The following is a 60,948-nucleotide window of genomic DNA, read 5'->3' on the forward strand; positions in this document are numbered from 1 at the left end:
AGGCTATCCCAAATAATGCAGTGCCTGAAGCCATAGCTAACCCAATAATGTCCTCACTTTGCTTCGCTGTCTTTTCTGGAAAAGCATTTCTGGAAAAACCTAGCTTCATCCTGGGGAGCACTCCTAACAACTTCTGTTTTGATGCTGTCCGATTTGAACTGATTTTTGTTCAAATAAAATCTTAGAACTTTCACTATGCTTCGGTTTATCTTTACCAAATCTATACAAGGGAATATTATTCAGCTACAATAAAGAAGGAAATCTTGCCTTTTGTGACATGAATATACACAGAGGAAAAGACAAGGAAAGACACATCTCACTCATATGTGGAATCTAACGTAACCCAGAAGGTCAAAGTCATAGAAATAGAGAGTCGGATGGTGATTGTCAGGGAGGAGCTGGAGATGAGGAAATGGGGAGACACTGGTCAAAGAGTCAAAGTCTCCAGTTATAAGACGAATAGGGTCTGGGGAATCTCACACGTTGTGTGGTGACTGTCAAGAATGTGGCAGCGTACCCTTGAAATATGCTAAAAGAGTAAATCAAGTGTTCTCATCTCACTCACACACAAGTGGTAAGCATGTGAGGAGAAAAATGCGTTCCCCTTCGTAACTTTCGTACCCTTTGTAAATGTGATCACTTCGCAAAGTACACCTATAGCAAATCATCACACTGTACACTTAAATACATACAATTTTATTTGTTAATTATACCTCAGTAAATCTGGGGAAATCCTGAACAATTTACTTTGGCTTTCTGATTTTTTTTCTATTGTGCACTTTTTTCCTATTCCGTTATTCTCTCACCTTCGAAATATCCTTCCATATTCTTGGTGTTTCATTTCCTGATCATGTTCTAACTTCCCAATATATGAGTTTAAATCATTGACTTTTAAGGTTTTTGGCTTTTTTTAAAGATTTTATTTATTTATTTGTCAGAGAAACAGAGAGAGCGAGCGTAGGCAGACAGAGTGGCAGAGGGAGAAGCAGGGTCCCTGCAGAGCAAGGAGCCTGATGCGGGACTCGATCCCAGGACGCTGGGATCATGACCTGAGCCAAAGGCAGTCGCTTAACCAACTGAGCCACTCAGGCGTCCCTAAGGTTTTTTTTAATAAGAATTTAGATCCACCCATGGAGACCCAGAGCACTGATCAAGCCGCAAACTACAAATTTGGTATGTCCCTTTTTCTTCTTCAAAATAATTTCTAAATTCCTTTGTGATTTTTCTTTGACTTGGGAGTGGTGTGTTACTTATTTTTAAATAGTTGGGGGTTTTTCTAGTTTCATTTAGATACTGACTTTCGATTCTTAGAAAGTCCACTGTATGGTCTCCATCTTTCTGAAGTTGGTCAACTCTGGCAGAGACTCAGTGTAAAGTAGAACAGAAGTTCAGAAGGGGTCGGTGTCAGAATGCTCTCTATGTCTACCAGTCCCATTGGTTTTGTTGCTAAAAATCTAAATGTTTACTGTTTTGTCTGCTTGTGCTTTCCGCTACTAAGAACGGTGTATTGCATTTCCCAACCGGGATTTTAGATTTGGCTTTTCTTCCTCTTAGCTTTTCTGACAAATGTATGTATTTTGGAGTTTTGTTATTAATGCATACTTGGGATTTTTCCTGTCTTCCTTATTAACTCTAATCACCATGAAAATATCTCTACTAGCATTTCTTGCTTTACGTTTCCTGTTTATATTAAGTGCATCTGCTTTCTTGTGTGCATGGCATGTCCCATTCCAAGCTTTTAAACATAAAGTAGAGCTTGTCTCTTTTAAACAGCATATGGGTGGGTTTGCTTAACATTCTTTCTTTTCCTTGGATTGTTTCATATTCTTAATGCAATTACTAAATACTTTGGGCAGGGTGTACTCAGGGTGTCCAGCACGCACACTGTAAGTAAACCTAGGATGGAAAATTTATGAGGCTTGGCTTTCCAGAAAGTGTTACATTCACTGTGTGATTTTTCTCACGTAAAATGAAGACATTTCATGACCTAAATAACTCCTTTTGTACGAGGGATGCCCCCTCTGTGATTTATGGATATGTTAACTCTCAGCCAGGACCTAAGGACCTGAGAGGGAAGAAGGGAGCAGTGGAGGGGGTCCTCGATTTCTCCACCCTTCACTTGTGTCCTGAAATTACCTGCACACACCTGGCGTTAGTAAAGGTACAATCGATCTCGTGAGTCTGATTCGATGATCTGACCCCTTGTTTGCATCATGTCAGCTCCCCAAGAGGTTTTGCTGCTCTGATCCTTGGCTTCCCCAGGACAGCCAGAGGAAGCGCTCCAGGGTGGAAGCTAGATCCTATTACTCCTCGCATCAAGTGGCTCTCTGGACGCTCAGGGTAGACGCCTTAATCTGCAATGACCTCCAGACGCGCACCATCAAACCTCCCCTTCTCTGTTCCTCCCATGACCAGACACTGTCCTCAGGGCCTTTGTCCTTTCCCCTCAGCCTGAAGAAATCCACAGTGGCTGGCTCTAATGTAGGAGAGACGTTAGGGTTTGAAACCAATGGCCAGAAAAGAACTATTTACTTGGTGCAAAAAGGTGGTGGGGGTTTTTAAAGCACAGGGACAGCACCGATTGGCAGAAAGACCTGCACTGGGGTCATTAGTGGCTGATTGTACACTTTCAAGTTGGGAGGGGGTTAGGGATAGGGATAGACTTAGGGTTTAGAAATAGACTTCCGAAGTCTAAGGAATTTTGGAAGCAAGTTTTCCAGGACCAGAGGGGGCTAGATATTGTTGGGAAAAGGTCATTTATTATCACCTGATAAAACCCTAAGTCATGAGACCCTTCAGATGTATATCGGTGGGTCATATGGTTGGGGGGTGATTGCCAACATGTATCTTGGGGGGGCAGGGGTCAGGCTAGGATTGCCTTTTGCCCTTAGCAAAGGGTCAACATCAACGAAGTTGAGTCCCTAGAGGAATGTCACTCTGCCTGCTTCAAGGACTTGTCAATGGTAGTAGGTAGTAAGGAAATTTAAGTTTTTCTTCTGCCTTTGTTTCCCAGATCACGGCGACCCTTCAGATGTCTATCGATGGCTCATATGCTTCGGGGATGACTGCCAACATGTATCTTGGGGGTAGAGATAATGGAAGTTCCCAAAGGAGTTTTTATATAGTAAAGTAGACTCATGGGACCCTGGAGAGTCTGGCCAAGATCGCCTCTTGCCCTTTGCAAGGTATTAACCTTGAGGAGCTGAGCTCCTGAAGGAACATCACTCACTCTGCCTGTTTCAAGGACCTGTCAATGGGCTGTAAGTAGTAAGAACATTTTTTTTTTTTTGCCTATTTCCCACATTAGCTCTCTTGTTCAAGTCTTCCCTTTTCCAGTGAGACTGTCCCTGACTCCCCTGAGGTTGCCTGGCCCCTGGAATACTGTGGAGCAGACCTCCTTCTCACCGCACCCTGGACCACCTCCTCAGACGCATGTAACCAGTCCATGGTTTACTCACCAACAGGTCTCTTCTCCACTTACGAACGTGAGCTTCCTGAGAACAGAGGCTTAGTCTTGCTCACGGCTGTACCCGCAGTCCTGAGCAGTACTTGACAAAGCACTCTCGACCACCTGTGGCATGCAGGAAACGCCCCCTCTGCGTATTGTTTTGGCTGTACCCCACATTCACATTTAGTAGTCTAAATCAGTCCCAAATACCCTGTGATCCATTATTTCCTCCTACGCCATGAGTAAATGGCCTGTGTTCTTATTATGTGCTTTGTGGATTGCTTTCTACAGCTAAGTGTTAACTCCATTAGGGTCAGAGAACGTGCCTTATTTTATGCAACTGTTTTCTCCATGGCCTAGTTCATAATCAATTTCCAATCAAGTATATTGGAAAGCAATGAGGGAACTATTTTTCCAGATGTGGCATATACTAGTTTTTTTACTGTCAAATCCGAATTCTGTCTTATCTGACTCAGTATAGGATACTTCGGCCCAGATACGCAGAGTAAAGAATGCTTGGGTGTAGTTAGCACTCTATTAAAAAAAACCCACATTGCAGACAGCTGGCCGCCCAGCTCCTCGGTGATCAGCACTGGTACTGAAAACCACGGGTCCGACAGCAGCTCGATGGCATGACTGAGTTTGGAAAGGATGTCTTGTTGGTGAAACCAGTGGTGTTCAAGATCTGATGGAGTCTGGGTAGTCGGGGGCGCTCCCCACCCCTACACAGAGCTCAGATTACCTGGCGAGGGCCCCGGGGAGTGCCTGAGGCTTGGCCCTACAGCAGCACTGTGTCCAGCCCCTGGGCTGGGGGTGGGGGCAGCCCACGGTGGTAAGAGGGACATAATCCTGCCCCTGGAAAGTCGAAACCACCTTGAAAGACAGGCCGTGGACCTTCTAGAGACCTAACTCGGCTAAGCACACCTAAGCACGCTGGGCGTCTACCGCTGCCTAAGGAAGTAAGGGGGCTGCCAGAGGGAGACGAGACGGCTAAGGGCAGGTGCCAGCACCCACTGGGAAGGCGTATTTGTCAGTTTCTCTTTCCAGGTCAGCTTTGGGGCCACGTTCATAGACAACACGGCAGGTGAACACAAGTTCTTGTTCCACTTTGTTACACTTCTCAGTAAAGAACACTGTCCTTTTGAATGTTCTCGTCTCGTCTGCTTTGGCTGATGTCCACAGCATATGCATATAATCAGGTCTGTAACCAGATCTGCTTGACATGTTCTACTTCGTAGGTCTGTTTCCATTACAAGATGTAAGACATATGACTAGACATTAAACAGCCATAAAGCTTTATCAAATCTTAACACTGTTATTTTTTCAAAATGACCAGAAACCTTTGACAGGTAGATGTTTTTGAAATGCCAATCTCTTGAATAAAAAACCAATATACACCAGAGCCTAGAAACATTAATCATACCCTTTTACACTGTCTTCTGTTTTGACAAATTTTAAGAGAATCTGTCACTAGGAATTGTCATAGTCCATTTGGGTGGCTTGTAATAAAACACCAGACAGTGGCGGCTCATAAATAAGGATTTCTTTCTCTCCGTCCTCGAGGCTGGAAGTCCAGGAGTGGGCTGTGGGTGGGGTGGGCAGAAGGAGCCCGAGCGCTGGGGGGCCTCCCATCAGGGCCCTGATCCCAGGCCGGCGGGCTCCCCCCTCATGACCTAAGCACCTCCCAGAGGCCCCACCTCTTAAGGTCATCGTAATGGAGGTTAGGACTGGAACGTGGAATTTGGAGGGATGTAAATATTCAGAATGGTAGGAACTTTTAAAAATACAAAGATACTAATTTAAGCAGGCATTTTAAGCCCAGGATACAATTTTGTATCATGGGATTAATGTAGAAAAACTAAAAAAATATGCCAAAAAGAGCACAGAGAAAGAGTAGGAGGGATTGTAGTTTTACTAAAATATGTACTGGCTTGCACCTATACACAGGGTACAAATTTCCGAAATTCTACAACTGTGATATTATCAATTGTGATAAAAATCATATTTCACATTTCTAAAGTCATTTTAAAAATATCTCTAAGCGTTACCTTAATATTTTATCAGAAATATAGCTTTGGTAATAAATAACCATTTGATAAAGTTATACAGATCTTCCTTAACTTATAGTGAAGTTACATCCCAATAAATCCATGGTAAGTTGAAAATCTCGTTAGGTCAAAAGGCACTTAAGACACCGAACACCACTCTCCTTCCTCACACGTGCTCAGAGCACTTATGGAGCCCGCAGTCCCGGAACACGGAGGATCCCATGTTACTGACTGGACGCCGCAGGACGTGACAGAAGACGTGACAGAACGCCTGTGTGGGCGCCGACGGCTGCTGGCCCTGGAGACCAGCGCCACTGCGCGGATCAGTCGCCCGCAGCCCAGGACTCACACTCGAGCTGGAACGCGGGCTGTCTCTGCTGACCGCGTACGGCTTTACACCGTTGTCCCTCGCACGTCCGGCGCCGTCCAGGTGAACAAGGAATCAGGTACGCTGGACCGAGTTAATTTCAATACATGAATAGGCATTCTTTATGGGAGAGTTCATTAAAAAATAAATTATTTTGTCCTTATTTTAAAAACCGGCAACAGAAGTTGAGAGGCTGTAACCATCTATGCGGTGGGCGCGCGTGCCCATATCCACACCAGGAAGCCTCATCACGCGGACAGACGCCCTCCTGTGACCCGGAGGCGGCACCTGTGATGTTCTCTAGGACACGGTGGCCGCCCCTCAGCTCAGGCGGCCTCCAGGCTGAAGCCAGCGCTGCGGGAAAACCCGATCGGGAGGCTGCTGCCCCGGGAAGGCGGCCGCTCCCACTCTACCTCCTCCAAAAATTTTCATTTTTAATTTTAAAAATGCAAAGTCTGTTTCAGCCAGTCTTTTACTACTTTCAGCCAAAAAAAAGCATCGCACTCTTCCTTTATTTTCTGATTTTATGACCAAATGTCCTGAAGATACCGTTTTTCTTCTTTCAAAGTAGCCAACATTTTCAGTGCTTCTAGCTTTTCAACTCCAGCCTGTTTGCTGATTATCTCCACAAGGGTGTCATTGACGTCTTTGGCCATATTCTTAGCATCTCTAGAAAAAAGAACAGCATCTGTGTTCAGAACACAAGAATTTTACCAAAGCCTCCATAATTCACAAATCTAACCCCCGCCGACTCCCCACCCCCCACCCTGGCCTCCAGTTCTCCGGGAAGCGTCTCAACAGGTGTCCCAGCCTGTCACCCGTCAGGCCTCTCCCCAGGGACCAACCCAGTCCGCAAAGCCGACCCCATCTTCACAGCTGAAAGCCCCTCACAGGCGTCCTGTCCCAGGAGCAGCTGAGTCTTCCGTTAGCGTGGAGGGACCTCACGGACCTGGCGCCCCACGTCACTGTCATCCCCGCCCTTCATTCCCCGGGCACACGCGGAACCTGCGTGCCCAAGGGCAACAGGGTTTTACGCGTACAAGCCTTCATGTACGCACGTGCGCGCACACACGCGTCCAATCGCCAACAGACGCGATCACCGCCACCCCAGCTGTGGGCCCGGCTCTCAGGGCTGACGGGTTTCAGCGTACTCGTTCACAGGACTGGGGAGGGGCCCCGAGTCCCCCTGCGGCCCCGCCATGGCCCCTACTTTCCCGCCAGAGCGTGGGCGGCCGGCCGGGGCGCGGGCCTCGCTGCGCCTTGCAGCTCTCAACACCTGAGCCGGGCCACAGCGCTCGGGAGGCACCGAATGCTGCTGAGTGACGAAAACTGGACCGGACACGAGTATGTCAGCAAGAGAACCTGTCCTGGCCCTTACAGTGACATTTCCTGAAAAGGGGGTCTCCAGGGGCCACTGCAACTTCCTCCATCACGTCCCCCCAAGCACGACGACGGAGCAGCCAGTCCCACGGCTGCTCCCCGGGCACCAGCAGCCGCCAGCGGCCAAACCTACCGGCCCCTCTATCTTCCTTTTTTTTTTTTAAACCTTTTTTTTTTTTTTTAAGATATTATTTATTTATTTGAGAGAGAGATCGCAAATAGGCAGAGAGGCAGGCAGAGAGACAGAAGGAAGCAGGCTCCACACTGAGCAGAGAGCCCGACGTGGGGCTCAATCTCAGGACCCTGAGACCAGGACCTGAGCTGAAGGCAGAGGCTTAACCCACTGAGCCACCCAGGCTCCCCCCTCCCCATTTTCTTACTTGACTATCAGAGCATAAGGCTCCCCTGCTTGGGAGCGTCCCCTGGACTCAGGGACAAATTCACTCCTTCCGAGGGGCTGGTCCGCGTTAGGGTGTCATGGGGCCTCACTCCGAGCCCGCACCACTGACCACCACGAACACTCTCAACTCCGCTGTGCAGACAGAAGAATGAAAGCACCAGGGACTGTAAAGCGATTTCTGGGCTAATGTGTTGGGATATTTGACATGTTCCCAAGCTGTCATTTACCAGTTATTCATGTATTTGTACAACTGACTGTGCCTCTATTAGTTAGACGCACATCTAAAACTCCAGCCTGGGGGGGCCTGGGGGGCTGAGTCGGTTATACGTCTGCCTTCGGCTCAGGTCTCGATCCCAGAGTCCTGGTATCGATTCCTGCATCAGGCTCCCTGTTCAGATGGAGGTCTGCTTCTCCCTCTGCCTCTGTCACTCCCCCCACTTGTGTTCATGCTCTTGCTCTCAAATAAATAAATAAATCTTTAAAACTCCAGCCTGTTCTTCAATGCTGACAGCTCTATCCTCTACAAAGTGAAGGTCAGACACTTCTTTAAAAGCTAAATGAAAATGTAAACCAGCACAACGTCCAGAATCTATGCCCTTTATCAACCTAAAGTAGGGTTTCTCAACTGAGAGTCAAAAATCCATGAACAGGTCATAAAGTCAACTTAGAAGGCAAAATCAGTGTTTAAAAAACAATGAAACAAAAATTATCACACTATGCCATGAGAAGTAAACAGAAAAAGTTCTGTTTTATAAAACCTGTTCCTATTATATTTATATCTATTCTAGGTCATATACCAGTATTTCTTCTTTGTATCACAGTTAAAAACAAAACAAGGGGCACCTGGGTGGCTCAGTGATTAAGCCTCTGCCTTCAACCAGTTTGCGATCTTAGGGTCCTGGGATCAAGTTCCGCATCGGGGTCTCTGCCCAGCGAGGAGACTGCTTCCCCCTCTCTCTCTGCCTGCTGCTCTGCTACTTGTGATCTCTCTCTCTGTCAAATAAATAAAATCTTAAAAAAAAAAAAAAAAAGAAAGAGAAAGAGAAAAAGAAAAAGAAAAAAAACCCACACCTAATTTGGTGATGTATATAAGTTTTTAAATGCCTAGGATGTGTCAGAATTAAAAAGAGCTATTTCTTGCTCAAAAGACCTTTTTAATTAACACAGTATTTTTGAATTCCATTAAAACAAGTTGGTAAGTTTCTAAAACTTTCATTTTTCACGGCAATTTTGAGTTTCTGTAACAGATCTTGCCTCAGAAAGTATATAAAACTTAACATAAAAATGATTCCTCGCTTACTGCCAATTTTGACAATACAAATTATGCCTTAAAAAAAAATCTTGAGGGCGCCTGGGTGGCTCAGTGGGTTAAGCCGCTGCCTTCAGCTCAGGTCATGATCTCAGGGTCCTGGGATCGAGTCCCGCATCGGGCTCTCTGCTCAGTAGGGAGCCTGCTTCCTCCTCTCTCTCTGCCTGCCTCTCTGCCTACTTGTGATCTCTCTCTATCAAATAAATAAATAAAATCTTTAAAAAAAAAAAAAAAATCTTGAGATCTCCATTCTCAGAGTCAAAGCCACGGTTTTCTTAGCCAGGTCAAATGCACAAATCACGTATTCTTGCATACAACAAATCAATCTTGAGACTTCAAGTTAAATGAGCATCTTCACACCAAACAGAACTTCTGGAGGCTAAAACATGTATCCATACAGCACCATGTACTCTGAAATGCAAGAGCTGATTTCACTTCTATTTACCTGATAATGATAACATCTCGGCTATGAAATGTATATTAAAGTCATTTCAGAACTTGTATTTCTATTCCAGTACTTAAGAATCAAACCTCTCGTCCCTGTCTAGATTATTAATGGTCCCGGTTCATTCAGTAAATACCATCAGCTGCCCTCGTCTGCCCAGCATGTGGGTGACGGCCACGTACCCACACACGTAAATGCAGCCGCGCTCATGAAGAAGGAGCCTCGCCACGTGCTCGCTGTGAAGGCGGATGTTGTCCTGCACGTACTTCACTGGGGCGTCCTCCTCCCCAACAGGAGCATCTCTTGAGAAGGAGACCTTCAAGTGAGTTAGGACTCCACACTGGTGGAAACGTCTGAGTTCTTCTCTGAAACACAGCATGTAACGGGACACTGAAAGGTTGTCACTGACGGTTACAAGGTCTGAACTGAGAACTACAGGCCCACTGCTGAGTCCTCCAGTTCCAGAATCCCACAGTACCTGAATAAATAATCCCGATCTTTGTGTCGGCAGCCAAAAAACAACCACATTGCTCCAAAGTGCCCATCTGGATGTTGTTCTTGGAGTTTCTCTCTACGTGGAAAAGAAAGCAGAGATAGGATAGAAAGAATATGTAAAACCCATCTATTTGGTCAGAAACGTCACCAACCAATCCAGACAGGATTCACCGTCACTGTGAGTTTAGCCAGTGAGGTAACGTCGTCCTGTCCACAGGGTTCCCAAGCGCCCCAGCAGACACCCGGACAAGCACGCGCATCTACAAGCACAGACACCTACAAGCTCTGTACGACATCTATGAGGATAATTCAAGATAACCCAGTGTGAAACCTACACTAATTTCTACATTAAAAATTCACAGAAACTTTGTGAATAAAATTAACTCTCAATCAATATGAGAGAAAGTGGCCCAGGGTTTTCAATGGTAGAACTATTTGCCGTGAACGGTTTCAGGAATGACACAGCAAGGAGACTTGGTGAGTATGTCTGCCATTATTCTCTGCTTCCTTAAAGGAAAAAACCAAGGATAAAAACAACAAAAAGACCTTGTCCAAAGGATATTACACCACTAAATGTGGACCGGCCCATGAAGAATTGTTCATTTCTCACAAACAGGGACAGAAGCACAATTTCTTTTATGTCATATAGTTCTAGAATAGCAATCGGCTGAAAACTACTGATGTTTGGGTTTAACTTGGAACCTTCTGGTGTAATTGTATCTCTGTTAGTAGCAAATTTATCTAGTTAAGGAACAGCCCATACATCATCACAGCATAAAGATGTGTCTGAAATTTGTCCCCAACTACATCCGTTATAAACTAGAGTGCAGCTGGGGGAAAGGAAAGTGCTATAGTAGAAAGGGAAGTTCTAATACAAAACCAAACCTCTGGAAGACATCACGCTTACTTTTCCCATGGTGACAAATTATGCTATTCTATCACACATTTGATAGTAGTTTTTTAAAATAAAAACTTCACAACTGAAGTCTGATATCTAAAAGAAAATCTCTAAAGAGACAAAAAGGCTACCATATTTCCACTGAGGATCACAAGGGATACATTTTCTCAGCAGTCAAAGAAGGCACATACCTGTGTTGCAGGAAACCAATGAAGGGCGCTATGCCAGTTCCCGGACCCACCATTATGACGGGGGCAGAGGAGTCACTCGGTAAGTGGAAAAAATTGGTTGTTCGAGGAGAGATGGATATCTGGAATGTTAAACCAATGCTCATAAGTCTGAAAGAAAACCTAGACAAAAGCATATAACCAAGATGATCTTCGCTAAAGAAACAGCAGCATTAAATCTTACTGAAACCATGAACACATCTGTCATTACAGAGAAAAACAAAATCTGTCTTATAAATTTTTCTTTTCTTTTTTTTTTAAAGATTTACTTATTTATTTATTTAGTTGACAGACAGAGATCACAAGGAGGCAGAGAGGCAGGCAGAGAGAGAGAGGAGGAAGCAGGCTCCCCGCTGAGCAGAGAGGCCGACATGGGGCTCGATTCCAGGACCCTGAGATCATGACCTGAGCCGATGGCAGAGGCTTAACCCCCTGAGCCACCCAGGTACCCCGCAAATTTTTCTTTTCCATCAAAATCAAAGGTGCTTTAAAAATCACAAGCGTATTTCTAAGGGAGAACACTGATACAAATCCTTTTCCTAGGCCCATGAGAAACACACACCTCCTAGTAGGCAACCCTCCATCTGCTCTATGGAGAAGTGCAGGGCAAACCGCAGTTAGGATTCTGTGTTTGCACATAAGGGGGCAACAAAGACCAGCATCCAGATGGATTCAAGGGCAAACCGGCACCTGAAGGAAAACTGAGGGGTCGCTCTGAAGATGCTGAAGGACTGTGTTATGTTTGTTAATCCAAGTTCAATGTTACGTGTTCATGCAAAACCAGAGGAATAAGCAGCACGCACAGATAAAGACAATCTTTTTGCTAAAATTTCAAAAGATTTTTCTCCTAAACCACGTGCTAGGGATACCTGTGAGGAATCCATCTAAATGTATTTCAGTTCCCACGTCACTTCACCATGAGGGAGTTACACCAAGTCACAGCAATCTGTTCTGGGTGTAATGGCGCACATTTTAACCTTTAACGTAAAGAAAACCTTTTGAATTTTGACAGGACGGACAGGAAAGAACGGGCAGAGCGAGGGGAGAGGAGAGCTGGCCTTCTGCAATGAGACTGTCACTCGTCTCACCCGAGTCTCACTGACCCACACTTACCAGTCCCACGGATGGTACTCAGTATGACACGCACCACAGATGCAGAAATGGACAGAAACCCTGTCCTCGTGGGCCTACATTCTACTGGGAGGAAGAGACAATAATCAAACATTTATCTGAAAAATGACTGGGAGGAAGATCCATGAAGCAAACCAGAGCAGGAGACCCTGGGTCGGACCGGAGTGGGCAGCGAGAGCACACCGCCCGCGCTCCAGGGGCTGTACGGAGACCAGGACTGGCCCTCTCTCGCCGCAGTCACCTCAAATGCTGACAACAGCCAACACTTCTGCCTGGCTCGCCTTAAAGACCACAGGTGGGCTACAGCTCTGCAGCCCAGGTACCTCCTACTTGCAGCCAAGCCCCAGGGGCGTCCCTGACCCGCATCCGCCCAGCCTCCTGTCAAAGAGGAGAAACAAGGCCCACCAGCAGGCGTGCGGCGCTCCCGCTGAGGGGACGAAGCCAGACCGCACATCATGGGGGGGCGCCCTATGCCTCCCACGGACGGGGTATCTGTCAACATCCGCCAGCTGGAGGAGAGTGTGGGTGGGTCATGTGAATGTGAACATTCTCCACACTTCCTATAAATTATGCACGGCAGTAAGCGCCAATTTAAATTGTATCCTTATTCCCATACCTCCAATGCCTGAATAGTAGGCAGTCTATAATGAAGATCTGTTAAAATGGAGAAAAGAGAAAAAGGCAGAAGGAAAGAAAGAATGAATGTGTGAACGGCACCCATGCTGGGTGTTTGGGATAGGTTGAAAGACTCCGCATATAGACACACCCCCCCCCAGCCATTGATTAACTAACTGCTTCTTGCCTTTCTGTAACCGCTTGGCTTTTAGGGGGTGATACTGGTCTCCTGTTCAAACAGGATACCTTATGCGCTTAGTCACGTAGGCAAGGGGGGTCGCCTAGGTACGTGGGCCTAGTCACATAGGCAGGATGTTTCTCTGCTGAGTAATAAGGTCCAACTCCCCCTCCTCGCTCCCCCTCCCCGCCTTTTTCTTTGCGCGCGGGGGTCCTCCAAAGCCAATCCGCAAACACCAAGTATGCCTTTTCTAAATGTTCAGATTGTAAGCCAATCAGCTCTGCCCCATCCAAAACTTTTTTGAATCTGTCCATAAAAATCCTGCACCACCCCAGCCTGGTGCGCTCAGCTAGCAGGAGCTGCTGACCACCCACAGGCGCCTGCGCTACAATAAAGAACCTCTTGCTGATTGCATCCTGTGGCAGTGTTGAATTCTTGGGTAAGGGGATCCGCGGGTCTTACAAGGTCATGGATATATCTATTTCTTGAACTTTCTGGAGAGCATCCATTTTTACAGGATCATAAAATGACATAATACTTTTATGTCCATACCATAATATTTCTTTTCAAAAAAGGAACAGTGTCTCAAGTTCTTAATATTTTGTTGATGCATTATGGGAAAATACCACGGAAAAGGGCAATTTCAAGCAGCAGCTTCCCATGAGTCCTCTCAAGTATATACTGAAGTCTTCCTTTCCCCTTAGGGCATGAACTTTTCAACTCCAATAACTTACAGCAACCAAACCAGTCCTAAGGTAATGCTACAAACGACATGTTCATTTTCTCAATACCACAGAAAAAGACGACTTCATGATAACACCTGAAAGGTTTTGTTTCATTTCAACCATCCTTATGGGCAAGAAGGGACTTTAAATTGTTCCTTACGCTGTGGTCCTGAGTGAGATTTGCCAAGTGCTGTATCAAAGCATGAAGGACGGCACTAAGTCTGCATGTAAATGTGTCCACGGTTCGGTCACTCACTCACTCGAGAATTATCAAGGAATATGCTTCTCCTACGTGTTTCAAAAGTGCTTCCCCCTCATTACGCCTTCACACGAAGAGTGCTAATTTGGATTCTACACCACACTAAGACAAAAAGGGAAGAAACAGGGCAAAAATCCGACTACCCCAAACTGAAGGACAAAGTTACTCTTTGGTTGTGAATGGACTGCCAGGTAAGGATTCATCTGGGACACGGTATGGTCTACACGGAAGACGAGGTGGTCTCTCAACACCGGCCTTCAGTTTTTACTTCAGTCTTTACTTGGCTCTTTTCCTGTGCTCAGTCTTCTAAGAGTATTAGCCAAAAAGAATGTCTTTTCTATGAATATGACAAGGAAGGAGAAAAGAGTATTATGGAAAATTCACACTTTATATATTCGAGAAATACATGGATTTTAATAGTAAATGAACGGGGCGCCTGGGTGGCTCAGTGGGTTAAGCCTCTGCCTTCAGCTCAGGTCATGATCTCAGGGGCCTGGGATCGAGCCCCACACCGGGCTCTCTGCTCAGCACGGAGCCTGCTTCCCTCTCTCTCTCTGCCTGCCTCTCTGCCTACTTGTGAGCTCTCTCTGTCAAATAAATAAATAAACCTTTAAAAAAATTAAAAATAAAAAAAAATAATAGTAAATGAAAAAAGTAATGTTTTCCCGACTTTCCAACCGAGATTTTAAAATTCAAGTAGGACATTTTCCTTTGAATAATCTTGATGGTAATGGGCAACACAGGGGAGACCACATTGTTCTTCCTAACTAGGAGAACAGCGTAATTCTAGTAACGCCCAAACCGTGCACTCCCAGTACCTCTGGAGCCGGGGCTTTCCCGCCTTCGGCACAGGACACTCGCACGTCTGGACGAAGAGCTGATGCGACCACCGCGGCCAGCCAGCCTGTGCACACGCCCTTCCGCAGAACCTCCTTTGTGGTGTGAGACAGAAACTCCACAATGTTGAAAATGAAACGAAGCTTCCCTGGGTGCGACAGGTTTGAGCTGCAGAGACACACAGGTCAGTTTTAAACTCTGCATCAGGACTAGTGCATACAGGCCAGATGCAGCCTTTTTTACTAAACCAAAGGATTTTTCCTGTGGGCTGTCGTCTACCGTCTACTTTTCAGGGGAAAGAGCTCTGTTGCTACTTAAAAGCTCCTCCTCTCCTGCCCCCGTTTTGTGATATTCAGAAAAGTTTCCAACGACCTGTTTGCTTTAAGACTCCGTAAGACTGATACAACTTTTCATCTCCCCGCTGCCCGCCTCTGGTGCCCAGTGGAGATGGCCTGGCACGGCCGTAAAGGCAGCAGGTAGAGGAGCGAGGCACTCGCAGCCCGACCTGGGGAAACGTGGCTGTGGACCACAATGTGGTTGTGCTGCTGGAAACACTTTCTCTGCCCGCCCACAGGACGGGAGTCCCAACACCCGCCTCCTCCATTCCTTCCCATGCCTGCTATTGTCCACAAATCAGGTATATTTTCCCTGGGGAATAAGGATGTGGAAGCCAGAGATTCACATTTCGGGAGAAAGATGCTCTATGTTTTTGCTTTTTTTTTTTTAAAGATGTTGTATGCTAATAAACATCAGTACCTCGCGCATGAATATGGTCTGGGCTGGAGCTTAGGAAGATGTTCTGGGAAAAAAAAAAACAAAACACACAAGCAATTAATTCACTGCTACTGAGAATTATATGAAAGGGTTTGTAAAAATTCAAGCCTGAGTTGGATTTTTCTTTTTTAGAACACCCAAAATAACATTTTAATTTAAATAATATTTTAGAGCAAGTGTAAATTCACTGTGCCTAAGTAAGTCTCTACTGATTATTTTTTTCCAATTCCTCACGTTAAAAACCAGACATATTGAATTTCTTTACCTGGAATCAGTGTCATTCTAAAGGCTGGTTTCTTAAACCGAAGGATAATAAAAGCATCCACGAATGGGTTTCAGAATCAATAAACCCATGAAATTTTCTGTGTGTACACAGTTTTCTGCAGAAGTGTCCAGAGTTTTCATATTTGAAATAAGATCATGACCCCCCCAAAAGGTTAAAGATCACTATTTTAAGGTTTATGGGAAATGGGAAATACCTAAGCTTAAAATATCTTTCCTTCTTAATAAAAAAAGGAAATATTTTTCCTTCTTATATTTCTATAAAAACAAACTGAGAGCGTCATGATAAAACCTTTAAGTTACCCAGGCCCCAGGGGTTTCTGATACCTTGGAGCTCTTTTCAAAGCAGGACAAAGGGGCACCCGGGTGGCAGTTGGTTAAGCACCTGCCTTCGGCTCGGGTCATGAACCCACGGTCCTGGGATCGAGCCCCACATCATCGGTCTCCCTGCTCAGCAGGAAGCCTGCTTCTCCCTCTCCTGCTTCCCCTACTTGTGCTCCCTCTCTCACTGTCTCTCTACCAAATAAATAAATAAAATCTTTTAATAAATAAATAAGTAAAAGCAGGCCAAAGAATCAATCTTTGAATACTTAACTGCCCACAGACAAACTCTGAAATTTTTTTCTGTTCAAGGTTATATTTTCAATAGTTATCTGGCAAAGATTCAGAAAGACCTTTCTAAAATTTAATAAATAAAAGAATAAGCTTAATAGAGAGCTCAACATAATACTAAGCTCTAGATATGTTTACTTAAAGAAGTGGAAAATAAATTTCTTTAAGTCTCAATGCTTTTATCAGTTTTTCATAGAACTACATAATAAATGCTATATACAAGCTTAAAAAAAAAACACAACACAGCAAATCCACACAAAGAACTGAAACACTGTCATACGCAGGACAGCTTTACAAGAGTTCTAACAACTTCCCCACATCTGTTCTGATTATTCTCCCGACCCCTGCATTCATTCTAAACGGAGAAGGGGAGGAGTGTGTGTTTGAATACAGGCAAGTGGGAAGAGCCACGTCATTTAGTAATGTCACCATTTTGAGGGGGAAAAGGAATAATAAAAGGGAGAGAAAGCAGGATCTGACTTCATAAAGGAGAGCACCCCGAACTGTACTGGACATCGGGGGATCCTGGAGCCTAAAAGTGAAAAGCACAACACACATTTTCCTATCACCGAAGATAAATGCAAATTTTGGAGACTTTATTACTTATCCCTACAGGAAAAGAGAGAGGAGAGGAGAAAATTACCAGCGCAGGAAGTACTCAAGGTTTAACAATCCTGTCCAGTTCCCAGAGTCGCTGCCCCTCGTAAATGCCCCCGATCCCTAGCGAGGCCGCCACCAAAACCCCCTCTGCTGACCCCAGTTCCTCAGGCAGATCTTCTCTCTTCTGTGGGCATGAAGACCCCAGGAGCCAGTGAGGACAAAAACCAGAATCGCCTTACATTTGAGCATCTGGTGACAGGTCTCGTCCCGGCTTCAAGCCTGGAGCACGCTGAACAAGGCCACTTGCCCTGGCATGGCCGGGGGTGGGGGGTTCCCCCCACTGCCCTCACGGATCCCGGAGATGAACTTGGCCAGATGCAGCCTTTCTGTCTTCCACACAGACAGCACACTGCATTGACCTCTGTCAATTACATCTAATGTTCCTCAGCTTTGAAAAAAAGAAAAAAAAAAGTCTTTTTTTTCGCTGGGAAACTCATTTTTAGGTAACACTGGAGTAAAAAAACAAAAACAAAAATCAACAAAGCTTTCTGAAAACCAGCTAACTGAGTAGACGGGATGCTGCACGCTGACCCCAGGAAAGAGAGTTAGGGCTGGCTACCGTGAGAGAGCAAGGTCTGGTGAGGATGGGAGAAGGAAGAAACAGGAGCCAGTCCACCTGGGCAGAGGGATTCCTTCCCACTCGCAGGAGACCCTGAACACACTCTGATGTTTCCTCAGGAGACGTGTCCCCACGTGCCAGACAGCCTCTAGAGGGAGGCCGACAAGCAGAGGGCTGTGCGCCAGAAGGCCCGCAGGCGCAGGGGCTGGCGGAGTGGCACTCACCGAGCAGGAGACGGAGCGGCGGCTGGCAGGACGGGAAAGCGAGGAGGAGGTCTAGCAGGCTGGCGCGCTCGTCCCGCACGAAACGGTTGTAATCGGCCGCGCCCTCCCGGCTGCACAGCTCCTGCAGCCTTCGCTTCTCGCGCCCGTCGCTGGTGTGGTCCACGAGGGCTCGTAGCAACGCCTGCGGCCAAGGCAAAGGGAGCAGACTGAAGTACCTCGTGCGGTCAGGCTGCTAGAATCTGGTTAGGATCGAGCTGGGGATGTGCACAGTGACCCAAGAAAAAGTGACAGCGCCCTTCGGAGTTCGATCAAGAAAAGAGAATTTAACTTATTTGCTTTAATGTCAGCCTGTTAAAAAAAAATCACCTTCCATGTTCTCCTTTTAGCCACCTTTCCTGTTTCCTAAACCAACCTCATCAGTCCCAAGTATGATCTCAAATTACGTGCCCGATATATCTGAGTAACAATGATCAGCGATCTCCTAACTCATCGCTTTAACTCAAGACGAAATGCTTGTTCTTCTCTCAGTGGATGATTCCAAGCCAGACTTCTGCGTCCATCTGACAACTGCTAAGCGCTCTTTATACAACAGGCAGTGGGCATGACAGCTCCTTTGCTGACAAGGGCTCACCGGCGAGGGACAGTGTGCAAGAGGCCAACTACCCCAACAGGGGCACACACCCAGGAGGTCAGGGGCTTCTGAAGCCGAAGGTGCGCCAGAATGCAAGCGTGGGCTGAGGGCTGCCCACAGGAAGAAGGTGTGAAGCAGGGCTAAGCCGATGGCCCCGCTGCAGGAACACACAGGAGGCAGGCAAAGGCTCGCTCCTGGGGCACACGCAGTTCCGTGTGGGCCCCAGGCATGCGGACACGGGACGAAGGCTGAAAAGACCAGCTGGGCCAGAACCTCTAGAAGCCTCCTGCACACGGACTCTTAGTCATCTCAGACTCACTGGAGAAAGAGGAGGAGAATATAAACAAAGAAAGCAAAGCAATAACATCCGGAATCCCAAGAGCCAAAGACAGAGCCAAGTCCAGACTCTTGGACAAAAGACCAAACTTGCCGACTTTTGGTTTCAACATATTCCAAATACGACACATATAGCTCTGACCACTCAAGGGTTAAGAACAAAGCAATTAAGCACACAAACTACATCAAATGCTAAGTGAAATACTAACAGGGACTTTTTATTCCATGGCTCAAGACCTTTGTGTCCTGGACTCCCTCACCAGGGATCACTCCTCGTCAGGGCCACAGGGCCCCATGGCCCCGCTCACAAGCCCTGCCGAAACTACCCTGAGGCCAGCACATCTCATGCCTTCTTCCAAACGCCAGGCTCAGAGCCAAACGCGGAACAATCTTGGGAAACTGCGTGGGATGAATGTGCACCCGTGTCTCTGCGCGGACCTCTGGTAAGAGACCTTCTCCGTGCTGGGGTATACAAACTCCCGAGTTCTATTTGGGTAAAGAAGACATGAAAGAACAGCATACATACTAGAAGATCTCGTTTTTTTCTTAGCAAAACAAAATTCAAGCATTAAGCCTGAGGATTTGATTATAAAGGACTTCTGTTTCCCAAGTTACTTAATTCTGTGTCCAGAATTTTTATGAGTGCATTACTTTTATAGTAAGGAAAAACGTGTTTACCTATACATGCTTTATGACCTGTAGAGCTGAACTAAAATTGTGAAACTGACTGTATTTATTCAAGAAGTTCTCATCACAGTGACTACCACATTTATTCAAATCATATCTAGGTCTGAGCCTCTCTCTAAAGGAGTTTGCTTCCCAAAGACTGCATGCAGCAAGCACATTAATAAGATAGAGCATAAAAACGGCCTTGTGGAGGGCAGCCTGATAACAGCACTATTTATGGGCACTGGCGATACGAACGTGGCAAAGCACCGCTGGGAGGGCTCCCCATTCATACCCATGTGAGGGACAAGCCCAGATAGGAGCACATTTTAAAAGACAGCTCCCGGAACCCTACTGACATCTGGTGCCTCATTCTCTCCACGTTCATCCAAACATCAATCGAATCTCCCAGAACCTTTCAGGTTTCCTGATGAATTCTGACTTAACAATAAAGAATTATGTACTTTCACACAGAAGAGATCTCAACATTAAACAGGTCACAAGCTGGGGAAAGCCTGAACTCTCCTAAGCTTCCTGTCATCAGTCACAGAAAGGGTCAAGGTGAAGGGCAGCTGGGTGACACAAGGTCATGTGGGGTCACCTGAATCACTGATTAATGTAGCACATCAAGTGGATATCCAGTAAAAATAAGAAAAAGCGCTACTTTAAAAACCTTATTTCAATACAAAACAAAATTTCAATACAAGCACAACACAAAAATATCTATGACAACTGCAAAAATACAATGTACCTTTAGGATCCATTTTTGAAAACATGGTACGAAAGCCTTATTTTCAAAGCCTTCAAAGGGCAAATATCAGACTTAATAAATCCTACACAGCGCTAGTACACTTTTAAATAGTTACCCAAAGAAAAGTACCTTTTTAGGAACTGCTCGTATTTCAAGGCACCAAGTCAGAATGAACTGGAGAGAACGTCCGTCAGGTACGTGCGGGGGTAAGGCTGCTCCTTTTCAGACAGGAAGAGAGTCCGTGACACAGAAAGTAAAGAACAAAACATCTCTGCTTTCTTAAAAAAACAATTAACTGTACACATTACAGTGCTAGCAATGTAAACATGATTTGGGGCCATGTTTGCGGAGTCAAAAAAATTTTCAAAATGCATGCAGGGGGGAGAAATACCTTACCAAAAAAAAAAAAATAAATAAAAGAATCATAAATTCAATAGCATTATTAGCCACATCTTAAATCTACCAAAGATAAATCTTTGGTGTGTTTCATAAAGATACCAAATCAAAGTATACCAAACAAGAGGGTAATTATCCAAAGCCAAGGAACAAAAACCCGAAAGATGGCACTTGTCCATTAACACTGCGTATTATTCTCAAAAAGGATTTCAAACTGATGGAACTCCAGTTCAAGATTCTAAGCAAATAACTTAAAAAAAACCCAAAACTTTCCTTTAATCATGAAAAAATGTTTTACATATTAAATCAGCAATAATATACTAAGAGAAATACATATAATTAAAAAAAACTTTAAAAAGGTTCATATAATAAGCTTTTATTTTAGGACTATTCTTGTATAACTCAGAAACAAAATAATGCTGACTCAAAAAGCAAACTAACAAATCAGCTCAACTAATCCACTGGCTTCTCTAAGACTACAGCTACATTCTGGATGCAGAGTTTCCAGCATTCTTACTGGACATTTTTCTGTCCAGTAGTGTCCAAATAAGCATAAAATCCACCATCCTCTCATTCAGTGCACCTGATGTGAAAGTTAAGAAACCCACAAACCAGAGCGAGTATTGGGATTCTGTCCACCAACCCGTGGCCAACGTCGGACCACCTGTGCAGACATCACAGAAGGGCTGGGGAGGGGGTCCCTAGACTTGTCACCATTAGCGCAATGACATCCTAAGAAGAGATCAGGGGTGTACCTTTCTTTTTTGTGTCTTCCTTAATTTTCAAGTGGACACAGTGTTCTCTTCTGTCCGTGAGCTGCAGTCTTTGGAGAAGGTTTTGTACCTCAGAATCACTGTTGGGACAGATCACATTGAAGGCATCTCCAGGCTGATAGGAAAAATCTGTTTTCTAGAAACAACCAACATGAAAGAGAAAAAAAAAAAGTCCAAGAGTTAAAGAGTTTTAGTTATGGGGTAACAAAAGCGTGTTTTTTACTATGATCCTTTAAAAATATGAATTAGAAACAAAATGATTCTAACTGCAAAAAACAAATAAGCCCAACTGAACAAATCTTTTTTTTTTTTTAAAGATTTTATTTACTTGACAGCGACGCAGTGAGAGAGGGAACACAAGCAGGGGGAGTGGAAGAAGGAGAAGCAGGCTTCCCACCGAACAGGGAGCCCGATGGGGGTTCTCCATCCCAGGACTCTGGGATCGTGACCCAAGCTGAAGGCAGACACCTAACAACTGAGCCACCCATGTGGCCCTGAATCTTTCATTATAAATTATCATTTTTTTTTAAATTTTAAGTAATTTCTACACACACTACGGGCCTCCAACTCATAACCCCAAGATCAAGAGTCACATGCTAGCCAGGCACCCAAAGTTACTTTAAAGAAAAAAAATTCAGTTATCCAGTGTTTTGCTTTAAATCATTTCAGTATTTTTTACCATGTTAGTTAAAACTATTCTCATTTAAGGTGTCTCAGTAAGTAATGTTTTACCAATGTAAAAACCCCTCTTATGAAAACATCCATGATGAGGGAGAGAAACCATTTAGGGCTGCCCACACTGGCTCTCAATTTCCTTTCTGTAGGGGAAGACGACGGGTCGGAGATGACACTAGTCTTCCCTACTGAGCACGGGCCCCCGCAGCACCCGGCGGGGCACTGTGCGTGAACGAGGGCTGGCCGGGCCGTCCCCGCCGCACGGCGGTTTATGGAGGGCTGCGGAACGAGGGCAGCGTCCGGACCCAGCCTCTGACCGCACGTGCTCCCGCCTGGCCTGTGAAGGGCACAGCCTGACCCCAGCTACTGGCCAACCCTCACCACTTTATGACAGAAGTATAGAACGGAATAAAAAAACAAATGCTTCAGTGGACAAAGAGTATTTAACAATATGGATATTAAAATGTGGACTGTGGAACAGTCAACAGTAGGTAAGCAAAACCACCTGGCTTGATGCCCGTCATCTGTTCCCCAGGAGGGGTTCACCGAAGTCGACAGGCACAGCCCTGACACAGCCTTTCCTGCGAGCACAACCCTCCCCCCAGGACCTCCATCAAACACAGAGCAGATGACTCCGAAGACCTAAGTCAAGCTTTACTGAGGTTACGGGATTAGCAAGTGGCCAGTGGTTTGGGGCAGGGGTGGGCTTGTGGACGGAGGTGAGAGGCAGCACGGGAGCCTCCGAAGCTACGTGAAAAATGTTTCTACGGAAGTATTTTCCTGGGGCGTGGGGAGCGGGCCGTGACTTCTTCCAGAGTCTCAAAGGAATGAGACCGTCACTGTGAAAAATGAAGCACTGGAGGCCCGTCTGGCCTGAGCGCGACTTCCAACTACTGGCCGGCCTCGGGTGAGCAGGGGCCTTTCCCAGGGCTCTTCTCACACCGAAAAGGCTGCTCTGACTCCATTACTCCTCCGCGGCTGCCTGGGTAAGGGAGCAACGCTGGCCTTTCAACGGAGTGACCTGCGGGGTCACTCCTCATGTGAAGCTCCTTCCTGAAGTGACAAGAACGGGTGTGAGGTGGGGAGGAAGAATGAGGGGTCAAGAGTAGAGAGGCAGAGCTCCTGTAGAGGCGCCCCTCCCTCCCGAGTGTGTGGACTACGACAGCACGCAAGTCTCCGCGCTTCCGGACAACGGCGCTCAGAGATAATCCTGTGACTTACCGAAATGTCCAATTCCACCAGGAGAGTGGTTTTTATGGCATCATTTGTAGTCAGTTGAACTGCCTTTGAAATTGGAACTTGAAAAATTGGATCCACTGAAGTCACAGATGCTTGGCTCTCCTCCTTGAGAAACAAATGTGATAAAATATTACTAAATGCGATTTTCCATTTTACTTGCCATTGCTTCACTTAGTGACCAGGTAAGATCAATAGGATTTTATAAAATATCCTAGATATTTAAGTATTCTTATCTAAGGCAGTGGCTACAGACATAGGCCTCTCAATATTTCAGAAGAGATAGCTCATCGTATCTTAAACTCCTTGACTATCATTTGACTTCAACTCCTTGACTAAATTTCTGGGATATATATTGAAAATAACAGATACCAGCATTTTCCTATGAAGGTCTAAGAGTATTCCAAAATAAACCATGCAAAAGGAAACCATATGCATGCACAATTTCAGAAAGGAGATGCTAAAAGGAAGGACATATTTAGGGCTGGAAGATGCCTGAAGAAAGGTTCACAAGAATCTGCAGAGTGGCGGGCCCTGGCGTGGGAATGTTCCACACCTACGTCAGTCGGTACAGGAGCCACTAGCCAGATGTGCCTAAACCCCTGAATTCTTAGTTTTATTTTCATTTATTTGAATTTGAGTGGTCACACATGGCTAGCAGCTTTTATATTAGATAGCATAGGTCTTGGGAAACTGCAAAGAAACCCAATTCGTTGCACTACATCTGCTTCTTTTCTAACTCGATGTTTCTAAGTTCTATTGAAGACAGAAACTTACAAAATGCTCATCAGTTAATACTGGATAAATGGCCATGTGGAAAAACTAGAAAAAGGATCAAACTCAGAGCCTGACAGTCATGACATATGGGGCACTGGGAGATGCCGCCCAAGACCGACCTCAGCAAGGCTGCTGGTAACGTTGTCAGCAGATGGCCCTCAGCGGGCCCAGAGTCATCTCAGAGAGTGACCTCAGCATTCCCAGGTCACACCCCCTTTCAGAGGCAGCCCACATCCAACGGCTCATCGAGGACTATAAAGGCCCAGCACTTTGCCCCAACTCAGGACAATGTTGAAGGGCCATCCTAGCTCTGGAGAACCCTGTTGAGGCTAGCCGGGGCGTTTGCTGGGACACATCACAGTGCACGTCTCACTGTGCCCACTCCTGCTTCTGTCCTCTGCATTCCCCAAGGTGAGGATCCCAAGGGGATAACCTAAGAAATAATCACACAGTTCTATTCCAAGGAAGCCAGTTGGTGACAGCTGGCGCTAGCCCGGTTTCAAGGAAGATGCTACATGGGCGTCTGGAGCTGCATCGCCCACCTGGCTGATGATGAGCACACAACACTGGTGACAGCTGGGAGAGAGGGAGCTCAAGGTGATGACAGTGCACGAGCTAAGTGCGATGATACCATAAGAGGGAAGGCATTAGAGTGTACGCAGTAGCTGGTGCTTCAGATCTATGGGGAAATGGCACCGATAAGGCCTGCAGAATTGTGGGTATTGCCAACCTTCCATGATAACTCTGGAAAAAAATGCAAAAAAAACTGAGAAAAATTAATGAACAATTAAGCACTAAGTGTGAAAGCCAGAGGACAGCTCTGTAGCACACAAAGAAGCTGCTCATCTCTTGCCGGCTAGAAGCTGCTCATCTCTTGCCTGCTAGAATGCTAAGACCTGACTCGGAGAGGCACAGAATGGCCTGCTGGCAGCTGGGAGAGGGACATGTGGGTTAAAAATCTTGAATCCCTAGATTTCCTTGAACCTGCTGAGCCTGCACAAGTGACTACTTCTGCCTATGAAGAGCAAGAATGTCCTCCTCGCATTCAGACCTCCGTCTGGCAAGACAGGCCCATACCCCCACTCCTGCATCCCATCTCCTCTCCTGGCTGCTGGGCCAGTAAGGCTTAAGTCACGACACACCAGGCCTCAGATGGGCTGGGCCAGCTAAGGCAGGAGAGGGACTACGCTCTGAAGAGTGTGCAGGACACAGCAACCGCACCAGCAAAAACCAGCAGCGTGTGCACAAGATGGAACGTTGAGGTCCCAGGCCAACAAGGGTAGAATGTCAACTTGGACAGAGAAGTTTTGCTCACTGGGAGCACTATCTCAGGATACTGGCTTTAACACCTTGGCAACAGCCTCTAGAGATGGTTACGAGGCCAAGGAGGAAGCTAAAGTCCACACTAAATGAGGAAGAACTGCTGACAGTTCCATGGCCAGCACCAGATGACAGGAGTAAAAGGCTCAGAGAAGTAGACAGAGTAGAACGGATGAAACTATGAAGAGCCAAAACCTGGAGGGCCCAGAGCACACTCCATTGCCAAGGCCGACAGGACAGTGCTGGTGAGGGGCACCGACAACATGGAGAAGTTCAGGGCTGGCCGCTCTGCTGGCCAGAGCTAACAGACTGGGCCAAGAATAAGGGCGGACGGGGCGCCTGAGTGGCTCAGTCGTTGAGCATCTGCCTCTGGCTCGGGTCATGATCCCAGGGTCCTGGGATCGAGCCCCACATCGGGCTCCCTGCTCGGTGGGGAGTCTGCTTGTCCTTCTCCTCTGCCCATCCCCCTGCCTGTGCTCACTCGCTAGCTCTCTCAAGTAATCTTTAAAAAAAAAAAAAAAAAAAAGAATAAGGGCGGACCACCGAAGAACAGAGGGACGTGGGAGCGCTTAGTCAGCGAAGTCCTGCGGGGTGTTGGAGGGAGGCGTAAGTATCCCAGCAGGAAGGCTGGAGGGGTGGCTGAACGCAGTCTCCCATGGGTAGGGGAGGTGGTGAGGGAGACTCAGCAACCTCGCAGAGATCATACTCGGTCAAGTTCTTTCAGGCGGTAAACATACACTGGGCCAAGGGGAATACCCAGATACTCCAGGAACTGCTAGAAGAGGGTCCAGCTATGCTGTTACCCAGGAACTCAAAGTGTCATCATGGGCCACATACTAGAGTGGGACCTACAGGGCCAGGCTGTAAATGGGAATCCTGGGCCAGGTCTGGTTCCATGGGTCCACTCAGTTCTTAGCCTGTGGCTAAGGGCTGTACAGTGGGGAGGCCAAGAGGAAGCCTCTAAATTTGACGCTGTCCTCTCCCCCCACCCAAGTAGAAAGTGAAAAATACTCCATCCTGAGGAATGGCAGGGATCCATACTGTATCAATACTACCCCTAAAAACGTACAGGACCAGGGATGGTCTCCATCTAACTCACCAACCCAGTCCCTGCACGCAACCGGGCAGATGCTGGGGGAGAACAATGAAGCGCAACGAACACTAGCAGTAGCCCCAGTGACGGCTTCTACGGCGGATGGTTTCCTTTGCTAGGGCGGACTAATACGACCTCAGGCACAGGGCATGTGGAGAGAGTGAGCCGCTGGGCTCTTTTCCATCTCTACCCCTAAAGAGGGGCACACTTTCACTTGGAAAATTTCCATTTACCATTTTGCCACCAGATTGTGATAATGCTCCTGCCAGCTGTTTCAGGACAGCCTGAATCGACGCAGAACATCTGGACCTTCCACAGAAGGTCACGCCAGCCCACGACATTAGGAACATTATGCTACCCACTACCCACTACCCACTACCGACTCACACGCAATGTGCAAAGTGGCCAGTGTGTGGGAGTTTCTGGAAAGGCCAGGCCCTGTGCAGACTGCGAGGCCAGTTTCCAGGAGTCCGGAAGCCTGAGGCACGTCAGGATGCCCCCTCCAGTACAGGACACGCTAGTGCATCTTGTACCTCACGTCCCCTGGAGAGCAGGGGAAGAGCTGGTGGGTCTTCAGGCCCTGCAAGCAGCAGCACTTGCCACACCAGGGAGGACGGTGCCGACCCAAGCACCAGGGGACACATCGGGCAGCGGCTGTGAGGGGGCCCAGGCAGGAAAGGGCTGTGCGGCAGGTCTGAGCGATGGTATGGACGAGAGCCCCCGCGGCCTGCACCACAAGATCTGGAGACCCCACAGGTTATGAGACACCAGCGCTGGGGAACTGACGCCATGTGGAGCCGGACTGGCAGAGAGGACATTGAGGCTCAGCTGCACGCTCTGCCCAGTGCTGCTTCCTCCTCCCCTTCTCAGTTCCCTAATGTGAGGACCCCAAGAGGATGCCCCCCCAAATCTTTTTCCAACCCCTAATCGTCTAAGCATATCCCTTGAGCAAATGTACACGAATATGCGTTAACTGGGTGCGATCTTAAATATCTCTCCACCACGTTACCAGGAACTGAAGCCTCTTTAATGACCTGTGCCATACCCCAAGCCTTCTCAGACCCTCCTCCTCAGGAACGTTCACGTTCCTGTTCCTCTGCCACATGCACTGTCCTTGCAGCCTGCGACGGGGCGGGGGGGGCGCTCTCACCCTGCCCGTGCCACCCCCACCCGCTGTCCAGCCAGAGGCTCACTCGTCACTCCCCTCTACTCCCAAGCCTGAAAAAATACTTACCCGAAGTACCTCACTTAACTAAACAACTTGCACAATAATGGAGCGTAAGTGGAAAGCAACACCTGACAGCTGTTCCTATAAACACATTTGCCTGAATGCTCTAGGAAAACACCATAAGCAGATGTTAAAAAACCATTATCCTATCAGGTGCTGGCCAACAGTTCTAAGAGCTAGAAAGCTGTATTTAAATTGCTTCTAATAAATAAATAAATAAATAAATAAATTGCTTCTAAGTTGTACTTAAATTGCTTCTAAAATGTCTGGCCTTGCTTCATTAAAATAAGAAATCAAGAAACAAGAAATCGCAATCCTGCACCCCGGGGAAGCTTATGGGAGACAGCGCACGGGGAGCCCACCGTGAGCCACGCTAGAGAAAGGGGGCGGGGCTCCCCGAAAGAGAGGCTGCGGCGGAGTCTCGGCCTGATGGAAGAAGTGTCAGGGGGCCGCACGCTGGCAGTGCTGAGGAGAAAGGAGTTGTTAATCAACTTAATGCTCAAAATTTAGAGACTACTTTAAGGACACTTCTTTATTAAGAGAAAAAACACACCTGACAAAAAAATGACAATATAGGCAAAAACCAGGCTGTAAAATTTCACCAAGAAAAAGAATAATCCCCAAAGTGGCGCACCCAGGGCACCCAGGACACAAAGTCCCTGCTGGAAAAGCGATTGTGCTGTAAAGTCGCACTTCAAGTATAGCTGAGGTCATTTCCTGAGTGCCCACAACACCTGCCATCACCTGACCCACACAGAAATTAAGAAACAAATTAATTCTCCAAAATGACAGAGGAACTGAGCTCTTAGCTATTCTTGCTTCAAAGACAGAAGTGACATTATGCAAGCGCTTCTGCCCAGGCACCTTCTCTGGAAGGGGCCAGACAGTAACCATCTCAGGCTCGCCCGCCTCCAGGCACCCCCCTGCCACCCCCCGAACCCCGCCGCTGTGGCACAGAAGCAGCCACAGGCCACATGGGGACGGACGCGCAGGCCTGGGTCCCGATAAGCCTTACTTTCCGAGGCAGGCGGCAGGCCGCATGGGCCCATCAGGCCGGCTTGCAGACCCCTGCTGCAATGCAGTAACGACAACGAAGCGGCTGCTCTGGGAAGCGGAGGTTCTGCTCTGGGAAGCGGAGGTTCTGCAGCCGGCGGCCGGGGGGAGGGGGGCACTTACCTGGCCCGGACACTCCTGCAGGCGCACGTGCAGGTACTCGGGCGGCGCGGCAGGGGTGCTCAGGGCCGCCTGTGAGAGCGGCGGTTCCGAGCGGGTGAGCGAGGACTCGGACTCCGACTCCACCACTGGGGCACCTGACCGACCTCCGTCCACTGCATTCTGTCCCCGCTCCTCAGGATCCCTTCTCCGCAGATCACCTAATCTCAGAAGTTCAACTTGTGATTCAATGTGTAGTAATTCTGGTTTCAGAGGATCCATCCTTCGGGAAGCATCCAATGCCACCCTGAGAGCGCCGATTCTCTCCGCTTTTCCTCTACTGGACGTGAAGTGCTTCGTGAGGGCAGCCCAGAGTCCATCAACCCATGGCTCCACCACAAGTTCTAAACTGGGTTGTTGCAATAAAAAAAGGGAAAAAAATGCCTAAGTTCTCCATTTAAATACAAAATCATGGGATAATGGCAGTCTACTTGGCAGAACGCTAGGCAATTAAATTAAAAGTCATTAAATATAATGACTATTCGAAATACAAAACATACCTATGATTAAGTTAAAAGCATTATAGTGTGTTTGTTAGAACTTCAGCTGTAAAAAATATTGAGCATAAAGGTCAGAACAGAAATGAAGCCATTTCAATAATAGGTAGCAGGAATGGGATTGCTCTTAACTTCCTAAAATACAGTTGGTACTATTTTAAGAAGTTATAATTGTAAGTAAGCCTGCGAAATTCTGATGAGGATAACAGAACTTATCCCAAATCCAAGCCTACTCTAGTATCACGTGATAATTACAAATGTCAATGCAACATCATTTCTTCCCCCTAATTCAGTGAATTTTTTTCCCCTACAAATTAAAATATCACCAAGAAATCCCTCTGAATTAATGCTCGGTATTCTAAGAGTTCAAACCTTTAACTGGTTCTGAACATTTCTGATGAAATTTTCAGGGCGTCTGAACACAAGAGAAAGAAAACCTAATATTCCTGTAGGAAAGCTGAATGAATCATAGATAAGTTTTAGAATGTGGCAGTGTATTCACTAATAGACAAAGGAGGGCAAGCCAACAATAATATTCCTACATTCCCTGAACGGAGAAACTTTAACTGAACAAGTAAGAAACCACGCATCAGAATCTTGGAAATCACAGCCTTTTCATTTTTAATCACAACTCAAAGGAGGTGTCAAGTAAATCCTAATTCATAAAGTTAAGTGACAGAAAAAGGCACATTTCAGACTTCTGTCTTACTATGACTCTGGCTATAATCTCGTTAGTACAAACCCATCCTTCAGAGCCTTTGGGAAAGCAAGGACATGAAACTCAGGGTTCAGCAATGACAGCTACGTTTAAAACGCCATCTTCGCAGCTCAAAAATATTAAGTCGGTAACACCTCCACTAGGAGAGCTAATGTTCACGGCACACTTACAACAGGGCAAGTATTACTCTAAGAGGACAACCTGCATCAAGTCATTTGTTCCTCCCCCAAATTTTGCATGACACACACTATTATCCCCTCTCACAGAGGGAGAAAGTGGAGCACACAAGTAAGTAATACGACCAAGATTTCAGTGCTCCGTGAAGGCGGTTGGCTATCACGGATCTGCAGGCAGGCGACTGGACCCCACTCTGCATCCTTGTACCCATCAGTGTGGGGGCTACCACACTACGCCAGGGTATCTCCTTGAAAATAATTTTAGAAGAGGGCAAACTCAAGCGAGGTAGTTAGGCTGAAAATTGAAGAGCTACACATTGATGAAAACACTTTCAGGAATTTTAACGCTGGATCCAGTAAACGAACAGGGCAACTGGAAGACTGAAGAGAAGGAAAATGTGGATTCAGTGACAGGTCCCGTGGGTTCTGTAAGAAGTTAGCAAGCACATGGCTCATACAAGACAATAAATAAAGGCAACATGACTCTGGCAAAAAACAAAAAACACAAAAACACACACAAAGAAATCAACATTAAGGGTGACCAGACTAGAAGGTGAACACGCAAGGCGATACAGCAGAGCTTCGTCACGATCAAGAACATACGCACTGGGCGGTGCGAAAAGACCAGCGCATCGCCCTCACGGACGGAGCATGAGGGAGCGGAGGGTGGGCTAAGCGGAAAACGGAAGTGTTTCCCGCAGCCCCAAGCCAGGCAGCGCTATGCAGAAAAGCACAGCATGTGCTGAATTTGTCGTCATTCATAAGCAAAGATCAAGTGGGTGAGAATATGCACACCAAGTAGGAAAAAAAAAAAAAAGAGGTGGTCAGCTGTCACCTGCTGAAATAGCCAGAGGCTGAACGATAAACTTAGCTGTAGGACAACATCCATTCCAACTCTGAATAAACACATCAAGAGGATTTCAAAGGTGGCCCAGAGGGTGAAACGCTGAGCTGTAAAACCACCAGTGAACTAATGGAAACAGGAATTCTATTTCTGGCTGGCATGAGGGCAAGCAGCCATTAAGACGGTAAAGAGAGAGCCAGGGCCCACAGCGTGCCGGCGCGTGAACGCCTCTGGCCTGCGCTCACTATGCCAGGCGGGATGGGCGGCCTCCGCGCCAGGACCCGCATCCAGTCCCTGTGTGTGCTCTGCGGAAAGCAAACACGCAGGCGATCGAAGTTCCTAAAGAAAATGCAGACTTCTACAAATGCCTCCAGGGCATCTTTACAGATTTCTTCTTTCAGCAGAATCTGGAGGCCCTTAAAGTGAACAGAATATGGAAATCAAGCCCTGGCTGATCTTTGGTCCTAGGGCTAAAAAAAGCTAAAAAAAAGGAAAATAACTTTCAAAATAAAAGCTTCAGTGCTAAATCAAAAGTCATCATATTTCATAAACTCACAAGCTTTCATGTAGTAGAGAGAGGGGCCGACTGGAAATGTGGAGGGAAGCACACTGCTCTTACCCCACGCAGTCATCCGCATGGCCCGTGTCATAGAAGTGTCTGGCACCCAGCTCCTGAAGTCGCTTGTCAATGATCTTCCCGCCGTTGCAGAAGTACGTGTATTCCGAATCACCCAGCCCTGGGGAGCCCAAACGGGTTATCAGTGCACACACAGTAAGGTTTAAATGTAAGGAAGATACACAGAACAAATATTTAAAACAATACCATTCCATGCTCTGATTAATAATGCACACCTTCTTGTCTCCTGAGGTTTGCCCTGGGTAAATACTAAGTATGCAAATATTTGCCTTCTATTTTACAATATTACAGTAAGAGACCCATCAAAATAGAAACACTCCTTGGCCACTGTTAACAAATATTTTCACATTTTTTGTTTCCATGAATCTGTGAAAAAATATGGAAATCTTAAAAGAAGAATTAGATAGGTTTAAAAACAAACAAACAAACAAACAAACATAGTATCTGTATTTGCAGACTTCTGATCTTGTGCAGACAGGTCTGCAAACTACATCCTGTGGGCCAAATACAACTCCTGGACTGAGCCACCCAGGTGCCCCTGGACGGTCTTTATAAAGTCATGCTGCAACATAGACAAGCCCATTTGTTCACATAGTTTATGGCAGCTCTCCAGCTGCAACAACAGAGTTAAGTAGTTGTTACAAAGAACACATGGTCTGCAAAGCCTAAGACAGTTATCTTCTGGCCCTTTATAGATTTTACTGACCCCTAATTGAGAGCATAGACAGGTACATCTGCAACATAATTTCTGTATTTCTGTGTTAGGTAAAATAGGAACTCCTATGTTTCCTGGCAAGAAAATGGACTAACATTTTCATACTTGGTTAAAAACTTAGGATTAAAAGTGTTAATTTCTCAGTTGTTTAATCATCTCCACATACTTTCACAAAAAGAATAGGGTAAGCGGGGCACCTGGGTGGCTCAGGTGGGTTAAAGCCTCTGCCTTCGGCTCAGGTCATGATCTCAGGGTCCTGGGATCGAGTCCCACATCGGGCTCTCTGCTCCGCAGGGAGCCTGCTTCCTCCTCGCTCTTTCTCTGCCTGCCTCTCTGCCTACTTATCTACTTGTGATCTCTGGCAAATAAATAAAATCTTTAAAAAAAAAAAAGAACAGGGTAAGCAATTGCAGTGGGCATCGGAGGGTCCATAAATGGCCTAACAGTGACTAGAATGGTTGATACCTTTTTTGAGGAATTTTTTAAAGCAACACATACATGTTCATTCTTGAAAACAGAAGTTGGAAAAAACTTGAATTAAAAAATGTAAATGGGGTGCCTGGATGGCTCAGCCATTGAGCATCTGCCTTCGGCTAAGGTCATGATCCCAGGGTCCTGGGATCGAGCCCTGCATCAGGCTCCCTGCTCAGCAGGAGGCCTGCTTCCCTCTCTACCGCTCCTCCTGCTTGTGTTCCCTCTTTCACTGTGCCTTTCACTGTCAAATAAACAAAAATCTTTAAAAAAATGCTATTCCAGGGGTTCCACAGAGGAGCTGCTATGAAGCGAAGACAGGGGAGGCATTCACAGAACACAGGACACCATAGAAATATAAAACATGTAACCATAAACAGAAAACCAACAACAAAATCTGCACAACTCTAGATCATGGTTTTGAAGGATACATTCAGATACCAGAATTAAACCAGGAATAACCGAGGACCCGCAGAGCGCAAACACGGTCCATACCCAGTAATCCGTAGCGCAGGTGAGCAAGGAAGTCTCCCGGCAGGGCCTTGTCCTGTATTGCTTTCACGAACTTGCGAGCGGTGTCGGGCGGGTCTCCAGTGCCCGTGGTGGAAACCACCACCACGAGAGGCGCTGTTTCAGTTTTCAGATCATACTACAAAACGAGGACCATGCGTCAGGGATCTACAGCTGTACATAGTTCTGACTTGACACATCAGCAAGGCAACCAGCTAGATCTCCTCTATCCAGAACCAGGCATGTGTGCTGCACGAGGCTTCACAGCAGAGGATGAGGAGGCGGGGGGGGGAGTGCAAGCGTTACTCCTCAGATAACATGGAACCTGGCCCACTCCTCACCCCCTCCGGATCCTGGGAGCTGGGAATATGGAGGGGGTGAATGGAAACCATTGGCAGAAAAGTCGGCAACTTACAGATAAGTTTCTTCACTCTAAACCTCACCTAATTTAAATATTCCAAAGAGAACTCTTCACCCTCTCTCTTCCTAATGACTCCATGATCTCTACTGCTCATGTGTATCATCGAATCTGACTGAGGGATTCACCACTTCATGCTGATACAAGGATTTGAGCTAACAGATTACCAGGTGATACAATGCTTACAGGAGACAGCACACCCTGTATAGTGCTAACTGTAACCCTAACCCTAACTTTTACAGTTCATGTAACTTTGTCTTAAAAAGGACTACCATGACCTAGCAAGTAGACAGCTATCTGTTTAAACATGGATCAACAACTAGAGAAACCAATGAGCTGGGGAGAGCAAACAGGACCACTAACATGACTGGTAGCATTCACCTAAGGTTCAAATAGCTGCTGTCCTAGGTGGTGAGGTGAGCCCAAGGGGCCAAACAGGGCTAGTTATATTGTGCTGACAACTTGTTGTTTACAGTAACAGATTCAGATTATATTCTCCACACCAACACCGAAGTTGCTGTAGGATTACAGGAACTGCTGACTGGCGGAATCCTCCACGATGCTCCCTGCGGGGTGAGTGGCTACATCTGGAGTCATCTTGACCCTGACACATACAGAAACATGAAGGTTCTCCCATGAGTGGAGTTTATAATTCACTTGTGCTGCTGAATCTAGTCCTTTGAACTACAGATGTGGAAAAGGCCAGAGGAGACTATGAACTTGAGTATACTGGCTACACTGAGGTTAATTTTTAAAATACTGAGGGAGGGGCGCCTGGGTGGCTCAGTGGGTTAAGCCGGGGCCTTTGGCTCAGGTCATGATCTTGGGGTCCTGGGATCGAGTCCCGCATCGGGCTCTCTGCTTGGCAGGGAGCCTGTTCCTCCTCTTTCTCTCTCTCTCTCTGCCTGCCTCTCTGCCTACTTGTGATCTCTGTCTGTCAAATAAATAAATAAAATCTTAAAAAAAAAAATTAAAAAAATAAAGTACTGAGGGAAATTTTTATTTTATTTATTTATTTATTTTTTAAAGATTTTATTTATTTATTTGATAGAGACACAGTGAGAGAGAGCATGAGCGAGGAGAAGGTCAGAGAGCGAAGCAGACTCCCCATGGAGCTGGGAGCCTGATGTGGGACTCGATCCTGGGACTCCAGGATCACGCCCTGAGCCGAAGGCAGTCATCCAACCAACTGCACCACCCAGGCGTCCCTGAGGGAAATTTTTAAAGTATTAGTGGCTGGCATATCAACTTGTCCTTATATAAAAAGCTCCTGCTAGTTGCTACAGACTGACTTGTAGAAGACAGTAAAATCCAGAAAACTCCATCACACTAACTTAAAGAAGAATACAGATCTGTTACAATCTTCCATGACCTAAGGTAGGAATTTCTGCAGAGACTGAGCCTAAAAATAAGCATTCCCTGCCATAAAGAAGCTGAATCTTCTCTAGAACCTTCCACCCCTGCTTTAAACTGTAGTCCACAAAGGAACTGCCTAGTCCTTCACTTGGAGGAACTCTGACATGAATGGCAAAGTCTTTATTTTGAGGAAATGCAAATGGGGCACTTGGGATTCGAGAGTTGAAAAACACACAAGTGCAAGCAAACACTCATCTGTTTAGTTCTCACAGCCAACGAGAGAGAAAGGAAGCACTACGACTACCCCTCACAGTTGAGTAGTTACTTGTTTTGGCTTTTGAAACTGTTGGGTCAAATTCAGATGTACACTTGTATGTTAAAAAAATGACAAATTTTAACAAGAGCTGATAAATTTCTAAGCGTTGAAAGAAAAGGGAGCATGGAGACATTTAGCAGCCTACTTTGCTGTTTAACATCACTTCCCAACCAACATACTCTGAGCATAAAACACAGTAAAATCCCTGAGTAGCCACTCACCTTATCTGACTCACTAATACAGTGAAGATCCGCGGAAAATCCATGTGCGAATGCTTTTTCACTTATTTCTTCCGCTATGGCCTTCGCTTGTCCTTTCTGTGTAGCATAGAGTAACAAAAACCTCCTCATCACCTCACGGCATGTGCTACAGCTTCAACACACTGTGGAACAGAAGAGACAGGGATTTCTCTTTGTTCCTAACTGAGGCATACACCACAGGTGTTCTCCCGCTCAGTCTTTCTAAAAGCCTCCGACAATATCCACACCTAACATGAAACGGGCTTCTCTAAGTACGTGAGCGTAATACTCAGCGAGTCTAAAGAAGAGAATTCATCCAACCAGGGAGAATACAGGAGTAAAGCTCTAAATCCACGGTTCAGAAATCGGACGCTGGGGTCCGACTACTCGCCCTCGACTCCGGCGCCCATCATGCAGGACGGCAGAACTGCGAGCAAGCTTTTCCACTGGTCTGGGCCTCAGCTCCCTCGCCCTTGAAATGGGAATAACAGCACCCCGCCCCGACAAAGATGTGCCAGCTGTGGAGATCTGAACCACAGCCGAGACACAGCAGTGTTCAATACATCTGATGTTTTTATGTTAACAAATGCAATGGGGCGCCTGGGCGGCTCAGTCGGTTGAGCACCTGCCTTGGGCTCAGGTCATAAACTCCGAGCCCTGGGATGGAGCCCTGAGGCAGCCTCCCTGCGCGGTGGAGAGTCTGCTTCTCCTCGTCCTCAACTTGTACGCGTGCTCTCACTCTCAGATGAATACATGCTTTTCTTTTAAAAAAGTGTAAAAATTCCATTGGAAGTATACGATTCTGTTCCTACCTGTTCCGAATGCCAAATAAGCTAATCACAGCAGTGACGTTCATCAACTGCGTACTCCGCTCTACTTCAGTATCAGATACGTACACACGCGAGTGCACACGTATACACGCACGGACAGAGAGGAAATATTTCCAATCCACTCAAGCTTAAGATGTGTTTCCTGAAGAGAAAACCAGGAGTAAAACACGGGCCTCTCACAGACTTGTCTCCCTATACTCATCCAGGATCTAAAGCTGGGGGCACTGGAGGGCGCCTGGCTGGCTCAGTCCAGAGTGTGAGACCCTTGACCCCCAGGGGGTGAACTTCCAGCACCTGCAATGGGTGTAGAGATTACTCAGTAAATTAAACTTAAAAAAATAATAACAAAACCAGGGGACTGACTGCCAACTTGTAGGGGCAGATTTCAATAAATCAGTATCAAATCCTGGGGTTTCAGAATGGACCATCAGAAGTTTTACATCCATTGGCCAGGTACGTCTAAGATAAATTAAGCCGCAAAGAAATTAAAAGGATTGTGTTGGGTAACACTGAGCGCACGGAATGCCCGTACGGAACAGCACACCGCCTGGCTCCGAGCAGGCGGCCAGTAAGTCACCCGAACCAACGAACAAATGCCTGCTACGAAGACGACACACATTTTGGGCTCAGCGACAACTGTGGAAATGCAGTGATGGAAATGTCACCGCTTACTGTCACCACAGCTAAGGACCTCGAGCTCTTCTGGGCGCCAGGCACAGCCCCGGGCGCTCCCGAGGAGGAGGAACCCCTCAGGCCCACCACCACCTTACAAAGGTCTGTGACCCCGTTTCTCAGAGGCGGATCCCCGACACCTGCCCGGCTCCCGCAGGCGGAGAACCGGGGGAGCAGCACCCCGCGTGACCCCCGCGGCCGCACCCCTTTGGGGTCGCCCCCTTGGCTCTAGGGAAGTGTTCGGGACACAGACGCCCACGGAGGCGCCCACAGGGACCTGCGGGGCCAGCGCCGCTCGTGCCAACGCCGCTGCGGGGCCCGACCCGCTCCCGGGCGGCGACGGGAGACCCCGGACCCAGCCTCCGGTGCAGCCCGCCCAGCCGCTCTCCGCCCAACCCGGCCCGGTCCCTGACCCACCCGTGAGGGCCCAGCCCGGCCGCGAGAGGGACGTGCGGGCGCACAGGCCGGTGCCTTCCCCCACCTGTACCGCCTCCCCGCGGGCTCCAACTGGGCGGACTGACAGCCCGGGGAACCGCAGGCAGCGGTCTCACCTGACCGTGCCCAGCCGGAAGCGCCCGGGGAAAGAGTAGGAACGCGAGCCTGCTCCCGCGCGGCGCGCTCCGCCACGGCGCACACCTTTCTAGCGCCCAAGACCAATAAGGAGCTCGGGAAGGAACGGAGCCAATCACAGAGCTCCCGGCGCGGGCGTGGCCGTCTCTCTGCGCTTGCGCCTAGCTGCTGGGGGTGGGGCGTCTGCCCGTACGGAGGCCCACGAGGTTCCGGTGGCTTGGCGCCGCTCGGAGCTCCCGCGGTCTGAGCGCCGTACGTGTCCCAGCGCGGTAGGTGTCCCGGCCCCGCGTACGTGAGCCCGCGGCGCTGCCGAGGTGTCCGTGTCGCCATGGCCCGCCCACTCCTCTCCGGCCGCCGCCCCTGCACTCCCCGGGCTGGAGCGCAGGTTCCCGGGTCGCCGGGTTTACAGGCGCCCGGCGCGTGGGTTCCTTGCACTCCTAGAAGACGCGGTTCCTGGGGCGCGCGTCCCTCTGGCCTGCCCACTCGTGTCCCCAGGTCCCACGCGAGCGTTTAGGTGGACACGGAACTCTCACCTTCCCCCTCCGTGCGCTGCATCGTTTCACTTCTTTCAAATCTGCCTTTTTCCCCAAACTAGACCCCTGCGAGAGGAAGGCGACGCCTCGTGCGTTTTCCCCGTGTTTGAGCCTTGCTCTGCGTGGACCCCTACGGATTGGGGCCGTTTTACCGTTGCTCCTTCTGGGTGTGTTTTCCCAAACGCAGTGCTGCCAGGTGTGAGTCCCAGCTCTGCCGCGGATGAGCTGTGCAAACCGGATAAAACAACCTCTTTGGGCTCAGTTTTCTCATCTGAAAATGATGAATAGAGTAGAATGAGTAGAAGTACTTGATGCCTTGTGTGGTGAGGGTTAGCTCTGCCCGTAAAGCAGGGGGAGGCGGGAGGATGCCAGGTAGCCGTGAGTATTACTGTTAGATGCCGCCCGCTTTTCCAAGCTGCCGATGCGGAGACTGGTGTTGGGTACTTGTGTTTATGAGTCACTTGTCTCCAGTACTCCTGCTCGGTTTCTTAAGCAATCATGTGGTTGGATTATGCGCTGTATGTATTTGACCATTTTTTTTTTTTAATTTCCTTTAGTGGTAAATCAAGAAGTGTGGAGAATCTGATGGCATGGCCTTAATTACCTTGTGGAGGAACCTTTGCCATTTATCTGATTTTCGGATCCACCGAGCTCTGGCCGCTCTGAAAAACCATCCTGTGATTCATGTTCACAAGGTAGCCGAGGAGCGTCTGTGTCCGTGGTTCTGTTCACCGCAGGCTGAGCCTCTCGGGGTCAGGTTCCATCACGGCCATAGTAAAAACTTCCATTCAGAAAACAGAAATGACCTTCATCCGGCTGGTGAGCCGGTGTTCTCTCAAGCACATGACTGGGACAGGCCTGAACAAAGTCTTACAAGTGTGGATGAACAGACGTTTTACAGGAGACTAAACAGCTTCACGTCCTCAGAAGAAGTGTTGAGTTTTATAAGCTGCAAACTGCAAGCTTTACCTGATGCTCTAGCAGCAGGCGCATTACAGCGGATCTGTGAAGTGGAGAGAAAAGACGGTGAAGAAAAGCTGCCCAAAGAAATACGAAAGAACCGTGTCTTTCAGGCGCTGTGCATTCGGTGTGAACAGGAACCCTCAGGTCTGCCAGACACGGTTTTGGTGACCACTTTGCAAGCTCTGACTCTGTCGCATGTGGATCCCCACAGTAGCTTGGTTCTGAGCCTGGTGGCAGAATGCCAGCGTCGCCTCAAAGGGGGTGGCCTGGAAGTCCACAGTCTTTGTATTCTTGGGGAAAGTCTGATCAAACTGCAGGGGCCGGGCTGCGCGACGCTAGAACTGGTGATGTGTCAGCTGGAAAGGGAGAAGTTGGAAGAATTTACCCCTGAGGATATCGTGGCTCTTTATAGAATCCTGCAGGCTTGTACTGAAAAAGTGGGCCAACACCAAGCATTTCTTAATAAGCTAAACAACTTTGCTCTGTCCGTAGTTTACAGCTTGAGTCCGACATCGATGAGCCAAATCCTCAGTGCCCTGGTGGTTCTTGATCAAACCCAGGCGCTTCCTCTGGTTATAAAATTGGGCAAATACGTTGTGAGGCATATCCCTCATTTTACTAATGAAGAGCTCAGAAAAGTCTTAGAGGCTTTCATATACTTTGGGCACAACGACAGATTTTTTACAAAAGCCCTCGAGCAGCACGTAGCCTCAGTGTGTCTCACTTTGGATCCTGAGGTTGTCAGCAAGGTCACAGAGTACTGCAGTAGGAAGCGGATTCTTTCAAAACCCATCCTCGATGCAGTGGCAGAAACCTTTGTTTGCCAGTCAGAAAAATTCTCACCTCATCAGATCTCTGAGTTAATCGAGCCATTTGGAAAACTCAATTACTTGCCCCCAAATGCCTCTGCTTTCTTTAGAAAGCTAGAAAACACGTTGCTCACTCATTTCAATTATTTTCCACCCAAAACACTACTGAAAATTCTCCATTCGTGTTCACTAATTGAATGCCATCCGGTCAACTTCATGGCAAAAATATTCAGCCCTTATTTTCTTCAAAAGCTGCAAGGTGGGTTGGTTATAAGTTCAAGTGGGGAAATTAACCCTGGAACGTGTGAGGTTTTTGAGGCGCCTGTGTGCCCATACACTTGCCTCTTTTGTAATAACCTTAATAAGAGTGTCAGGTGCGAATCAGAACATAGAGTTCCAGGGTGATGGAATACACACAGGGAAAACAGTTTTGGCTCAACAGACTGCCGGCCTGAGGCTTGTGGGATGACGTGGCCCCGGTCATAGTCGCAACATGTCAGAAGCTGTGAGGGCAACTGGAGACTTCCCGGTTTTGAAAGGCTGGCGTCGGCCAGCTCAGTGGATGGCCACCCAGATGTGTCAGGTGTCCATGTCTCCAGTTCAAGGGACTCCGTACTGATTTTAACATACCTGTTTCTTTTAATTATATTTTGTCATTTGGAGCTTGAGTTCCTTGGAAGTTAAAATGAGATCGCACGGATGGCAAGCGTACTTAACTCTGACACGTTCTTCTGCCAGGGTCATTTAAAAGTACGTTACTTCCGGAGCGGTTAATATACATTGTACATTCCTGGATGTTCCTTTCTGTCATCACACAGACCAAAATCTAAATGTAACCACAACCGGAACGCTTTTTATTTCAGGTGAAGAATCCTATTTGGACAGACTGAGCCTCGCACAGCTGACCCAACTGTTCTTAACCGCAGTCCTAGAATGCCCTTTCTATAAGGTAAGAGCAAGAGCCGTGCTGCCTGGTGCCACCGTGGAGGCAGCCTTCTCTGTGTCCCCGCCCCTAGTCTTTGAAGCTTGTCCTCTTTTGATCTCAGTAACCACATCAGAAAGCAGACATTCATTCACTTGGAGTCACTTGCCCCCAGGTAACATTTTCTTTGAGAAATTACCCCCATTGCTGCCGTCTTGGGACCGTTTCTTGCTACAGGGTGTCTTGGAATATTTCACCAAGTGCCGCAGTCAGAGCGCCCCTAGACTCCCTCTGAGGGCTGTGAAGGGCCTTAGCGCTCCCCACAGCTGTTGGATACAAACCTGCGAATCTCTGGACTGAGCAAATCTTAAATGATTGCAAGCACATGTTTGAGCCAGACCAGAAATTTCCCTCTTCTCTGTTTAGTTGAGGTGCAGGTTGTGCTTCCCATCTAGGCCTGTAGAGAGTCACTGTCCTGACTTAATCAGGCCCCAAGTGTGGGGTCCCAGATGGCATCTCCAGACTTGTTCGTTTTGCCTGGTCCTTTGGGCCACATTGGATCGCCTTTAAGAGTAGCTCATTTCAGGGGCTCCTGGGTGGCTCAGTGGGTTAAAGCCTCTGCCTTCGGCTCAGGTCATGATCCCAGGGTCCTGGGATCGGGCCCCCGCATCGGGCTCTCTGTTCGTCGGGGAGCCTGCTTCCTCCTCTCTCTCTCTCTGCCTGCCTCTCTGCCTACTTGTGATCTTTGTCTGTCAAATAAATAAATAAATAAATAAAAAGAGTAGCTCATTTCAGAGTAAGGTGTAAAAATGGAGATACCACTATTTTCTTCTTCTTCTTCTTTTTTTTAAAGATTTTACTTAGGTATTTGACAGAGGGAGGGAGGGAGAGCACAAGCAGTGGGAGCAGCAGCAGGAGCGGGGGAAGCAGGCAGGGAAGCTGAGCAGGGAGCCTGGTGTGGGGCCCCATCCCAGGATCCCAGGATCATGACCAGAGTCGAAGGCAGATGCTTAACCAACTGGGCTACCCCCACTCCCTCCCCCCCACCCCACCGGCAACTATTTTGTTTAAAGCAGCTTCAGCAGTGCTAAGGCAGGTTAAGAGCAGTGACTTACCCCAGCCTCCTTCCATCCCTGAGGGAGCAGTGTTGACCGCAGTTTTTATGTCCAAATGGACACAAAGACACGAACACTGTCCTGGTTTCCCTCTTGCCTTGGAATGGGGCTACTGCAAGGACAGTGTGCTTTTATGTATACACAGTACATCATGGACATTCCTTGGGGACAGTACACAAAGGTGACATGTGCTCTTTTTAGGAATGGCACGCCATTTCCAGATACTTACTCTGTTCCATCATTGTTGGACTCGCAGGTTTTTCCCCAGCGTTCCTCTCCATCAGCGGGCTGTAGTGAACATTCTTACGTGCCCTTCCCTACTAGAGCCTTTTTGTTTTTCAATCTAGAGACTAGATTCCTGAAAGTGAGATGACTGAGTTACCTACACACTTGTTGGCCCTGATGGCTGTAGATGTCCCTTCCCCAGCCATGGCCCTGCCCCTCTGTCGCTGTGTGTTATCAGTCCTTTAATTGTTACCATTCGGCTCCATGAGGAACACTACTGTGTCACATGTTTAAATTGCATTTTCATGAGCAATAACGAGTTGAACATATTTCCACAGTGCTTCCTGGTCTTTTACGTTTGCTACGAATCCTCTTCGAGTCCGTTTCTTTACTCACGTTCCTGTTCGGTTGCTTGTCCTTTTTTTCTTTGTCTCATCCTAGAACACATTGTGAGATGGAGATAGTAGTTCCTGTATATCTGTGTGTGTTGTACATATTTTCTCCTGCTTTGTAGTTCTTTTTTTTTTTTTTTTAAGATCTTACTTATTTGACAGAGAGAGAGAGATCACAAGCAGGCAGAGAGGCAGGTAGAGAGGGGGTTGGAGAAGCAGGTTTCCCGCTGAGCAGAGAGCCCGATGCAGGCTCGATCGCAGGACGCTGAGATCATGACCTGGGCTGAAGGCAGAGGCTTAACCCACTGAGCCACCCAGGTGCCCTCCTGGTTTGTAGTTCTTAATTTTTTTTTTTTTTTTTTTGAGAGGTTGTGTGTGTGCGTGTGCATGGTGCAGGGGAGGAGCAGATGCAGAGAAAGAGGGAGAGGGGGAAACTTAAGCAGACTCCACACTGAACACAGCCTGCGGCGGCGGGCTCTATCTCAGAACCCTGAGATCCTAAGCTGAAAATCAAGAGTTGGATGCTTAATTGACTGAGCCACCCGGTGCCCCTATAGTTCTTACTTTTTAATTTTAATTTAATATTGTTTATGGTATCTTTCTATTATATAAAAATGTTTAAGTTTTCTGTAGTAAAATCTATCCATCTTTTAAGGTTTCTTCTCTCACTGAGAATATTTTACCTGTCCTAAGGTAGTATAAATATTTTTCTAAGTTTTCAAAAGTATCATTTCCCTTTCTGTATCTAGCTCTTTATCTCACCTGGAATTTATGATAGTCCACAGTGCTCGCTGGAACTCTCACTTAGCTCGTTCCCAGGTGGACTACCAGTTGCAGCATTTACTATATAGCTATCCTTTTTTCCCTGATTTGAAATGTCACGTTTTTCATACTGTCCTCTATTGAAAACATGAGTGTCCTCAGGGCCCTTAAAGTAATTCTAAGAGTTCCAAAGATGTTTTTGGAGCTGTAATAGCATTATTGTTCCACCCTTCCCTTTCTTTCTGTGACCACTGACTACGTTCATTTTTTTTTAATATTTTTTTTATTTATTTGACAGAGAGAGAGATAGATCACAAGTACACAGAGAGGCAGGCAGAGAGAGAGGGGGAAGCAGGCTCCCTGCCGAGCAGAGAGCCCAACATGGGGCTCGATCCCAGGACCCTGAGATCATGACCTGAGCCAAAGGCAGAGGCTTTAACCCACTGAGCCACCCAGAGGCCCCCACTGACTACTTTTAAAACATATTTATAAGATACATTGAACTATTGGATTTATTTTCTTGTTTTGTATCGTTTCTTCCTTTCTCATGTTTAAACATCCAATTTTTAGGGTCAGAAACTTCTTCCTAAATACCGAGTGAAATCATTTCTTACTCCATGTTCTTCCCTGGAGACGCCTGTGGATTTCCAGCTTTACAAATTTGTGAAGATTGGACTGGTTGACCTTTTGGGAGCAAGATTGTATTTTGCTCCGAAAGTGTTAACGCCGTATTGTTACACAGTAGGTAAGTAGTACGGGGTTTGCTGTGCCTGACCAGCCTCAGCATGCTGTCCTCTTTGGGAATCTGTGGGATTTAGTCGCCCCTGCAAGGTCTGGAAATGTAGCAGGGGTGGCCCTTCCCTGAAGGCGCATTGGAACACGGGGTGGGGGTAGGGCGGTGCAGTCCAGACAGTCGGGGGAGTCCCATGTGGTAGCGGAATGTCTTTGGGCAGAGTAACCTTTCTCTGCTTGCTGCTTTTCTGTAAAATGAATGTAAGAAGCACAGTGACCCAGAATTGCATAAGGACCAAGGGAGAGTATACAGTGGTACCGGGAATGTAGTACGTGCTGTGTCCCTGTTAGCTGCTGCTGTCGTCCAGGGCAGCGCTGGCCAATGCAGCGGCCAGTAGTACCCGTGGCTGCTTAAGTTTCTATCAGCTTCAATTGAAAACCCATCCACTGTTCAGTCCTTGGTTGCATGAGCCACACATCAAGCACTTAAACACCCAGGAGGCTGGCGGATGCTGTGGTGGACAGCAAAGGTGAAAACACCTGCTTCACGACAGAAAGTTCTGTTGCACAGGGCTGACCAGAGAGTTCACGTTCTTATGCCCGTCCCATTTTTTTCCTTAATTAATGAGTAAAAGAAAATCAGCTCAAAGGTGACAGTGCCTTATCGGCTTCAGGTGATCATAGCTCCCCTTCTTCACACGGGCTCTTTCTACAGAAGGAATGGCAGGACGTCAGAGGGAAGGAAGCGGTGGTCTGCTGTGCCCGGCGACCACACATCAGGGTGCAGGAGGCGTTGCTCTGGGAGGCTCTGGGAGCCGCAGTGATGAAAGTTCTGACTTGCGGAGGTTATGCTCTTGCTTCGCTTAAAGGGCTTCCTTCACTCTCTGGGTTGAAGGATTCCCGCCACTTTCTACAGAAGGAGAAGATGAAAGGCAAGGTTCTTGTCATGCCCGGTATCTAGAGGACTCCACTCCTGGTTTTCTCATGGCGGAGCCTCCTTAACTTAAGGCTGACTTGGGTGATTGTAGAGCTGGTTAAAGTGAAATTCTCACCATGGTCTGGTGTGGTCGTTACTTCGCAGACTTCAGCGCGGCTGGCCCATCGCAGTGCGGAAGAACTCAGAACAGAAGGAGGAGGAGGACAGGCGTGTAGTGTTTGTGAGGGTATCACACGGAGAATGTTTCCTTTCTTCTCTCACCAGATGTTGAAATTAAATTAGACGAAGAAGGATTAGTACTGCCATGTACAATCAATGAAGATGTGCAGCAGAGGTAAAGAGAGCTGGAGTGGTTTCATGTGGCGAGACTTGGCAGGCTTGGTAACCGATGCTGTTTCCCCAGGGTGGGAGAGGAGGCGAGGTTCTAGAAGCGAAGGCACCGGCATGCAGCTTCCCGATTGTGGAAATTCCGTGTAACATAGACATTAGTGTTAATAAACTTGAGTGCCGTTTCAACACAGGAAAGGATAGCGCACCCGTGAGCCACTGGAAATCATGCTGACACATAGGAATAACCGAATCCCAAGCGAATCTGTGCCACTAAGAATATATAAGTATTTTGGATTGTCTTAAAAATTAAATTTCTTTCTCTTATCAGATAAAGGGCTAATATCCAAAACCTGTAAAGAACTTCTCAAAGTCAGTACCCAGAAAACAAATAATCCAGTCAAGAAATGGGCAGAAGACATGAGCAGACATTTCTCCAAAGAGGACACACAAATGGCCAACAGACCCATGAAAAGATGTTCAATATCACTTGGCATCAGGGAAATACAAGTCAAAACCACAGTGAGATACCACCTCACACCAGTCAGAATGGCTAAAATTAACAGGACAGGAAATGACAGGTGTTGGTGAGCATGTAGAGAGAGGGAAGCCCTCCTACACTGTTGGTGGGAATGCAAGCTGGTGCAACCACTCTGGAAAACAGAAGGTTCCTTAAGACGATAAACAGAGCTACCTATGACCTAGTAACCGCACTATTAGGTATTTACCCCAAGGATGCAAACGTAGTGATCCAAAGGGGTACGTGCACCCCAATGTCCATAGCAGCGATGTCCACATAAGCCAAACTGTGGAAAAAGCCCAGAGGCCCACTGGCAGTTGAGTGGATAAGGACGATGTGGTGTGTACATACACAGTGCAGTATTACTCAGCCATCAGAAAGGATGAGCATTCGCAACATGGCTGGAGCTAGAGCGGATTATGCTCAGCAAAATAAGTCAACCAGAGAAAGACAAATGCTACTGTATGATTTCACTCATGTGGAATTTAACAAATGAACAGATGAACATGGGGAAAGAGGGAGGCAAACCATAAGAGATTCTTAACTGGAGAACAAACAGGGTTGCTGTGAGGGGAGGTGGGGGGGTAGAGGGACGGGGTAACTGGGTGATGGGCATCAAGGGGGGCATTCGATGTAATGGGCACTGGGCCTCTACCTCTGAAACTAATAATACACTGTTAACGAAACTGAATTTAAATAAAGAATTATAAAAAATAGTAAAAAATTAAATTTCTCCCTCCAATTTTTCAGGGTAGCACTGTGCATTGATGATCCAAACAGGTTTTCTCTGAATACCAAACACTTACTGGGAAAGGAAGCCATGAAACAGAGACACCTGCGCCTGCTTGGTTTCCACGTGGTGCAGGTAGGACTTCTCCGGGTGCCTTTGCTGCGAAAGCAGTTGCTGCTTGTGATTGGCTTTTTCCACGGTGCTGGTCCCAGTGGACACCCAGAATCTTACATCTAGTTTAAAGGCCAACTCTGTTCATTAGGCTTAATCTCTGTATGTGTATTTGAAATATAGAACATTCACACCTTCTGTCCCTGTAATCTCCATAAGCTATGCTAACCTCTGCTTCTAGAATTTCTAAATTAGTGGAATATCTGTTTTGCTTTCGTTTACCCCGACTCAGCGGCTGGAGTAGGGGGGAGGACCCATTGAATCCAGGATCCTCCCCCACCCTTGGGCCTCGGCCCTCGTTCGTGGTTGCGTCAGCAGCGGCCCACCAGGGGCTCCTGCGAGGAAGGTGCCTGGAGCTGCCCGGTATCTGCTGTCCTGTCTGGTCCCTTCCCCACGGTGTGTTTCAGCTGCATCCCCAGACGGATGTTCTGAAGCCCGCACGCACTGCGTGTCCAAAGCCTTTATTTTTCATTCACCGCTCACGGGAGAAAGCGAGAAGCCCTCTGCACCTGAGCGTTCAGTGCCCTCCACAGCCACGGCGAGCTCTGTGGCCCCTTTCCCGCCCCCAGTGCCCCCACAGGCTCTCCTTCTGCCCTTGCTGCCTCCCCCATCAGACCGAACCCTGCTACTCTGAGCATCCATGTTCCGGCTCCGGCTGCGCTCCTGCCGGCCCTAGAGCACCACTGTTCCTGCGTGTTCTGGCTCCCGGAGCCCCGACTATGTGCCAACTGTGTGCCAGCCACTGTCGGAGGCCCTGGGGCCACACAACGAAGGGCTGTGAGCCTCGCTCCCCGGGAGCCTGCACTCTGCCACGGGGGTTCAGGAAACCAGGACACCAAGGTGACTTCACAAAGTGACCCATTATGATGTCTTTTATTTCCCTCCCTTTATAGATCCCCTATTACGAGATTGAGTTGCTAAAATCAAGAGTGGAATTGGTGGAGTATTTACAAAGAAAACTATTTCCTCAAAAGGTGGGCGTTCGTTGGTAACAGGAAGGAAGACTGGCTTTGGGACTCAGAAAAACTGGTGTTTTCGTGGGACTCAGGACAAAACTGAACAGAACAAGATTGTGAATTAGCCGTTTGTTTGTGGACTGCGGTGATCTGGAAATGGCCTAGTTTTCCTAATACTGTGTATACACTTACCAGTGGTAAATTTAAAATAAATTTTTATTTTTATTTAATACTTTAGGGACTTTTTTACATGAAGCAATTGGTCGAGTACAATAAAGGAACGTAATGAGTGTCCTTACTTTGAAGTCTTTGTTTTATGGTAGTTATTTGCTGACTGAAAGTATTTCCTTTTGAGACCTTCGCTTCCTCCTGTAACAAGCATAAGGAAGAAGTCTTGTCTGTTTCCCTCTTTCTGCTTTGTTAGAGGCAGTCGTACGTGGTCAGGAGAAAGAACAGTGGAAAAGAGACTACGACTAAGCATAGAAATGGAAAGTTACAGAATTATGCAGAAATGACTCTTTAGTTAATAGGAGAATGTTTTCCATTGGAAATGGAGCTATTTATGTATCCTCCTTCTAAGGTGTAGAGATGTAAAAGTTCATTGTTTAGGTGGGGCTTGGGGCCAGGCTTTCGGTTGAGAGAGAAGCTTCTGAGTTTTGAATCAGGAATGAATCCGACGGTCTCCCGGACCAGATGCGTCGTCGCCCCTTTGAGGTCAGGTTAAGGTTTCGGGGGAGAGGACGCGGATGCCGGCGGGTGGGGTGGGCGAGCTCTGGAGTGGGGCGCTCGGGCCCTTCCGCCGGCGAGTCCGTGCCCCGTCAGGGAGCTCCGCTCAGCGCGCTCTGCCCACGCCGAGCCCCCGCTGAGCTCCGCAGCCGAGCTCCTGCGAGTCCCCGGCCTTCGGATCTGGGTTTTGTTTCCACTTTGCAGGTTCGTGGACCAGCTCCGCGAGCTTGAGTCTCCTGCCCGTTTCATCCATCACGAGACATAAAAGAAGGTTCCAGTCTAGACTTGCGGCTCAGCAGAGCGCAGTGGCTGAGACTCCAGCCTGGGCTCCAGCTTTCTCACCTGCTGACGGATGACCTTGGGCCTCTGTGGCCCAGGGATGATCATACATCGTAACAGGGTTGCAAAGGGCTTTCGGGGACGGCCACCACAAAGTACCACAAACGGGGCAGCTTGAAACGGCAGAAACTTACTTTCTCGTGGCTCTGGGGCTAGAAGGCGGCCGTCGGTGTGAGCAGGACGACGCCCCCTCCGCAGACTCCAGGGGAGAATGTGTGCTTGCTGCGTCCAGCTTCCGGCCGCCCCAGCGCTCTTGGTGTGTGGCTGTGTCCCAGTCTCTCTGTTCACACGGCTGCTCTCCCTGTGTATGTTTTTCTGGCCCAGACTCTGCTGTTTTTACAAGGCCTCAAGCCATATGGGATCAGAACCCACCCTAATGACCTCCTCTTAACTTGATCTGCAGAGACCCTATGTCCAACTAAGGGCATAGTCACCAGTACTAGGGATTAGCTTTGGGGTGGGGGGCACAGTTCAACGGTTGAGATGAGAATTCGTCCAAATACATTAAACACGTGGAAGAGTACCCAGAGCCGAGTGAGGCCCCAGGCTGTGAGCTAGAGAAGGGCTTGCCTCCGACTGCCGAGAAGGAAGGACAGCAGGCAGAGGGAGGTGGGATGGGGAGCGGTCCCTGAGGCTGCCATGTCCCGTGCCCACACGACCTCGCTGCCCCCTTTCCGGCCTTCAGGCCAATGTCACTGTGCCGCCCACCTGTCCCCATGACTCCCTCGTCCCCGGCATGGACCAGCCTGAGATGTGGTTCGAAAAGGGGAACGAGACCCAACGGTCACACACAGCCGATCGTCTGCTCTACGTGTGAGGAGAAAGTACAGCCCAAAATGTCCTTCTTCTCCCTTTCCTGTCGCTGTAAATCCTCCCCCGCCAGGACCTTTTCTTCCTTGTTGCTCTACCCCCTGCACGTGTGGTCCCATCCCCTGGTGTGCTCGCCGCCTCGGCTCTCCCTTACCCCTCGCTCGATCACCAGGTCTTTATTAATGCGCTCAGACAAGGCTGGGCCCCCCGAATGCTGCAGAGGCAGAGGCAGCAGAAAAGAGCTCAGGATTGAGGGGTGAGGGGTCGAGTGAGGTGAGTCGGTGCGCCAGTAGTATCCGGGACAAAGCCGCTGGCCCCTGAAGAGAGTGTGAGACTCAGAACAGAAAACAATCCAGCCTGCCCAGGGAGGGAGGGAAGGCTTCCAGAGAGCCTGGTGAGCCAAGTTTAGATGGGAAGGAGGTGAGTCTGGGCAATGCAGAGCATTTCAGGCCTGGCCTGGCCGCAAAGCCCCCCGCACAAAGACAGGGCAGTCTGACCTAAGGAGGCCAGACAGACTGACCCTTGTTTTAAAGTCAATTTTAATCCTGAAAATGTGCATGCATGTCCCAAAATTAATTTAGGCTAGTGAATAGACACAAGGTGTCTGGTTTCACCAGCTGGAAGTGAATTTGACGAACTCTGTAAAATGATAAAGTCAAGTTCTTCATCCTCAGGGCTCTTGTGCTGAAATGCTTACCCATACAAGCATGGTATTGTTGGAATGACATGCCCAGTCCATAGCTCTTGCTACCATACAGCGATGGCATCTTTCAATATCTTGCTGTAGCTTTTCAAAAGTAAAAGCAAACCAAATTTTTAAAAAATGAAAAATTGTTCTACACGCAAGCGTAACCCTAGAAGCAACAGGTGATATTCTTTAGGCATACCTCTAGGGGGCAGCAAAGCTCCAGACCCTCCCTGGGTTGCCGCAGTTCAGAAGGGAAGCTTTCAGGGCAGTAGATCCTCTGCAGGCGGGTGAAGTCGGGGCCGGGAGTAGGAGCCCTGGGAGCACGCGGTGACCATAACGCCAGCATAAAGCAGGCAGCTTTCCTTACCTGCCTCTAAGGAAGGAATGCGCTTTGCCTGAACAAGTCCTACCCAGACATGGAGGATAAAGGACTCCGGCTAGGGGATGCCCACTGGAGGACGGAGCTCCTCGCAGACCAGGACCCTATCTGCCCATCCTTGCATGGCCAGGTGTATATGGAGACTTGGTGTATATGGAGACTTGTAAACACCTGTTAGGCAGAAGGAGAAATAGGAAGGAGGAGAACTCAGTGTGCTTGATGAGATTCTGGGAGGGCAGAATGCCTCCCTTCCCTCTAAAAGTGCTGTGCCCACTCGAAGACCTCATGTTCGAGGGCAGTGAGGGCATCTGGGCTTGGTGGTGGTGTTGAGCTCGGGGAATTAGCCTCCAAAAGCTGAGATTTCCCCAAACGGGAACATGCCCAGACACCTCGGAGTCTAAAGGCTTCACACAGGATAGTGAAAATGGGGCACACTTTGTCACGTGTTTGGCCAGTCCCGGGAAAGTGGTAAACGCTGGGAAAGGCTTGTGGGCTCTTGTCATTGGTGCATGTGTTATGTTGCGCTCAGTTCAAGTTCACTGTTACTAGGGGCAGGGGTGCATGTGGGGAATGCTCTCGAGGAGGAGCAGGGCTGACGGGTGAATCCTGGGATACCACCGTGAACTTGGGCAGCGGTTCTTGTTAACATCAAGGACACTGTGCTGAGAGTTCCCCCCACTGTAAAATCTCCGCCATCTGAAGCCGTGTCATTAAGAATGGAACATCCCTTTATTGCCTGCAAGATCGGAGCCATGGGGCGGTGCGGGGGCAGGGGGGGCGGTGTCTCTGACACAAAGAAGTAGCCTCCATTTCCAACTACATGTAGAGCTTCAGTGTGGGGGGGTGCCTTGGACACAACATCCCACATTAATCTTACTTTTGGGGACTCTGAGTCCGCTTCCCCAGCAGGCCCAATGTTAAGCCCTTTTACATGCAGATTTGCTCTGCAGAGAGTATCTCGATCCCAGCTCCGTTCAATTTTGCCCCAACCCATCATTTTCCATGTCCTCTGACCCCCCCCCCACCGCTATCCCTCCATTTGGTTCTCCTGAGGTGCTGTCTCCCTTGCTCAAAAGTCAGTCGGCCTGACTTCACGTGGGTGCTCTTTGGTTGCTGGACTCCTTCCTAGGACATTTTACTTTAATACACGCACAATCCTGTCTCAGAAGACGAGCATCTGTCTCCCCACCCCATCCCAAAGTCCCTGGCATCGAGTGCACACTCCGTGATATTTTGGGTTCTGATGACTGCAAGAAACAGTATCTCTTAATCATTCTGTTTTTTACTTTGATTATGGAAAATTTTGCAGACAGAAAGTTTAGAGACAGAACAGCATAATGAATTCATGGGAGTCCTTTTATTCAGCAGGAAAAATTAGAACAATTTTCTGATCACTGTTTCATCTGTTCATTCCCCTTATTTCTTTTCCTTTTCTCTTACTGTAAAGTTTGTAGAGAAATCCGAACCATCACACACTTTTACCCTAATACTTCAGTATACATCCACCACTACAAACACAATCCACCAGTCACCAGCCACACCTTTTTTAATAATCTAACTGGTATTCATCATTACAACTAACAAAACTAGTAATTATTCTCTACGGTCACTTAATACCTGGTCTGTATTCTAAATTACCTTGGCTGTCTCAAAAATAATTTTTAACTGTCGGCTTGTTTGAGTCAGGCTCCAAACGAAGGTTACATCCTACTTTTCCATGTTCTATCACCAAGGCTGATGTCTCCGTCCCGTAACTGCGCCCTCCCTCACCTGTGCGGGGCGGAATCCAGCGACACGGGGCCTGCGGTCTTCAGGGCACCTCCACGGCTGGCGTCTTTAGGGCCCGGTCTCCACACAATGACAGGCAGCTACCTCAGACATCCAGTGTGACCGAGTCGATTTTCATTCTGGTGTTTTCCGTTGGCCTCCATGACAGCTCCGCCATGGGCTGGGCAGCTCCTGGGTTTTCCCTGAGCCGCCAGCTGGGCCCTCTGGCCCTGGACCAGCGGCCCCACCATGAATGTCCCCTTGGTGGCCAGGTGCTCCCCCCACAGCGCTCCCTGAAGCCCCTGAGGTCCCTCTTCCCTGTGGTCTGGCTGGTTCCAGATCCCGGGGACATGACCAGACGCCATCTGGCTTCCTTCCCTGAGCCCAAGGCAGCCAAGGTGTGTGCACAGCATCGAGCCCATGCGAGGCGCGGTCCTGGCATGGGGCGCTGGTGCCTCGCGCTGTCCCCCCCACGGGATGCGTGCCCAGCCCCGTGTGCGCGACCTCTCTGCTCAAGTGTCTTCTCGGAGCTTGTGACCCCTGTGCACTACGTCGGGCTCTCGGTCCCTGAGCCGCGTGTATGTCCCCCCCACCAGCCCGCAGCTCTCCTCCGTGCTCTCTGAACGGTGTGCTCTGCAGAGCGCGCGTTTCTAACTGAAATAAACTCCAGTTTACCCAGGAGTCCTCTCTCGCCTGTCTTCCCTCTGCCGAGCAGCCTCTTCCTCCAAGCCTGCGGCCTGACCCTCCTCTGCGCGCTGGTTTTCTGATGCCCACAATGCGCTCCCGCCCCCTGTGAGGCCAGTAAGGGCTGCACACGGAGTCCATCCTGGGGATGCAGCTGGGCCCGAGTCCACGGAGAGAACAGGCTGCTTTCGAGGATGGCAGCAGATCGACCCAGAAGCCGCAACATTCGCCATGAGAGCCTAGAGAAAGCTCCTGATCCCGTGTGCAGGTGAGCCCCGGGCCGGGCCTGCCTCTCCCATCGGAGCCTTCTCTGCGAGGTGCGTGGTGCAGCAGCGGTCATGGGGTGATGGATATGGGGGGGGGTGCCTGGGGGCCGCAGGGCTGCTGGACGCTGGCTCACCCTGGACCAGCCATCACAAGTCAGCTGTGACCTGGCCACAGTCTGAGGGTCAAGGCCATCACAACGGCCCCTAGGTTTGGAGGTACTAGGGCGACGGCCCTGGGTGGAGGAACATCAGTGTCTCTTCCCGAGTCAGGTCTGGGACAGCCCCATGGGGAGGCCCAGTCCATGGCTGTCCGGTGGCTCCTCCAGGTCAGCCTCCCCGTGCCCCCGGGCTCTGAAGCACACGGCCAGCCGCCCAGCTCTCACACACCGAGCTGCCTCTCCTGCAGCGATCGGCCTGCACCCCGCCCTCCTGGGCTCCCACTGCATTCCCGTCCGTCCTGCTGGCATCCTGTGCTGTCAGGGGCCTCATCCGCGCCAGGGGAATCAACACCAGACCTGGGCTTCTGATGAGAACAGGCCGTCCAGAGAGCCCTAAGGAGGCCGGGGAGGCAGGAACATGGCCCGCACACCAAGAGCCGCAATGAATCCTTGCAGGCTGGAGCTGGTGTGGGGGGCACGCGCCCACCGGGGATCCCCGTTTTCTAAGATGCATGCGGAGATTTTGACAGATGAAATAGACCCGAGGTCTGGGATTTGCTGGGACACACTTGCTGCTGGGGACGCGTGTGGTGAGCACAGGACCGGAGGCTGGACCAGGATGGCATTAGGGAGTTCACTCACCTATTTATCTGTACGAACAGAGGAAAGGGTCTAAAACGCAACAACACTCAGAACTATAGGAAAACACCAAGAGTGCTGTCCCTTTGATCCGTGAGGCCCTCATTCGGTCCGTGTGTCGCAGACCCTGGGGTGCTGGGAGGCGGCACCTGGGTGGTCCCGAGCGTGTTCACCGCGCAGCTGGATGCAGTTTGCTGCCATCACCCGCGCCCCCATCCCACCCCCACCCCCCGAGACCTTCTTGCAGGCTTTTCCCTGTGAGGGACAGTTTCCCCGGGGCGGCACCCGGGAAGTCAGACTGCCCGGCATCTGAGGACCACGGGGTGCCCCGTGTGCCTGTGGGCGCTGGCGCACGTGTGCGGTAGAGCACGCGAACCACGTAAACCGCACGGGCTTGTCTTTCTGGGTCTCCCGGATTTCACTACGCGCGATGCCCTCGGGGCCCAGGCACGTCGCTGCCAACAGCGGGATTTCACTCATGCTCGTGGCTGAGGAATATTCCGGGGTGTCCACACCTCGTCCTCTCTGTGTGTTCCTCCATCGCCAGACACGGGGCGTTCCCTGCGGAGTGAGCGTGGAGGGCGTACTTCTTTTCAAATTTATCTTTTCGCTTTCCTCAGATAAACTCCCCGAAGCACAGTTGCTGATTCACATGGTAATTCTGGCCCTTGGGGGTTTTGTTGTTGTTGTTGTTGTTCTAATTTTTAATTTTTCAAGGACCCTCCCCGCTGTTCTCCACAGGGGCTGCACCAACTTTCATTCCCAAAAACTGTGCCCCAGGGATCCTTTTTCTCCACATCCTTGCCCACACTTGGTGTTTCTTGTCTTTCTGATGCCAGCCCTTCTGACGGGGGTGAGGCAGTAACTCCCCATGGCTTAGATCTGCGTTCCCTGATGACCAGTGATGTTGAGCATCTTTTCATGTACCCATTGGCCATCTGTAGGGCTTGTTGCGAGAAAGTCTGTTGGGACCTTCTGCCTATTTTTAATGTTTTTATTTTTGCTATTGTGTAACATGAGTTCTATATGTTTATGAATATGAACCTTATCACATGTGTGATTTGCAAGTATTTGCTCCCATTCAGTAGATTTCCTTTTCGTTTGGTTGACGACATCAGTGGCTGAGCAGACACTCTCTCGTTTAGGGGAGTCAAACTAGTTCAGTTTTGCTTCTGTTGCCTTCGCTTCTGCTGTCCAATGCAGTCAAGCTCAGGGCCCAGGCTGGTACTCAGTCCTGCAGGACAGGCCCTGGGGCAGGGGGCGGTGAGGGGCCTTGGGCTAATCATCCGGAGTCCCTTCCCCACCCAGGGTGGCAGAGCACAGTCTCTGACGCAGACAGCAAGGGCACGTGGGGCCCAGGTGCCCAGTCTTGGCTTCAGAGGCAGGGTACAGAAGATGGTTTCTGCACGACACGCTCATGTGGCAGCTAACAGCACTTCCTGCTTAGAAGGGCAGTTGGTGGCAGTTAGGATTCTGTTTGCAGTTGCTGGCTCCACCTCCCCCGTTCTGCCCACAGGCAAGGACAGGGCGGGACCCGCTCTTCTCCAGGGACATGAAGCAGATCAGTAAGCACTGAAACCAGACCTTCTCAACCACATCGTGCTCTGGGATTGCTATGGCGTCAGGTGAGGTCACCGGGCAAGCAGGGCGCTGGGGTCCACAGGCGACACTCTGGGGACCCCCTGGGCTTCTGTGTGGGGAACGTGGGTTCTCTCTTTCTGAGGAGAGGAGGGGACGTTGGCAGCAAACAAAATACTGCTACATGGTAGAAGTGCTGTGGACGACCCAGGTGCCCCCTCCCCGCACCCTGAGGGTCTGAGGTCGAGAGCCTCCCGGGGTCCCTATGTGAGCTGAACTCCAAAAGGTGTCATGCAGCTGGTATATGAAGAGCAGGGGACAGAGGGTGGGGATGTGGTTCGGGGACACTAAGGGGAGCGGGGGACCAGGCAGCACAGACTCGGCTGGACAAGGACACACATGGACCAAATGAGGGTCGCATGGGTCAAAGGGACAGCCCCTCTTGGTGTTTTTCTACAGTTCTCAATGTTGCTGCATTTTATTTCAGACAATTTCCTCTGTTTGTAAAGCTGAACCCCCAAATGCGGTCAGCCAGGTGTAGCCCCAGGTCCTGTGCTCACCACACGCGTCCCCAGCAGCCAGTGTGTCCCAGCAAACTCCAGACCTCGGGTCTACTTTATCTGTCGAAATCTCCGCATGCATCTTAGAAAACGGGGATCCCCGGTGGGCGCGTGCCCCCCACACCAGCTCCGGCCTGCAAGGATTCAGTGCGACTCCTTGGTGTGCGGGCCGTGTTCCTGCCCCCCCAGTCCCCTTGGGGTCCTCTGGACGGCCTGTCCTTACCGGAATCCCGGGTTTGGTGTTGATTCTCCGGGTGTGAGTGAAGACCCAGATGATACGGGGACTAGCTAGAGGGACGGGAATGCGGGGTGAGCCCACACAGGGTCTGTGCAGGTGAATAGAGCTGTGTCTGTGTGGAGAGCGGAGAGTTCTGTAGCTGGACCAGGTGCTTTAAAACCTGGGACCGGGAGGGGGGCTGACCTGGAGGGCCACCGAAGTAATAGCGGAGGAGCCACCAGGCGTCCGTGGACCGGGTCTTCCCAGGGACAGCCAGAGACCTGTCGCATGAGGGGGGGCGCCTTGTACCTACGAACCTGGATGGCCCCTGTGACGTTCTTGGTCCTGAAAGTGAGACCAGGTCACAGCAGACCTGTGATGCCTGGTCCAGGAACTGTAAATCAGTATAATATTTTTTTACTCGTGAGGGCCAGGAACGCCCCCAGGAAATCCTTGAGTCCTGGACAGAAAACTTGTTCCCCTTTCTGGTCTCCTTCCCAAGAGGGTGGGGAAAGGGATCGTTCCAGTCTGGGTACCTGGTGGCCATTGTGAGTGGCTAACCCTAAGTTAGTTACTTCCAAAGGCACAGATTACAGGAGTCACAGCTCTTTCTCAGAAATGTGTCTCTCTGGGCCTCCCGAGGGCTTGGAGTGGAATCCCAAGCACAGGCTGCATTCTGTATCTCAAAAAGAGGAAGGCGGTCCCATCTCCTGAGATGGTGAGCAGACGCTGGGGCCAAACGCCCCGCTGAGAACCAGGGCAAGCCCCGGGTCAAGGTGAAATACACACACCTGTTAGACCGCTACCGAGACGGGGAGGACCCTTGAGGGTAAGGCCCAGAAGGCTCAGTCCGGGAGATGGGCCTCCTGATTCTGAGGACAACAGCCAGGAGGCTGACCAGAACCTTCTCCAGCATCCCAGTGATGTGAGACAAGAATGGACTTCAGGATCTATGCGGAGGAAGGTGGGCGCTGGAGGTGTGGGGGAGATGCCCTGACCATCCAGCTCATCCGGACCAACTTTGTGGATGAGTGTGACCCCGCCACGGACGGGAGTGGTGCTGCTGCCCCTGGCCATGAATCCTGACGTGGGCTTGTCTGCTATGTGCTCCGTAGGAGGCTGTCCCCTCCTTGTGGGACCTGGGGACGGAGCAGGAGAGGTCCCCGGGAGGGGCCCTTCTCCCCATCCCAGGAGAGGAGGGTGGGAGTGGGCTCCTGAAGTCCTGTCCTCCGGCAAGTGGTTATGGATGGTGAGACGAGCCTGCTGGACATTTTGGACGCGTGGGCCAGGAGGGGTCTAGCCCCACGGGAGACCAGTACATGCACACTGGAGGAGACCTCCTATGTGTGTTTACCATCAACAACACCATGTCCTTCAAGGTGGACCTGAAGGACCTCGGGGGTCTCCCTGTCCCTGTTTCTCCTCATGTTTTTCTGTCAAGGTCCTGGATACGCCCGTGCCTGCAGCATGACAACCAGTTCCCACCTTCTTCCTTGCAGGGAGCAGACGGGACGGCAGGGAGTGAAGGATTCCAGGGAAGGCTCGGGCTCCAGCGCCAGGACTCTCTGGGACCCCTGGGACCCCTGGGACCCCGCAGTCCTAGTGCTGTAAGTGTCCCTGGATGGCAGGGCCAAAGGAGGGAGGCTGGGTCCAGGGTCTGGGCTGGCACAGCTCCAGGGAGAGTCAGAAGTCCCTGCTGCCAGGGTGGTCCTTGCTGGCCCTGTCCCCTTCATGCATTGTTGGGGACAAGGTTAGTCTGTCAGATAGGACTGGGACAGGGGATGTTCAAGCTGGGAGCCAGACCAAGGACCAGCCCCGTGGCGGAGGTCCCGAGGAATGAGTTGCCTGGCAGGGGATAGCCGTGGGGCTGCGGATGAGCCGAACCCATTCCCCGTGTGTGGGCATCGGGGTAGACAGAAGGTGGGGAGGGGCTGGGTCCCTCAGTCCCCCTTGCCCCTGCTAGGCCACTAGGCCAATTCCTACTCTGAGGAGGCCCCTTCTTCCTAGGGCATGAGGACGCCTTCTAGATGCTGGTGCGAGAGAGCCAGGGGCACAAGGTGGGAAAACGGAGCTCACCCAAGGACGGTGGCCCAGGCTGCATGAGCTGCAAGTCTCCACCCCCCCTGACGTCCCTTTCAGGCCACCCTGGCATCCCCGAAGGCCCTCTCGTGCCCCAGAAGCACAGGCAGGGGCGGGGAGGTGCTGGATGCCAGAAGTAGGTGGGCACAGATGAAGGAGCGGGGGAAGGAAGAAGGATCCCGGCCACCCCAGATGCCCCGGACAGAGTCACTGTAGACTGGCTGGACAGAGTGGCAGTAGACCTCCCGGGACGCTTGCACAGATGTGGCGACCCGAGGCCCCAGCACCCCAGCTGTCCCTCTCCTCCTAGCCCCGTCCTGGCCCCGTGGCCACAGGCTGAGTCCCAGTCAGTTATTGGATGGTCTTGACCGTGGCGTCTGGCCAAGATGGGAAGGCACTTGGGCCCCTCAGCTTTGTGTCTGTTCGCCTGGAAGCCCCTCTCGGGGATGCCTGCAGGGGCTGGTGAGGCGGCCTGGGCAGAGCCACCCTCTTCTCTCTGGGTGTCTGTCTGGTGCTTCTGGCGCAGAGCTGTGGCGCTGCAGGAACAGGCCGACTTCGCCTTCTCGCACGACAACACTTTACTGAACTCTCAACAGTCAGCGGGGTCTCAGAACCAAGGCTGGGAGGCCTTCCCCTGGGGATGGAGACCCGCCTTTCCTTCAGGAGAATGTTGAAATCCCAAGGGGGCACGGGAGCTAGTGTGCCCCACCTTGGAGGTGTGCTGACTCCATGCAGTGACCCCTGAAAGGCAGGCGCTGAGGACAGCGGATCCGAGTCAGAGGGAAGTGTTGGGGCTCCGGGGCAGGGTCCTGGCATGTCTGCATGACCTCTTCCTCTGCCCCATGGCTGCCATGAGACTGCTGGTGCCCCAGCCTCTGGTGGCACCTGTCTCCTACTGTGGGGGTCAGTGGGCGGGGCCCACCTGCCAGCCCCTGCTCTGCCCTAGCCGGGGTGAGATGTGGTCCCCAGTGCTGCCCTAGGCCGGAGGTGTGGATCCATGGGGCGTGCCCAGGTCCCAGCTGGCCACACAGAGCCCTGAGAGAACTTAAACAGATTTGGGACAGACCCCAGGGCTGGCCAGGGCCATGGGGCCTATGTCCCTTCAGTATTCCTTCTGGTCCTAGGGGGAACTTGTGTCGTCTCTGACCCCCCAGGACCTGGGACCACTCAGTGAGGTCGTTCTGGGTTAGGAACTTGTGCCTCCTAAGGTGGGTGCTGTCCTCTAGGAAGGCCAGTGTGACAAGGCAGGGCATGGTGTTGGCTGCCCAGAGCCTCAGGGCCCCCACGCTCAGCATCGTGCTCTACTCCAGAGGCCAGGAAGCATCTAGTTTCCCTGTACGGGTGGAATCCAAGGGTCCTGGGAAGGTGTGGAGCCTTGGGGTTGGTGGCTCAGCGTCAGCCCAGATGTGTCTCAGGTGTATCAGTCACTCCCCAGAGAGGGTCATGAGCTGCAGAGGCCACAGGGCAGGAAGGGTGTCCTGGGTCCTACAGCTTCATCTGTAGTGGGCTGGGGAGACCCTGTCCCAGGATTCCCAGGGGCATTCTGGGGCCTGGTCTGTGGTGTGACCGCTGGGGTGGCCCAGGCAGGGGCTGGAGGGAAAAGGACCCAGTGTTTTGGCTTCCAGTCCATGTCTGGGACTCCCCTTCCTGCATTCTCCTGGTGCGCTGGGAGGTTGGGGAGGGAATTCCATCACTGTGGGAGCAGGTGGGCCAGTGAGGGGTCCTGGGCTGAGGGCAGCTGGGCCAGAACCTGACGCCTGGGGCTCCTGGCCACAGGTGGGCAGCCTCGGACTCCGTGGACTTTCCCACCTGCAGTGGCTCCTTGGCCTTGAGCATGGCCTGGCCGGGGGTGGGGGGCTCCTGGCTGCTCAGGGTGTGCGCCGGGCCTGGGGGTGCCACCCCTTCACTCTGGGGAGCATCTCAACGCCGCGAGAAGCGAAAAGAGGCCTGGGCATTGGGGACGTTGCTCTAGGCCCAGGGGCATTGGGAACTCTTCAGGGCCCGCTGCAAAGAGGCAGCCTGGGTTAG

At 49.5% G+C, this 60,948-nt stretch overlaps 2 protein-coding genes across 9 annotated transcripts; one reads left to right on the forward strand and one right to left on the reverse strand.

Moving 5' to 3' along the window:
• Positions 1 to 5,342: 5,342 nt before the first annotated feature.
• Positions 5,343 to 37,984, reverse strand: MTRR (5-methyltetrahydrofolate-homocysteine methyltransferase reductase). 4 transcript variants are annotated; one of them, XM_044233949.1, is made up of 16 exons: positions 37,918 to 37,984; positions 36,677 to 36,836; positions 35,847 to 36,007; positions 33,521 to 33,674; positions 31,822 to 31,939; positions 28,932 to 29,316; positions 23,323 to 23,445; positions 21,409 to 21,562; positions 20,387 to 20,475; positions 17,874 to 18,054; positions 15,519 to 15,561; positions 14,744 to 14,930; positions 10,982 to 11,100; positions 9,876 to 9,968; positions 9,580 to 9,762; positions 5,343 to 6,532 (listed from the first exon to the last, which is right to left on the reverse strand). In XM_044233949.1, the coding sequence occupies exons 3-16, from the start codon at positions 35,973 to 35,975 to the stop codon at positions 6,388 to 6,390; spliced, it is 2,103 nt and encodes a 700-aa protein (XP_044089884.1). In that variant the 5' UTR covers positions 35,976 to 36,007; positions 36,677 to 36,836; positions 37,918 to 37,984; the 3' UTR covers positions 5,343 to 6,387. The 4 variants fall into 4 exon arrangements, with proteins under 4 accessions (XP_044089884.1, XP_044089891.1, XP_044089900.1 ...); XM_044233956.1 differs by having other exon boundaries at positions 37,848 to 37,977; XM_044233965.1 differs by lacking the exon at positions 37,918 to 37,984 and adding an exon at positions 37,784 to 37,828.
• Positions 37,985 to 38,131: 147 nt separating this feature from the next.
• Positions 38,132 to 48,335, forward strand: FASTKD3 (FAST kinase domains 3). Of its 5 annotated transcripts, none has more exons than XM_044233983.1 (7): positions 38,132 to 38,205; positions 39,027 to 40,500; positions 41,105 to 41,190; positions 44,228 to 44,402; positions 45,591 to 45,660; positions 46,924 to 47,038; positions 47,968 to 48,335. In XM_044233983.1, exons 2-7 carry the CDS (start codon positions 39,060 to 39,062, stop codon positions 48,064 to 48,066), a joined length of 1,986 nt encoding a protein of 661 aa, XP_044089918.1. In that variant the 5' UTR covers positions 38,132 to 38,205; positions 39,027 to 39,059; the 3' UTR covers positions 48,067 to 48,335. The 5 variants fall into 5 exon arrangements, 4 of the variants coding, with proteins under 4 accessions (XP_044089918.1, XP_044089940.1, XP_044089932.1 ...); XM_044234005.1 differs by having other exon boundaries at positions 39,027 to 39,576; XM_044233989.1 differs by lacking the exon at positions 38,132 to 38,205 and adding an exon at positions 38,651 to 38,667.
• Positions 48,336 to 60,948: the final 12,613 nt, after the last annotated feature.

The sequence above is a fragment of the Neovison vison genome, chromosome 1 (assembly GCF_020171115.1).
Source record: "Neovison vison isolate M4711 chromosome 1, ASM_NN_V1, whole genome shotgun sequence".
Classification (NCBI taxonomy): Eukaryota; Metazoa; Chordata; class Mammalia; order Carnivora; family Mustelidae; genus Neogale; species Neogale vison.

Coding starts and splice junctions, on each gene's coding strand:
- MTRR (XM_044233949.1), bottom strand. CDS start 35,975: ATGAGGAGGTTTTTGTTACTCTATGCTACACAGAAAGGACAAGCGAAG. Junction 21,563..23,322: donor TGGTGGAATTGGACATTTCG/GTAAGTCACAGG, acceptor GGTTGTTTCTAG/AAAACAGATTTTTCCTATCA. Junction 9,969..10,981: donor ATTGGTTTCCTGCAACACAG/GTATGTGCCTTC, acceptor TTTTCCACGTAG/AGAGAAACTCCAAGAACAAC.
- FASTKD3 (XM_044233983.1), top strand. CDS start 39,060: ATGGCCTTAATTACCTTGTGGAGGAACCTTTGCCATTTATCTGATTTT. Junction 40,501..41,104: donor TTTTCTTCAAAAGCTGCAAG/GTGGGTTGGTTA, acceptor TTTTTATTTCAG/GTGAAGAATCCTATTTGGAC. Junction 45,661..46,923: donor AATGAAGATGTGCAGCAGAG/GTAAAGAGAGCT, acceptor CCAATTTTTCAG/GGTAGCACTGTGCATTGATG.